Source organism: Nyctereutes procyonoides, unplaced genomic scaffold (genome assembly GCF_905146905.1).
Source record: "Nyctereutes procyonoides isolate TBG_1078 unplaced genomic scaffold, NYPRO_anot_genome, whole genome shotgun sequence".
NCBI classification, from domain to species: Eukaryota; Metazoa; Chordata; class Mammalia; order Carnivora; family Canidae; genus Nyctereutes; species Nyctereutes procyonoides.
The window spans coordinates 33,451,264-33,519,747 of NW_026575135.1; the positions used below are offsets into that span (position 1 = coordinate 33,451,264).

Here is a 68,484-nt window from a genome sequence, read left to right on the forward strand (position 1 = left end):
TCACTCTGACCTCTTAACATAGCAGCAATTGGTGTCCACTGGTCAAGGGTTGGTGAATAGTATTCACAGCTTAGAACATCATCATAATCACTTGTTCCTCTGAAGTGATTGCCACCAATGACATAGAGCTTGTCTCCAACTGTACACATGCAGTGCAGACCTCGGACTGTAGTCATTGGAGCCTTCTGTGTCCATTTGTCTGTATCTGGGTCAAAACACATGAGCTCGTTTTGGAAAGTGTCATGAGTAATTCCTCCTGAAATATACATCAAGCCTCCGTACACTGTTCCAGCATGGCCATAGTGGGGCTCGCTCATTTTTGCAACATAGCTCCACTCATTCATCCTTGGGTTGTAACATTCTACTGTGGCCAGTTCACCAGCCGCACTTCGCCCACCAACAGCATATAAATGTCCTTTAAGGGCACTCAAGTGGAAAAACGTGCGCTTTTCATTTAACGATGCAACCTGCATCCATTTGTTGTACCGAGGATCAAACCTGAAAACTGTATCAACAGCAGTTTTTCCTTTCGTATCATAATTACTTTGACCACCAACTACATAAAGAAAGTTTCCAATGACAGCAATACCATGCTGGTAACGAGGAGCATCCATGGGGGCAAGGGATCTCCATTCTTGTGCCCTTTCATCATACATCCGTAATTCTTTGCTGACAACCAGCTGCTGCCTCAAAACTCCTCCTAAGGTGACCAAGTGTGTCGAGTCAGATCGAATGGCAGTTCTATCTGACTGCATCACTGGCTGCATATATGGCATCATTTGGTAATTGCTAGCTTCCAAAAGCAAATTCACACAAGTATTGTCTGTTCTCATGAAATCTACTGTCTGCACGTAATTGATGAGATCCTGGGGTGTCATCAATGGAAATCGAATGTTCTTCATTAATTTTGCAGCATAATCCATCCGAGGGTCTTCCAATCTTAGCCAGCGACAGGCGGCCTTGAAGAGCTCAAGTTCAGTACAGTGCTTAAGACTGTTACTAGAAAGCACAAAGGCAAGCCGTTCAAAGGGGAGTTTTAGAAACTCCCCGGTACTCAGCAACGCAGGAAAATTCTTCAGGATGAAATTATTGACGTACTTATCCACTTCGATCAGATTGTAGGTGTTAGCAATCCGCCCAACTTCAACACAGTTGTCCAAAGAGACTCCCGAAATAAGGAACACCTTACAGAAGTCCAAGACGGGCAAAATCTGTAAGAAGCTGGCAGCTTCAAGGGTGTCCTGAAGATTGTCCATATTGAGAGAAAGCTTTGCAGTATAAATGAAGTCAATTATTTTCTTCAGCCCAACCTTGTTCACCCCATGCAGCTTAATGCACATCAGATCCTGTTCTTTCATTCCGCCTGTGAACATTGCCTTGAAGTAATCACTAGCGGACGCCATCATAGCTCTGTGAACGGGGAAGATTTCATCTCCGTCGCCCGGGACCAGGGTCACATCACAAAGCAAGCCTTCTATTCTGAGCTGGTCGAAGCCTTGCAGCACCACCGAACTGTGAGTGTTGCTGGTAAAGAAACGCGTGGTTCCTGCCTTGCAGGGCTGTAGGTGGGCGGAGACGCCCATTTCGCCGGTGCCGCCGAGGGACACTTTCATGGGAAAGCCTTCCTCCCGCGGAGACCTGGGCCCCCCGGGGAGCGAAGCTGTGGCCTGAAAGCTCTCAAGGAAACGAGCAGCGCGAGCAGCGCGAGCAGCGCGCGGCCCGCCCGAGCAGGGAGCAGGAGGGCTCGCCTTCCTTTATCCAGGGCAAGCGCTCACCGCGGCACCCCGCCAACACACCCGCCGGTCATCCGCTCCAAACTGTCGGAGGGCAGGACCACAGAGGGCTGCGGACCTCAAATCGGATCACGCTGCGGATGAGTCATCACCTGAAGGCAGTTGAGCGACCCGGTTCGCCCGGTCCGGCCTGCGCCACCGCTCCTCCAGCAGTTCCGCTCCCGGCCGAGGGGGAGGCGCCGCCACGTACTGCGGCCGGCGACGCGGCGAGGCCGGCCCACCTCAGCGCGCGGCCCGCTGCGCCCTCCGCGCTCGCTGGAGCGTCGCCGCGGCCGCCGGCGGCTGTGCAGGGACGACGGCCTGGACCGCGGGCCTGGCTCGGGCCTGGGCCTGGGCCTGGGCCTGGAACGCGGGCTCTGCCCCGGACGCCGAGCCGAGCCGGCCCTTCCGGAAAGGCTTGGTCCCAGGATCCCCCGGGCTGGGAGCGGCCGCGGCGGCTACTGCGCCTGCGCGCCGCCGGGCCCCGTCAGTGGGCGGGCGCGTGGGGGCGGGGAGCAGCGGTGCGGGAGGCGCCGAGGGCGGGGGTCAGGGCGGGGTCGGGCGAGGTCGGGCGGAGGAGCCGGCGCCGCCTGGGGCTCCAGGGACTCCCTCGGGCCGGCCGGCCGGGACGCCCGCGCGGTGCTGCGCGTGTGCTGCAAGCTTTTCACGGCGCCTGAGCTCTCCTCCTAAATTCATACTCTTTTTTTTTTTTTTTTGTAAGATTTACACTTCCTGGCTTCTGCTTTTGAATAACGATGACGTGCGGCTTTTGTATAGATTGGAAGGCAACGGGGAAGAGGCGGCGGCCCTGGGGGCAAGATGCTTAAAACCGTTCCTCGATAAAGCACCTGGGCTATGATTTTTATCCTACACCTCAGTTATCATTTTGGTTCACATATTCAAATTACTAGTCATTTAATACACGGATCATGTGTCTCTAAATACCAAATTGTGACCATGGCACATGAATAGTATAGCCTGGGTTTTGGCTGTGCAGTGCAATTCCGTTGTAATTGTTCTCCACTCACATTTTTATTTCATTTCATTTCATTTATCATTTATATTTATTTATTTATTTATTTATTTATTTATTTATTTATTTATTTATTGGTGTTCAATTTGCCAACATATAGAACACCCAGTGCTCATCCCATCAAGTGCCCCCCTCAGTGCCCATCACCCAGTCACCCCCACCTCCCACCCACCTCCCCTTCTATCCACTCACATTTTTTTTTAAAGATTTTATTTATTTATTCATGAGAGACACAGGGAGAGAGAGAGACAGACACAAACAGAGAAGCAGGCTCCATGCAGGGAGCCCGAAGTGGGACTCGATCCTGGCTCTCCAGGATCACGCCCTGGGCGGAAGGCAGATGCTCAACCACGGAGCCACCCAGGCAGGCATCCCTAACCACTCACATTTTTAAATGGCTACAGGACTTTCCTATGATTCCACATACTATAGTTTCTTTTGCCCATTATTAGTTCCGGAATAAAAACTTTGTATGTCATTGTTTTATAGACTCCAATAAACTAAAATCTCAGCACAGAAGTTTCCCGTTTTTAGATAAATCCTAAGGACAGGATTCAAGACGTATAAAAGTTTCTTTCCAAAATATGGTCACCAGCAAGGTTTGTGCATTTCTCCCATATTTATTTTTATTTATTTTCCCTTTATGGATATTTTTATTAACTTGTATTTCTCTATTTAGTAGTAAATTTAAATTTTGCCATATGAATAGATGTACATTTTGACATAATTTCTTCCAACATTTCCCATGTTTTGAAGTGTCTGATGCCTTTTAAATCTATCTAGTTTATTTTTTGTATACGCAAACCAGTAAGACTATAATTATATTCTTTTATTATACTTTTTCTACTTTTACATAAAAGATAGGAGCCCGTACTCACTATTCTGCCCCTAGCTTTTTTTCATTTGGAGATCTTCCCATGTTAGTAAATAGAGAACTTTGTTTTGTCTCCCAATAAATGGGTGTGTCATAAATTATTTAACCAATCCCGGACTGATGGACAGTTAACTGTATCCAATTGTTTTCTGTTGTTTCAGTGGATGGCAGCAAGTTCCAGAAGGCAGACTGCTGATGTCTTCCACTATATGCTCCAGCATATCTTAAACATGTTCAAGTGTAAAAGGTGGGCTGGATTGAGACTGGCTGCGAGAAATTCTTTACTGGACTTTGTCAGCATTGGGAAGTCCTAGAAATTGGCTTAGTGCAGGGGTTGGAGATGGAAGGACTCTCCTGAGCAATGAAGACTCCATACTGGATGTGAAGAGGTACTTGCAAGGGATCAGTCTCATTCTGGAAAATAAAGAATCGAGCGGCTATTTTGGAAGTTGTCAGAGCAAGAAGACATGAGATCTTTTTATTACTAAGCTTGCAAGAATGATTAAGAGCTGAGGAAGCAGACCTATGGTCTTAATAAAACAATTACTATGGACAGATATATTTCATCATATTCCCATGTTTAGTCATTTCAAAAGACTTCATCATGAAATAAATTGAATCAAATTTGTCACATTTATTGATAGTATTAAGCAACTATAAAGTTAAAAGTTCATAGGAGGCACCAGCCCATCATAGACGACCTTAATAATGTACTTACCTATTTAAAGATATTTATCGTGTTTCAATATTTTTGCTTGTATGTTGTCATGTTCACCTGTACATTGTGTTAGTTATATAGTGTTTACCTTTATATATATTTTTTTTTAAGACAGAGGGGGAAGTGGGAAGAGGGGCAGAGGGAGAAAGAATCTTAAGCAGCTTCCATTCCCAATGTGGGGCCCAACAGGAGCCTCGATGTCAGGACCCTGAAATCATGACCTGAGCTGAAAACAAGATTTAAGCCACCCAGGCACCCCCCACCTTTAAATTTTTAAGTTCTTCTCTTTATTTAAAGTTTTACTTTCAAATAGTTTTGCATTTGTTTATTTTTAATAAATAAATACCAAGATTGATTTTGTAGCTTAATTGAAAGTACAGTTCATTCATCCATTTCATTCAAGCTACATGTGATGTTTAAGTATCTAGATCACAGGCCCTATGCCTACCTTCAGGATAAAAAGCTGAATGAAGAAAACAAAATGCCAGCCCTCTTGGAACTTTTCCTTTTTTGTTGGAAAGAAATATAAAAGTATTAAGCCGTCAATTAATTAATTGCAACTACATCGTATACTAACATAGCAAGCAAAAGAAAATTATCATCTGTCACCAGAAACTGGAGGATTCAGAAACTCTGAGCCTTGACATGTGATGCACATTTCTAGAATTTATAGTGCTATAGCAAAAATGTAAACTTGGGAGCTGAAGTATACCTGGTCTCTAAAGGCCAAAGAATGAATGAGGTTCTGTAGAAATACAAAATAGGAAGACTACCAAAAATTGAGCCTTATGGACCTTCACAATTACATGTAGGGAAGACAATAAGGAGCCTGAAAATCACACTGGAGTGGATACAGCACAATAGGAGGATGATTCACAGGAGAAAATATGATGAGAGAATGTTTAAGGAAAGATATGTGTTTAAAAGGTGATGTCTTGGGACATCTGGGGGGACTCAGTCTTTTAGGTGACTGACTCTTGATTTTGGCTCAGATCATTATCTCAGGGTCATGAGATCAAGTCCCAAGTGGGGTTCTGTGCCCAGCATGGAGTCTCCTTGAGATTCTCTCTCTCTCCCTCCCGCTGCCCCTCCCCTGCAGGTGCACAGTGCAAGCATACACATGTGTGTGTGTGGGGGGGGCGTGCGCTCTCTCTCTTATAAATAAATAAATCTTTTTTTTTTAAGTGATATACTTAGGGAAAGTGAGGACTGGGTTTGGCAGAAGTCATGCTGCAGAATCCAGATTGGAGTGTATGGACTGAGGGTAAATCAGATGAAAGGTGTTGAAGACCGAGTGAATGGAAACTTTCTTAAGGTTTATCTGTGAAGGGAAGAAGGGAAATAATGTAGGCCTGAAGAAAAAAATAAATATTATTGGGTGTAATTTTTTTAACCTTTTTACAAACGTATTTTGGGATAGATTTCCAGGAATAGATGTAGTGGCACAAAGCATATAAAATCAATATTTTCTTTTATATATCTGCTTATTTAATAGGCTAAAATATCAGGCATTGTTGCTTAACTCTGTTTAAGTACTAGTGGGCTAGATTTTTTTCATTTGTCTGCTAGTCTTCGTCCTTCTTATCTGGGTCTTATGACATTAACTAGTTTTTTAATTTTCCTTATGAATTATGTTTTTAGATATCCTTAATTCTTAAAAGGAAGTATAAACCTGTCATGCTGATAGTGGCTACAGTCCAATGATGTACCTCTTTGTCAATTTTATGTTTACAAATAACAGCCATTTGCTTTACATTTTCTTTGAGTTCTGGTATGTTGAATATGTAGAACCAATACTCTCCCATTCCCATTCCTCTATAGATCTTATGAATTATCAGTTTCCATGTATATTGTAAATATTTCAATTTTTTTCCTATATCCCATTAGGATTTTATTTTTATCTATGGTTTGAGATGAGACTATAAATCGATTTGTGTCTGGATTGTCAGGCATTTATCTCGTTACCATTTACTGGAAGTTCTTTTCTTCTATATTAACATCTAAGATAACTTTAATTCCAAACTTAATTACTACTGGTAATACAACAATTTCTAGGATTATTTTCTTGATTATTCTGGCCACCTAGGTTTCCTTACTGGCATCATGCTCACACTGTATTACAATTCAGTTTATTTTCTGGTAAAGCTAGATAATGTAAAAAGTTTTCCTGTTCTATTCTTGGATATTTTTGCTTGGTGATCTTTCCTGATTAACTTTTTAATAGTCCTACAGAGGTCAGCATTGGCTTTATAAAAATCATGAAATTTTGTGGACTCAAATATACCCATACTGCAATGAATATAAAGTTCTGAGAAACTTCCTTCATCAGATGGAAAAATGAAACTGTAGCAGAGAATTTCTCTTTCATAAAAATCTAAGGTAAGGAACAAAAAATAGATTAGAAAGAACAAATGTAAGTGCCAAAAAGAGAGGCCTGGGGGAAAAAGAGGAAGAATAGCTTTTCAAGTAAAAAAAAAAAAAAAAAAGAAGAAGAAGAAGAAAAGATTAAAAAGCCAGAAATCCAGGGGCACGTAAGTCAGTTAAGCATCAGCCATTGGCTCAGGTCATGATCCCAGGGTCCTGGGATTGAGCACCCCACATTGGGCTCCCTGCTCAGCTGGGGAGTCTCTTTCTCCCTCTCACTCCCCCTGCTCATGCTCTCTTGCTTGATCACTTGTTCTCTCTCTCAAATAAATAAAATATTTAAAACAAACAAACAAACCCAGACATCCGACTTAAAAAATCACTCATAACTCACTAGGGGAGATTCAGATCCCCAGCTTGCAGATTCTGTGTGGCATTCTGCATGAAACTCCCAGTCTGCTCAAGGCTACTTGACTTTCCTGTGTCTCCGTTTTTCTCAAATGGAAAATGGAGTAAAAAATGTTTGTAGAACTGATGTAAGACCATTAAAGAGCCCTTAGGATGCACCCTTCCTCAGAGTCAGCACTTAAAGAGTGCCATTATCTTCATTTTCTCCATCACATGTCTCTTTCTATATACTGATTTGAAATTGTGCCAGCTTGCTCTTGATAGCTGACTGACAAAAGTCAGCTGAATTCTAGCCATAAGCTTGAAGAAAATGTTTCCTTTCTCCAACGTGTTTGTGCAAACTCAGGCTTCTGAACAGCTATCTCTACATACTGTCAGACACAAACAGGTGGGTACAGCCTGAAAATCCTAGGGTGTAAACTGCAAAGGTATTTTAAGTATAATCCCATATTTGATGGTGTATTGAATTTCTCTGTTAATAGTAAATTCCCAGTCTCACAAATTCTTTTTTTTATATACAAGATCTCTTGACTTTATAATTAGGAAAATATGTTCATCAAAACTTTGCATCAGGATTGCAACATCCCTTTCTAACTCTGACACAGTAGTAAAAGAGAACAGTCTTGCTCCATGTCTGTCTGGAAATTTCCCAATCACGTGTTGTGAAAAATCCAGCTAATTAATTATCACATCTTCATAGAATGCTAATTCCTTGGCAGAGTTCTTAACTGACAATACTGAATGCCTAGAGCTGTTCCGTGGCTGTTTTACAGCACTGATTATGGTATCTATGTTCCTGTTCTGTTCTGTTCTGTCCCTAGATGAAAGCCCTTTGAAGGAGAGGACTTTGCCTGATCCATCACCGAATAGGTATTAATGAATGGTTCTGATAGCTGTTACTATGTTCCCTATGACAGCACCTAATTAAAACACACTGAGACCTCTTGGTTGTCCTTGCATTGAATCTGTTCTTTTTTTGGGGGGGGGGTAGATTCCCCAAATTAAAAGTAGATTAGTATGAGTGAAACACAGAACCTTGTGATTAAGATAAAACATGTAGAACACATGCAGTTCAGTGGCTAAGGAATATACCAAGACCATGAAATAGTTAAGAAAAATGGTTTCAGGTCACACTGGCCATATCAGATGACTGGGTTATCTTTGTTGATGTGAATAAATAATACCTAAATGCTCCTTGGAGGGAGTGTGGATGTCTGGTCAGAGAGCTCATTTATCACTCTTCTTATATCAGAGATGTTAATTCTGCCCAAGTATAGAAACTGAGGTAAGTCTAGACAGGGATTGCCATCTCAGTAAAGGGCTATGTGGCACCCTGACCTATCCCCATTCTGTTCCCAGATGCACTCAAACTTCCTATCTCCTGCAGGGATGTGCACAAGTTCCTTTTTGAGGGTACGTTTCTGAAGCAGCTACAGCAACCATGGAAGCAGACAGACATTTTTTTTCTGCTGGAATGGGGGTGGGGGTGGGGGTGGAGGGACCAGGGAAGACTGCTCTTTTATCTTTGGGATTCACTGGGTTGTTACTTGCTCTGATCTCTTTACCTCTGACCTCTCCCTGCCCACTTTGGGCCATTTTGCCCTTTGCTTTCCATTTTATCACCGCCTCTAAATCTATTTTGATCACGGGATCCCATAATATTCAGGGATCATGTTTAGCCCACTACTTGCCTTTTATTTTCAACACACAGAGCATGAAAAAGATGCTGGGACCTACTCCCCACTTTGTCTTTTAACACTACCTCCTCACTTGATATATATTTCCTGAATCCACCTTTCCTTCTTCAGTTACCTATGTTTCGAGGACAAACTCCATGGCCAAGGTTGCAAAGCCCATTGAAAGAGTTCCCCAAAGAGATCAGAAGGAAGAGAGTATCACAAGAAATTCAGTCCCCAAACTGGGTTGCTCTTTCTCTGCACCACCACCTGTGGAAGGCCAGATGGCTAGGGGTAGGGGTTGGGGGTGGGGTTCGTTCTTCTCATAGGTTTGGAGAATTAGGTCCTCAGCCTTACTGGGACTCACAGCAAATAGAGTGTGTGGTATTCAGAAACGACTGTCTACATAGACCAGAACAGTCCATTAAAAGAGAAACTCCGCATAGTCTTCTGCCTTATACCTCAGGTCATTACGTTACTGTGCCCTTACCATGTAATGATATAAACTAAGTTTTCATCAGAGAAAGAGATACTTCATTTTTGACTCCAAGAAATAGCTAATCTAAATGGTCCATCTAGGAAGAGTGAAAAGGATAAAAAATAAAGATAATCCCTTAGCAGAGCCATACAAGCAGAGCACTCTGTTTTGAATACCTTGGTAACATAAACTGGAACCAGAGTTTACTTCATCACCAAACAAGAGATTCTTCTCACATGTCTAGTAGGCTGTGACAATATGGTATTGATATATCCTCTTTTCCTTTAAAACTGGATTGTTTTTATATTTTTCTATTCAGTCAAGACTCAGAATGTCTTGTTATGTGTTACAGACTGTGCTGTATACTGTAGGTAAAGAGATAAAGAGTCACATCCCCACCAAGAAGTAGCTCCTAGTCTAGTTGGAAGAAAGAAACATGATCTGGTACATGTTAGTGTGATGTTCTGTATGATAGGAGTTCTGCCCTGAGAGATTAGTAGAATCAGGCTATCAGGGCTTTCTGGTCAAAGTAATAATCTTAAATGAGTCATGAAGAACAAGACAGAGAAAGTACACCTATGAGAGTACATACCTTTCCAGAGGAATATTATATCAGTTTGGGTTTCCAGGGGTTTAAAATGGAAGATCTTATATATTATGCTGTTGGAGGTTAGATACCCAAGAAGCAGACTCTAACATGAGAGATTACTACATGCAAGGGGTTTATTGGGAAGAGCACAGGTCAATAACTGGGGCAAAGAGAACTGGAGTAGAGGGAGTTGAATTGCAGTACAGTCACATCAGGGCTTACCTGATCCCAGTGGAGCTCTGAAGCTGGAATGAACCTTTACAGCAAGAGTGCAGGGGCCAGGCCTATATACCCCACATGGAGCAGTAACTGGATAAAGGCCCCCAGGATGGGGAAAGAACTTAGAGTTAGATGACTCACTTTAACCAAGAGAAGTTTCCAGAGAAGTCCTATTATAGGAGGGCTGTCAGCTAGCAGCCCTATTAGTAGCCAGGGGGAGTAGGTTTTTAGGTCTTGAAGGGAGATTTGAATTGTGCATCAGATGTCTATTAAAAAAGCCTAAGTATTGGATTGTATTCATAAGATTATAGGAAACAACTGAATCATGGAAATAATATGACTAAAGTTGTATTTGTAAACTAAACATACTTGACTCCATCAGTTTCCTTATGAAGGTTCCACAGCAGTTGGACAGGATAATCTGTGGTATTTCTCTGTAGACATCTTTCTGTCTCCAAATTTCAAAGTCATTTACAAAAATAACACCACTTTCTAAGTCTTGTTACTCCAGTCAGAGACCTCTAGGTCCCTCTAGGAAGTTGAGAAAGAGCCTCAAGACATATGACTGTATAAACATGGCCAACTGAGGAGCCAAATGAGCAAAGAGAATGTGTCAGGAGAAGAATACCATACCATCCAATTACTGCCTCGTCTCTGTAGTATCTAGAGGATGTTTGTTCTTTGTTCTTGGATTATAAAAAAAAATATGGAAAAACTACCCTTTTATTTTATTATTCCCTTTCTTAAAGATTTTATTTATTTATTCATGAGAGACAGAGACATAGGCAGAGGAAGAAGCAGGCTCCCTGGAGGGAGCCTGATGCAGTACTTGATCCCAGGACCCTAGGATCATGACCTGAGCCAAAGGCAGATGCTCAACCACTGAGCCACTCAGGTGACCCTATTATTCCTTTTTTATATTACAAAAGGTTTTTTCTTCTCTTCCTTTACCTCTTTTGGATGGATTTGGTCATATTCAAAATTTCAACTTCTTCTATAAGTGGCAAAAATGTGCAACAGGATTGTGTTGGACAAAGTACTTGGAGACAAGTGGCCCTATGATGTTTATGGATGTGATATTTGTTGTCTCTGACTGGGGGCATGACAGTTGAAGATGGGATCACCGAATTGGGCACCCTTGAAATAATGTGAAGGATGTAGATACTGGGAAGCTGAGGGTGGAATGAAGTAGGCCACATTATTTGTTCTCACAGCCCTTCTAGAACTGCCCTTCAGCCCTGACATCAGGATCTGCAAGATATATCGCTGCTGTCAATGGCTGATTAAAACCAGGGCAAGCCAATCAGATAGCTCTTCTCAGGAATTTGACTCAAGAAAGCCAGAACCTGATACATGGGAACTAAGTCACATTAATGAGAATGCTCTGAGCTTGTCAGAGTTTATGTCATCCTTACCTCTTCTCAGAGTTTCCTATTTAACCTTTACTTGGACCTAGGAAATATGATATTCCTTATAGCACAGCACATATTGACGCAGATTGTCATGTCTTCCTAGAAGCATATATGTGTATTTTTTGAGGATAAATCATGATGTCCCTTTAATAATAATAATAATAATAATACAATTTAAAAATGTTTTATCATAGGCTTACTTATCCATTTTAAAACTTCTCTTCCCAACATATACTTTATAACATGCTGAGTATTTTATAACTGTAATATATATATAATAAATAAAAATAAACATTGGAGGTGGGGGCTCAGCATCTTTTCTGAGAGGGATAGAAGGTGAAATACTGAATATCTGTATGTTTATAACCCTGGCTTCTCCACCTTAAAGACACGGGCGTACATTCTCTGAGATTCCACACATGCACTAAAAGCTGACAGTTCTGGAACTTTCCTCGACATCTTAAAAGCCATCTACGAAAAGCCCACAGCAAATATCATTCTCAATGGGGAAGCACTGGGAGCCTTTCCCCTAAGATCAGGAACAAGACAGGGATGTCCACTCTCACCACTGCTATTCAACATAGTATTGGAAGTCCTAGCCTCAGCAATCAGACAACAAAAAGACATTAAAGGCATTCAAATTGGCAAAAAAGAAGTCAAACTCTCCCTCTTCGCCAATGACATGATACTCTACATAGAAAACCCAAAAGCCTCCACCCCAAGATTGCTAGAACTCATACAGCAATTTGGTAGCGTGGCAGGATACAAAATCAATGCCTAGAAATCAATGGCATTCCTATACACTAACAATGAGACTGAAGAAAGAGAAATTAAGGAGTCAATCCCATTTACAATTGCACCCAAAAGCATAAGATACCTAGGAATAAACCTAACCAAAGAGGTAAAGGATCTATACCCTAAAAACTATAGAACACTTCTGAAAGAAATTGAGGAAGACACAAAGAGATGGAAAAATATTCCATGCTCCTGGATTGGCAGAATTAATATTGTGAAAATGTCAATGTTACCCAGGACAATTTACACGTTTAATGCAATTCCTATCAAAATACCATGGACTTTCTTCAGAGACTTAGAACAAATTATTTTAAGATTTGTGTGGAATCAGAAAAGACCCCGAATAGCCAGGGGAATTTTAAAAAAGAAAAACATATCTAGGGGCATCACAATGCCAGATTTCAGGTTGTACTACAAAGCTGTGGTCATCAAGACAGTGTGGTACTGGCACAAAAACAGACACATAGATCAATGGAACAGAATAGAGAACCCAGAAGTGGACCCTGAACTTTATGGTCAACTAATATTCGATAAAGGAGGAAAGACGATCCACTGGAAGAAAGACAGTCTCTTCAATAAATGGTGCTGGGAAAATTGGACATCCACATGCAGAAGAATGAAACTAGACCACTCTCTTGCACCATACACAAAGATAAACTCAAAATAGATGAAAGATCTAAATGTGAGACAAGATTCCATCAAAATCCTAGAGGAGAACATAGGCAACACCCTTTTTGAACTTGGCCACAGTAACTTCTTGCAAGATACATCCACGAAAGCAAAAGAAACAAAAGCAAAAATGAACTATTGGGACTTCATCAAGATAAGAAGCTTTTGCACAGCAAAGGATACAGTCAACAAAACTCAAAGACAACCTACAGAATGAGAGAAGATATTTGCAAATAACATGTCAGATAAAGGGCTAGTTTCCAAAATCTATAAAGAACTTATTAAACTCAACAACAAAGAAACAAACAATCCAATCATGAAATGGGCAAAAGACATGAAGAGAAATCTCACAGAGGAAGACATAGACATGGCCAACATGCACATGAGAAAATGCTCTGCATCACTTGCCATCAGGGAAATACAAATCAAAACCACAATGAGATCCCACCTCACACCAGTCAGAATGGGGAAAATTAACAAGGCAGGAAACCACAAATGTTGGAGAGGATGCGGAGAAAAGGGAACCCTCTTACACTGTTGGTGGGAATGTGAACTGGTGCAGCCACTCTGGAAAACTGTGTGGAGGTTCCTCAAAGAGTTAAAAATAGACCTGCCCTACGACCCAGCAATTGCACTGTTAGGGATTTACCCCAAAGATTCAGATGCAATGAAACGCCGGGACACCTGCACCCCGATGTTTCTAGCAGCCATGTCCACAATAGCCAAACTGTGGAAGGAGCCTCGGTGTCCATCGAAAGACGAATGGATAAAGAAGATGTGGTTTCTGTATACAATGGAATATTACTCAGCCATTAGAAACGACAAATACCCACCATTTGCTTCAACGTGGATGGAACTGGAGGGTATTATGCTGAGTGAAGTAAGTCAATCGGAGAAGGACAAACAGGGTATGTTCTCATTCATTTGGGGAATATGAATAATAGTGAAAGGGAATATAAGGGAAGGGAGAAGAAATGTGTGGGAAATATCAGAAAGGGAGACAGAACGTAAAGGCTCCTAACTCTGGGAAATGAACTAGGGGTGGTGGAAGGGGAGGAGGGCGTGGGGTGGGGGTGAATGGGTGACGGGCACTGAAGGAGACACTTGACGGGATGAGCACTGGGTGTTATTCTGTATGTTGGTAAATCGAACACCAATAAAAATTAATTTATTAAAAAAAATAAAATAAAATAAAACTTAAAAAAAATGAAAAAAAAAGCTGACAGTTCTGCTTTAGTCACAAGAATAACACAAGATTTATATACATACACTTTTTAGCCATGTTTAAGTGTTCCTGAGAGAGCTAGATTGTGTGAGATTGTATACCCACAGCACTGAATAAATGTCACAATCCCCTCTCCGGAGGTGCTTGTGGGCTGTCAGGACAGATCAAGTCCCTACGAGCCCCTCCTTCTAGAGCGTGGGTTCACAGAGAGCCTCTGCTCTGCTTCCCCTCTGCCTTGCTTGTCTCTCTACCCTGCAATTCTCATTTTCCTACATTCTCTGCATAGGGAGCTAGCACATCTCCTATCATACAGTCAAGATCTGAGGCTCCTGGGCTATGTGGGGGGTGCAGTCAGTTAAGCAAGCAATTCTTGGTTTCTGCTCAGGTACTGATCACAAGGTCATGAGATTGAGCCCTGCGTAGGGCTCGGCTCTGTGCTGAGCACAGAGTTTGCTTGAGATTCTCCCTCTCCCTCTGCCCCTCTGGCTCATGCTCTAAATAAATTAATCTTCTTTAAAAAAAAAGATCTAGGGCTCCCTTTGGGGGACTGGGGATTCAAGTAGCACCCAAATATTTAGGACATAGATGAGGCTTGTCTAGGACTTCATACAGATTTAACACCAACCACTTGCAACAATGTTGAGCTGGCCCCGCTGGAGGGAAGGGACTCCAACTCACACAACTCACCTGGCCTCAGTTTTCTCTCCTGTCATCTGTGGAATGGAGAAGAAAATAGAGGTCCCTGATCTGTCTTGTGCTCAAGTATGACTCTACTCCTTATCAGTGATAGTCCTTGGGCACATCCCCTCCTTTCTTGAGCCTCACAACTCTCTACAGCTTTCTGAGTTACAAGAAAGAGGATGTAGCTCAGATAATAAAGTGAAACCATCTGGAAAGCACTCTGTCAGTGAGTCAACTATTCTTCAACATTTTGAGGTAGGGAAGCCCTGAGTTCAGAGTGTAAGGAAAAAAATTCTATGACCAAGAATCTCTGGTGAGGCATGGCTTCCATGTGCACCCAAGATCCCAGGCCCTTCCCAATGAAAGCTGGAGAGAGGGTGCCATGGCTTATTTCTCAGCCTTAACCAAAACATAGAGCAATCCTGTCTCCTCTCCTCCCCACACAGGACATGCTATGGGCCAGGAGGGGACACAGGACTCGGGAGTGTCTTTTGGTAAAATGCTGGTGGCAGTGGAACTCTGTCTGGAACTGTGGACCTGGGGTGGGTTAGGGTTGCCAAAGCACGGTGCATTCTTGCTGTTTCCTCCTGACAGGAAGTGGCTAAAAGGGCAGCTGATGAAAGGGTTTAGCAAGACTAGGAGGGAAAGGAGAAAATACTGCTCGCAAGCTTGGGGAAGAAAGGTCATGTGTCTTCCAGTAACACTCGTGTCACTTTCTAGCCACTGGAAGGGAACCGGATTCAAAATGAGGGGCATGAGGGACACCTGGGTGGCTGTGGTTGAGCATCTGCCTTTGGCTCGGGTCGTGACCTTGGGGTCCAGGAATTGAGTCCCACATTGGGCTCCCTGAAGGGAGCCTGCTTCTCCCTCTGCCTGTGTCTCTGCCTCTGTGTGTCTCTCATAAATAATTTTTTTTTAAAAGAGGGACTTGAAATGTGAGCCATGACCACCAGGCAGCACAGGTCTGAAGGGATTCAGAGCCAGGATCATCTTCCTTTAGAATTTGGCTTTTTCAGATGTTAGAGAGGCAGCCATGGTGGGGCACAGAACTGGGTGAGTGCTGAGTGGAGGCAGGCGGGCGTGGGGGCGAGGTCTGGCTAAGCTAGGTCCTGAGTAGACATGCTAAGGCCTGAGACTACGGTCAGTGCTATTTGCAGGTGGGCAATATCTGTCATATTCATCTGTTTTGAAACAAACTTTGAACTCAAAAATAAATTCTCCCTGCTGGTTAGTCACCCTGGGCAAGGAAGCCCCTCCTCACTGAGCCGCTGCCTGGCTCCACAGCATCAGTGCAGGGCAAATGGGCCACATGGTCGTCAGTGAGGGGAACATTCATGCTGTAGCACCTGTAGGAAAGGGAGGGGAGAGTGAGGAAGGGTAAGGGGTTATGTGAGTGTAAAGGAGAGAAACAAATGAAGAAGGGATGGAAGGACCCCTGGGTGAGAAAGAATGAGAATGTCCCCATCACCAATAATCAAGCCACTTCCTCTCCTGCTCTTCTCCCTGACTACCTGACTCAGGCTGGTGACAAGGTGATGTGGACCTTGGTCCCACCTTGTACAGAGTGCATGTATCTGTGTTTGTGTGTGCGGAACAGGTGGTGATGAGGGGGGAGGGTGTCTTTGAGCACAAAAACAATGCCTGCCAAACTCCTTTTTTGGGTAAGTCCTTTTTTTACAGCCATTCTTTAGGACATTGTGCAATATCTCATACTCCGTGTGAACAGTTGGCCTATTAGGCCTGAGGTGTCCTCTGTGATTATTATACTTGGTGGAGTCATGGGGCATCTTCTCCAGGACACACACAGTGCATGTTCTATAACCTGCCTGCATGCATGCACACAGGCAGGTTATAGAACTTGTGACAAGGGTGCAGTTTTCCTGGGCTCACCTGGGACCGCTATTCAGCCCACTGAAGCCACCATGGCCAAACATGCTAAAGGATTCTCCATAGTCCTCTACCTCTTTGTGGTCGGTCAGGATCAATGCCACTAAAGGGCTGAGTAGAGTGCTGAAAAAGAAGAGCCACAAAAAAAGTGGAGTCACCAAAAAGGAGGAGTCCCCATGAAATAGAGAGAAGAGCTCCTGAGCCACCTGTTGTACCATTTCCACCTAGAGAAGAGGGCTGGGTCAATGTTAACTCATCCTGCCTCTCCTCCAGTCTCCTTACCTGCCTTGACTCCCCATATCCAGGCCTAGAGAAGCAACCTTTATCTCCTATAGACAGGTGCACACTTACACAGCAATTCAAGCCTGGGAAGATTAATGTCTGCTTTTTATTACATAATTAATAGTGAACATTACATTTTAAAATTTGATTCTCCTAACTTGAATTTCAGACAGGATGAGTAACCACACAGGTAGAAAATCCAGGGTTAGAGAACTCAGAGGAGGTGACTTTCAGGACAGTGACCTTTCTTATGCTTCCACGGGTAAACACTACCCATCCGAGGAGAGGTGGTAGCTTTACATGCTGAAGGACTGGCCATGGGTCCCATGCAAGTCATGCCTGACTCACAGATCTTTGCTTTTCACTGGGAGCTGCTCTGTATTGTGTAGAGTAATACAGTCTAGCATTCCACCTTCTGACCTCTGCCTTTATTTTTTCCAAGTTGTCCTTCCGAGGCCAGTTAGTCAGGAACTACAGTCTGCCGGTCCTTACAGTTGTTCCTTGTCCATCAACCACCTCTGCTCTTTGGTCTCTCTTTCTCCATGGTAGATCTTAGGGGCTGAATTGTGCCCACCCCACCCACACCCCTGCCATTGCTCATGCAGAATTTATATATTTAGGTCCCAACCCCCCAGTATCTGAGAATGTGACTGTGCTTGGAGATAAAGTCTTTAATGAGGTGGCCGAGTTAAAATGAGGCCCTTCAGGTGAGTATTAATCCGGTATGGCTGGTGTCCTTATAAGAAGATGGAGACACAGAGAAAAGGCTATGTGAAGAAAGAGCAAGAAGTTGGCCATCTGCAACTCAAGGAGAGATCTCAGATGAAACCAAATCTGCCCATACCTTGATCTTGGATTTTAAGTCTCCAGAACTGTGAGAAAATAAATTTGTGGTGTCAGCCACCCAGTCCACAGGAGTACTTGCTATTACAGCCCTAGCAGACTAATAGATTTCATGGACCATCACTTATGTAACTCTCTAAACACCTTCACTTCATTCTTATTTCATCATCCCTACCTGGCAAAAGTCCAAACTCCTGCCTCTTCCATACCTGACCTGAATGAGACCTACTAGATAAAGCCACCCAATCAAGTATATTGTGCCACCACCATAGTTCTATGGTCATCAGTTAAGGGGCCTCTTCACTACCACACGGAGTTCAGACTTCCATTCACCCCATATATTTGGTGAGTTCCTTCTCTGTGTGTTTAGGACACACAAGTGAACAAAACTGACACAGCTCCTGCTTCTTGGGGCTTAAATCATTGTTCCATGGTCAACTTTTGTCCCTAACTGATCTATTTCAAACATTCTCCACTTTGACTAACTTCTGTTCCTCCAACCTCAGCAGATGTACCAGATGCCCCTTCACTAAACAAATAGCCATTAGAGGAGAATTGATCTTCACCAAACTCAAAAAATTTGTATGCCATGCCTCTCCTCCTCCTCCTTTCTTGTTAGAGTGAAGAAAGTTTCACAGGGTGAGTCCTTTGAATTTTGCAGCTGGGAAAGTTGCCTTCATTCTCCCAGGCATACTTTTTTAGTCTATGTGGTGACTTTTGGCTTACTTACTTCTTCCAGAACTAGGACTCACTGCTCTATCACCAGCATGAGGTACTTAGCATTTAGTTGGCACTCAAGATCCATTTGAGAAATGAAGGAGAAATGGAAGTGGGGTGGGGGGTGGAGCAGCTGGAGAGAGGGCTCACTCGGTATGGCCTGAGACAGAGCCACCAGGAAGGAGTCTGAAGGCTGCCCACTTTCACATCTGGAAGCTGTGCTCTGTTTCTGTGGCTTCTGGAAGACAAAAGCTGGGGATTTAGTCTCACAGATGAGGTTCTGGTGGAGCTTTCTGGACATGCCAGGAAACTTGCACCTTCCATGCCAGAGAGACTCTTCCCATGGTTCCTCTTTTACTGCTTGGCAGGCAGAGCTCCACTTTGGGGCTTCTGAGGCCACCAACCAAGGAGAAGCCTCAGAACCTCAGATCCCCCATGCACGGCCTCTACGGCAGAATGTCTTCAAAGGGCTCCATGTGATTTGGGCCTGCTGGAGTGGACCTACCTTCTCAGCATGCTGCAGCTCCATGAAGTAACAATGACAATAATAGTTATGATATTTAATAAAGAGAACTGAGAATTTAAGTCCCCAGAGTCATTTACTAATGAGGAATATTCAAATATACTAATAACAAGATTATAAAGAATAGAATTAAAAGGTAAGTGCTTGATACACATTTAAGGCCTGACTTTGCTTAAGTTGTCCCATGGCAAGTAACACTGTCCAGAGCTTCTGAGAGCCCCAGGGTCTTAGAAATATCTAAGAGGACAGACAGACTCAAGGTGGCCCCTATCCAATAAAGTTGAAAGATCAGCATCCCAAACTATCTCTGCAGAACCAATGTATTTATTTGGCTATGCTTTCATAAACGTAATATCAAAGGCATCGCTGTACAGTTTGATGTTTCTGTATAACATGTATCCTGGAAATCTTTCTATGGCAGTTCACACAGATTGACCTAATTTTGTATTTTGGGCACCACATAATTTAATCAACTACTTGGCAATTTCGCAGTTGTTTTTAAGATTAGTGAACAGGGGGCAGCCCGGGTGGCTCGCAGCCTGGGCCCCACACAGCGGCCGGAGACGGCCCCCCGCGCCCCCGCGGCCGCCGGGACAACCACCGCCGGCCTGCGGGGCCCCATCCCTGGGCGGCAGGAGGGGGCTGCTGCTGCCGCCCTGGGGCTCCCCCGCGGGACCCCTGCCTGGGAGCCGGAGCCCCGCCCGAGGCGCGCACACCCTCAGGCCCACCGCTCAGCCGAACGCGCCCGCACGCGCGCCCCGGGGCGCACCTACTTCAGAGCCTCTTGGGGCCTAGGGAATACCCCGAATCCAGAGGACCCGAAGCACCCGTTTGCACCTGCAGCTGCTGCAGCACATCCTCAGCCTCTTGGGTGCAGAGCGCAGCCAGGCTGGGGGGAGCAAGGCCGCCCTCCAGCACCTCCTCTCCAGCCTTGATCGCAGCCCGGAGCCCCTGGAGCCCAGGAAAGAAGCCGGTCGGGCCTGCCTGTGCTCGGGACTGGTTGTCGGGAAGGGTTTCCAGAGCATCCATCTCTATCAGGAGGGCAACTAACACAGCCGCTGGGCCTGAGCATTAGATAAGAAATATCTGAACCAAAATCACAGACTTTTAAAAGAATGTATTGTTCAGGGACGCCTGGGTGGCTCAGTGGTTGAGCGTCTGCCTTCGGCTCAGGGCATGATCCTGGGGTCCAGAGATTGGGTCCCGCATGGGGCTCCCTGCATGGAGCCTGCTTCTCCCTCTGCCTGTGTCTCTGCCTCTCTCTGTGTGTCTCTCATGAACAAATAAGATCTTTAAAAAAAAAAAAAAAAGAATGTATTGTTCAGAATGATTTTACAAAAACATGTTTAGAGAGAACATGATCTGCTTTCTGAAAAGGTTTTATGATATAATTTTTTAAGGTCTAAGTTTGAGGGCGTTTTTGTCATTTCCAGAATATACAGTCCAATTTTTTATGGAAAAGTACTTGAGGATAGTGATTTTGTTAAAGACGTGTCAGTTCTCCATCTGTCTATGTCTCTGACTCTCTCTGTGTGTTTCTCATGAATAAATTAAAAAATAAAATATTTTTTAAAAGGGGAGGGGGACCGCTGGGTGGCTCAGTGGTTAAGTATCTGCCTTTGGCTCAGGTTGTGATCCTGGGGTCCTGGGATTGAGTCCCGCATCGGGCTCCCCACAGGGAACCTGCTTCTCCCTCTGCCTATGTCTCTGCCTCTCTCTCTCTCTGCCTCTCATGAATAAAAAAACTCTTAAAAGTTTTTGGTTCTTTGTGGGTTTTTTTTTCTTTTTTTTCTTTTTTTTTTTACTAACAGTTTTGCTTCCAAGTACAAAGCTACTAACTGAAACCAAGACTTATGTGAAACTTCTTCATTTTTGGAAACTCTCCTAGAAGAGGCCGTTTTCTCTTCTTTTTTTTCTTACTGACTATTTTGGACATGAGGGAACGTCCCTGTTACAATGCTGGAATAGTGGTTGTAGCAAAAAGGAAATAGAAAGTTGGATCATATTATTCCGTGGCCTGTCCAATTATTTTCATTGGAAGATTGCCTCCGACAGCCAGAGATGGACTAAGACAGCGACCAAGTCTGGAGAACTTGCTTGTTTGTGTTCTCTGCATCAGCTTCTCCCTGCTGGATGATTTTTCTCTGGAGAAAAAACAAACAAACAAATCCCCAAAACAAATAAACTGCTCTTACCTAGAAAGAAACTGACTCTGTTACCTGAATCTGATAGTGTAATAAGTCACTATCCCTACCTTGTATATCATTTTTGGAAATTATACTTTTATATGTTGGCAAATCGAAGGTCAGTTAAAAAAGAGAAAATGTACTTTTTATGATAACATTTTTTATTTCACAGACATAGAGAAAGCACGTGGCCTTGAGGAGAGGGACAGTTGGGTGAGAATCTTCCACCAGACTTCCTGGTGAGTGTGGAGCTCCACAAAGATTTCCTGGCAGGGCTCCAGGAGGTGAAGACCTGCTCCTAAATGAAGCCTGTAAGATGGACCCATTCAGCCACCAGGTGTCCCTGGAAAACAAACTTTAAAAAAATTTTTTAAATAAAAAAATGTTTTCATTTAAGCTTTCCTAAAGGGGATCCCTGGGTGGCGCAGTGGTTTGGCACCTGCCTTTGGCCCAGGGTGCGATCCTGGAGACCTGGGATTGAATCCCACGTCGGGCTCCCGGTGGAGCCTGCTTCTCCATCTGCCTGTGTCTCTACCTCCCTCTCTGTCTCACTGTGTGCCTATCGTAAAAAAAAAAAAAAAAAAAAAAAAAAAAAAAAGCTTTCCAAAAGAGCAGTTAGCTTCACAGCTAACTGAGTACAAGATCGCAAGACTGTTCATATATACCCACATTGTCGACATGCATAGTATCCCTGAAAATCAGTATCTCCCCCGAGAGAAGTTATACAAGGCCTCCAAGGCTATAAAAAGAGATTCGAAGGGCTGTAACCTAGTCCTCAATATAATAATGGTTTGTGGATCTCCAAAACTCACCCATGGAGTACTTTGTGGATGTGGCTCCCGTGTGAGCCTGGAGGTGATGTGGGCTCTCAGCATTTCAGAACAAAGGGATTCTACATGATCGTTTGACGTTACGAAAGACAGTCAACGCATCAGTAACTGTACACAGTGCGAAACACACAACAAAGGGAGTTTTGAAAACACCTTGATGAGTACGGAGTCGCAGGGGAGGCAAGAGATCACTTTGTCAGCCGAGGCAACATGAAATGGCCTTACAGGAGAAACACATGTCAGGGAAGTAATTCAACTGTTCGATTCCTATCAGCAGTTTGGCATCGTCCTAACTTGTGAGAGACTCTGCGTTCATTCTCTTGTCTTTGTAGACATGATTCACCTGCATATGTGCTTTCCGTATCAGAAATCACGTACCTCTCAGTACTCGATAGGTCACTCTACAACGTTGGCCATCCCATTCCACGTCGGAAGCCTAACAATTGGCCTTCATGCTTACCAGCGTTAGACATCCTTAACCCTGCTTCGCCTTCACATGAGACGGGTCAACCGACACGGGGTTGTGTGTGTACACAGTTCAGATAGGAGCATGGGACATACACTGTACTCTAGAGACAGCGCATCCGGGTTCCGAACTTTTCTGGATGATGCGTGAAAAGCCAATCCAGAAGACTCTGGAGGCAAGGGCAGTCATGACAAGCACGCCGCCCATGTAGTTGGGAAACAGTGCTCTAGAGCCAGTCGAAAGTGCATCATAAAGGAAAGCAAAAAGAGAAGTAGAAAGTGAGGGAGACGTTCAGAAATGGAAAACGCGTCTGTGGCCTACTTAAGCCCCACACACGAGGGAAGATGCTCAGAGAGAGCTGGAGCCGCGGTTCCCACACTTGCCCAGCACAGCCAGGCCCACAGCCCCTGCAGGATCCCCGATGGCCGTGCCCTGCTCCTTCTCGGTGGCCCTGGTGCTGCTCAGCTGCCACTCCCTGTGCAGTCTGGCTTGCGACCTGCCCGACACCCACGGCCTGCGCAACTGGAGGGTCCTGACGCTCCTGGGACAGATGAGGAGACTCTCCGCCGGCTCTTGTGACCACTACACCAATGACTTTGCCTTCCCCAAGGAGCTGTTTGATGGCCAGCGGCTCCAGGAGGCGCAGGCCCTCTCTGTGTGGTCCACGTGATGACCCAGAAGGTCTTCCACCTCTTCTGCACGGACACGTCCTCTGCTCCTTGGAACATGACTCTCCTGGAGGAACTGTGCTCGGGGCTCTCGGAGCAGCTGGATGACCTGGAGGCCTGTCCCCTGCAGGAAGTGGGGCTGGCCGAGACCCCCCTCACGCATGACGACTCCACCCTGAGGACCTACTTCCAGAGGATCTCCCTCTACCTGCAAGACAAGAACCACAGCCCGTGTGCCTGGGAGATGGTCCGAGCAGAAATCGGGAGATCCTTCTTCTCCTCGACAATCTTGCAAGAAAGAATCAGGAGGAGGAAATGAGACGCGCCCAGGTCCGCACGGAAATGACATTCCCTACTGACTGATCAGAGCACACTTGCACGTGTCCTGCCACCTCAGAGAAGCTCACGTCTGCCATCACGGTGTGACACGAAGGCAATCGGGGTGTCGAAAGTGTTCAGGACGGGGCAGCGCCATGAAGTCAAGTCGACAAACACCGCTTACTTTCAGATAACCGTGCCCATCTCTCTACTGACTGCTGATTCGTTGATTTATTTATTTATTTATTTATTTATTTATTTATTTATTTATTTATTTATTTCATTTATTTATTTCTATTTCTACCTTAAGTGGGTTCTCTTTGTATACTAGTAGGTGTACCGTCCCTGTGTGATTCAGGGGGAGTGGGGATGCTTTCTATTTATTCAGTGTTTTATTCTTTTGGTCATTAAACCTTTTTCTGCAAACTTTCTTGGATTTGTTGTTTCTTTCGAGAGGGATGGAGTCGGAATAGAATCTGATGAAAAAAATGGATCGTACGACTCTTCTCCTCATGATTCTGTTCCTCTCATGAGAAGTCAACCCATAGTCCTCCTCGATGCCAGTGCATATGTGCCTGTCAGGATGAGGGCGCACACAACCGATCCCATCTCCTACCCTGTATCTCTGAGTTCTGTCGAGAAAAAAACAAACCTCCAAACAACCAGCAGAGTGAAGTAAACGGCAGTAATAGCAAAGGGTAAAAGAAGAAGAAGAAGGGACATAGCAACTCTGTAAGCAGGAAAGGCAGCAGGCATATCCGGAAATATAATCAACAGCACTGGATAATACCTTCCCTATTAGACTGGTGGATGTCCCAGTGCCAATGTCCTTAAGAAAATGCCTATTGGGGTCTGCCAGTTACAGCCGGCCCGTGCCCTGGAAGCCTAGCAATGGAAGCGGTCCCATGGGAGCAGAGTCCCGAAGGAGAAGTGGTCTCCAAATGGATTCCCTTGTGGATCCTGTGTGGCCATGAGACTTCTAAGGGCAAGCCACTCACTGAAGCCCAGAGTCTGTGGAGGTTCCCTACTTCTTGGAAACTCTCCTCCGAGAGGCCTTGTTGTCTTCTTTGGCTCCTGATGACGGACCATTATGGCCAGGAGGGCACGTCCCCGTTACAACCAGGGGACAGTGGCTGTAGGAACAAGCAAAGACAAAGCGGGAGGATTGGACTCGGTGGTCTGTCCGATGCTCTCCAGCAGAAGACTGCCCCCTACAGCCAGCAATGCACTGAGATAGTGGACCAGGCCTGGACACCTGGCTTGTGTTCTCTGCATCAGGCTGCCCCTGCTGGATGATTCATCTCCAGAGGTAAAAACAGCCTTTTCTCAGAAGGAACGGATTCAGAGAGTGTAAAAAGCCATTTCCTCAGCATATCTCTGTCTCTCTCTCTCTCTGTCTCTCTCTCTCTCTCTCTCCTCTCTCTCTCTCCCCCCCTCTGGAAAATACAGTGTTCCAAAGAGCAGCGAGGTAGGCAATGTGGTTGGCAAGGTCGGTAAGCAGGCAGATCTTGGTTTCAGCTGAGTGCCTCATCTCAGGGTGGTTGGATGGAACCCCACATCAGGCTCCCCACAAGTGCAGAGACTGCAGAGGATTCCTTGTCCCTGGGGCACCTGGGTGGCTCGTTCCATGAGGCATCTGTCTTTGGCTAGATCGCCAATCCCAGGGTCCTTGGATGAGCCTGTCTTCGGGCTCCTTCTCAGTTGCGTGACTGCTACTCCCTCTCCTCCCCTGCTCATGCTGCTCTATTTTTTTTTAATTTTTATTTATTTATGATAGTCACACAGGGAGAGAGAGAGAGAGAGGCAGAGACATAGGCAGAGGGAGAAGCAGGCTCCATGCACCGGGAGCCTGACGTGGGACTCGATCCCGGGTCTCCAGGATCGCGCCCTGAGCCAAAGGCAGGCGCCAAATCGCTGCGCCACCCAGGGATCCCTCATGCTGCTCTATATATTGCTTTCACTCTCTCTCTCACTCTCTTTCTCTAAAAATCAAGATGTCTTCTACGAGTAGTTAGCTGCACAGAAAAATAAATGCGAGATAGACTTTCCCAACATCCGTGGTCTGTATCTGCATAGAGTCCCTGAAAATGAACCTTCAGCCACCAGAGGGAATCCCTGTGACAAGGCTTCCAAGATTCTGAGCTCTGTGAACTAGTCTTAGGTAGTCCAGTGGTCTGTAGGCTCTCCAAAGCTCAGTCTGCGAGGGCCCCAGCCAAAGCTTCTTCCTTCCTGTTCGTTGTCTCTCCTTGGGCTTTCTTGAGTACCACACAAGAAGCATGGCCATTGAATTAATGGAAGAGCCCTGAAATGTGTGCAGAGGAGGGCGACACACCTAGGAATGACAGGCCCCTGTGAGCAGAGGACTTTCTCTCCATCCGTTCCTGGATCTCAACGTCACTGGGTGAGGTGGCCCTGGCTGACTTGGGAGCTACCTTTGGCGCTTTGTGGATGTGGCTCCCGTGTGAGCCTGGAGGTGATGTGGGCTCTCAGCATTTCAGAACAAAGGGATTCTACATGATCGTTTGACGTTACGAAAGACAGTCAACGCATCAGTAACTGTACACAGTGCGAAACACAACAAAAGGAGTTTTGAAAACACCTTGATGAGTACGGAGTCGCAGGGGAGGCAAGAGATCACTTTGTCAGCCGAGGCAACATGAAATGGCCTTACAGGAGAAACACATGTCAGGGAAGTAATTCAACTGTTCGATTCCTATCAGCAGTTTGGCATCGTCCTAACTTGTGAGAGACTCTGCGTTCATTCTCTTGTCCTTGTAGACATGATTCACCTGCATATGTGCTTTCCGTATCAGAAATCACGTACCTCTCAGTACTCGATAGGTCACTCTACAACGTTGGCCATCCCATTCCACGTCGGAAGCCTAACAATTGGCCTTCATGCTTACCAGCGTTAGACATCCTTAACCCTGCTTCGCCTTCACATGAGACGGGTCAACCGACACGGGGTTGTGTGTGTACACAGTTCAGATAGGAGCATGGGACATACACTGTACTCTAGAGACAGCGCATCCGGGTTCCGAACTTTTCTGGATGATGCGTGAAAAGCCAATCCAGAAGACTCTGGAGGCAAGGGCAGTCATGACAAGCACGCCGCCCATGTAGTTGGGAAACAGTGCTCTAGAGCCAGTCGAAAGTGCATCATAAAGGAAAGCAAAAAGAGAAGTAGAAAGTGAGGGAGACGTTCAGAAATGGAAAACGCGTCTGTGGCCTACTTAAGCCCCACACACGAGGGAAGATGCTCAGAGAAGCTGGAGCCGCGGTTCCCACACTTGCCCAGCACAGCCAGGCCCACAGCCCCTGCAGGATCCCCGATGGCCGTGCCCTGCTCCTTCTCGGTGGCCCTGGTGCTGCTCAGCTGCCACTCCCTGTGCAGTCTGGCTTGCGACCTGCCCGACACCCACGGCCTGCGCAACTGGAGGGTCCTGACGCTCCTGGGACAGATGAGGAGACTCTCCGCCGGCTCTTGTGACCACTACACCAATGACTTTGCCTTCCCCAAGGAGCTGTTTGATGGCCAGCGGCTCCAGGAGGCGCAGGCCCTCTCTGTGGTCCACGTGATGACCCAGAAGGTCTTCCACCTCTTCTGCACGGACACGTCCTCTGCTCCTTGGAACATGACTCTCCTGGAGGAACTGTGCTCGGGGCTCTCGGAGCAGCTGGATGACCTGGAGGCCTGTCCCCTGCAGGAAGTGGGGCTGGCCGAGACCCCCCTCACGCATGACGACTCCACCCTGAGGACCTACTTCCAGAGGATCTCCCTCTACCTGCAAGACAAGAACCACAGCCCGTGTGCCTGGGAGATGGTCCGAGCAGAAATCGGGAGATCCTTCTTCTCCTCGACAATCTTGCAAGAAAGAATCAGGAGGAGGAAATGAGACGCGCCCAGGTCCGCACGGAAATGACATTCCCTAACTGATCAGAGCACACTTGCACGTGTCCTGCCACCTCAGAGAAGCTCACGTCTGCCATCACGGTGACACGAAGGCAATCGGGGTGTCGAAAGTGTTCAGGACGGGGCAGCGCCATGAAGTCAAGTCGACAAACACCGCTTACTTTCAGATAACCGTGCCCATCTCTCTACTGACTGCTGATTCGTTGATTTATTTATTTATTTATTTATTTATTTATTTATTTATTTATTTATTTCTATTTCTACCTTAAGTGGGTTCTCTTTGTATACTAGTAGGTGTACCGTCCCTGTGTGATTCAGGGGGAGTTGGGGATGCTTTCTATTTATTCAGTGTTTTATTCTTTTGGTCAGTAAACCTTTTTCTGCAAACTTTCTTGGATTTGTTGTTTCTTTCGAGAGGGATGGAGTCGGAATAGAATCTGATGAAAAAAATGGATCGTACGACTCTTCTCCTCATGATTCTGTTCCTCTCATGAGAAGTCAACCCATAGTCCTCCTCGATGCCAGTGCATATGTGCCTGTCAGGATGAGGGCGCACACAACCGATCCCATCTCCTACCCTGTATCTCTGTGTTCTGTCGAGAAAAAAACAAACCTCCAAACAACCAGCAGAGTGAAGTAACGGCAGTAATAGCAAAGGGTACAAGAAGAAGAAGAAGGGACATAGCAACTCTGTAAGCAGGAAAGGCAGCAGGCATATCCGGAAATATAATCAACAGCACTGGATAATACCTTCCCTATTAGACTGGTGGATGTCCCAGTGCCAATGTCCTTAAGAAAATGCCTATTGGGGTCTGCCAGTTACAAGCCGGCCCGTGCCCTGGAAGCCTAGCAATGGAAGCGGTCCCATGGGAGCAGAGTCCCGAAGGAGAAGTGGTCTCCAAATGGATTCCCTTGTGGATCCTGTGTGGCCATGAGACTTCTAAGGGCAAGCCACTCACTGAAGCCCAGAGTCTGTGGAGGTTCCCTACTTCTTGGAAACTCTCCTCCGAGAGGCCTTGTTGTCTTCTTTGGCTCCTGATGACGGACCATTATGGCCAGGAGGGCACGTCCCCGTTACAACCAGGGGACAGTGGCTGTAGGAACAAGCAAAGACAAAGCGGGAGGATTGGACTCGGTGGTCTGTCCGATGCTCTCCAGCAGAAGACTGCCCCCTACAGCCAGCAATGCACTGAGATAGTGACCAGGCCTGGACACCTGGCTTGTGTTCTCTGCATCAGGCTGCCCCTGCTGGATGATTCATCTCCAGAGGTAAAAACAGCCTTTTCTCAGAAGGAACGGATTCAGAGACTGTAAAAAGCCATTTCCTCAGCATATCTCTGTCTCTCTCTCTCTCTGTCTCTCTCTCTCTCTCTCTCCTCTCTCTCTCTCCCCCCCTCTGGAAAATACAGTGTTCCAAAGAGCAGCGAGGTAGGCAATGTGGTTGGCAAGGTCGGTAAGCAGGCAGATCTTGGTTTCAGCTGAGTGCCTCATCTCAGGGTGGTTGGATGGAACCCCACATCAGGCTCCCCACAAGTGCAGAGACTGCAGAGGATTCCTTGTCCCTGGGGCACCTGGGTGGCTCGTTCCATGAGGCATCTGTCTTTGGCTAGATCGCCAATCCCAGGGTCCTTGGATGAGCCTGTCTTCGGGCTCCTTCTCAGTTGCGTGACTGCTACTCCCTCTCCTCCCCTGCTCATGCTGCTCTATTTTTTTTTAATTTTTATTTATTTATGATAGTCACACAGGGAGAGAGAGAGAGAGAGGCAGAGACATAGGCAGAGGGAGAAGCAGGCTCCATGCACCGGGAGCCTGACGTGGGACTCGATCCCGGGTCTCCAGGATCGCGCCCTGAGCCAAAGGCAGGCGCCAAATCGCTGCGCCACCCAGGGATCCCTCATGCTGCTCTATATATTGCTTTCACTCTCTCTCTCACTCTCTTTCTCTAAAAATCAAGATGTCTTCTACGAGTAGTTAGCTGCACAGAAAAATAAATGCGAGATAGACTTTCCCAACATCCGTGGTCTGTATCTGCATAGAGTCCCTGAAAATGAACCTTCAGCCACCAGAGGGAATCCCTGTGACAAGGCTTCCAAGATTCTGAGCTCTGTGAACTAGTCTTAGGTAGTCCAGTGGTCTGTAGGCTCTCCAAAGCTCAGTCTGCGAGGGCCCCAGCCAAAGCTTCTTCCTTCCTGTTCGTTGTCTCTCCTTGGGCTTTCTTGAGTACCACACAAGAAGCATGGCCATTGAATTAATGGAAGAGCCCTGAAATGTGTGCAGAGGAGGGCGACACACCTAGGAATGACAGGCCCCTGTGAGCAGAGGACTTTCTCTCCATCCGTTCCTGGATCTCAACGTCACTGGGTGAGGTGGCCCTGGCTGACTTGGGAGCTACCTTTGGCGCTTTGTGGATGTGGCTCCCGTGTGAGCCTGGAGGTGATGTGGGCTCTCAGCATTTCAGAACAAAGGGATTCTACATGATCGTTTGACGTTACGAAAGACAGTCAACGCATCAGTAACTGTACACAGTGCGAAACACAACAAAAGGAGTTTTGAAAACACCTTGATGAGTACGGAGTCGCAGGGGAGGCAAGAGATCACTTTGTCAGCCGAGGCAACATGAAATGGCCTTACAGGAGAAACACATGTCAGGGAAGTAATTCAACTGTTCGATTCCTATCAGCAGTTTGGCATCGTCCTAACTTGTGAGAGACTCTGCGTTCATTCTCTTGTCCTTGTAGACATGATTCACCTGCATATGTGCTTTCCGTATCAGAAATCACGTACCTCTCAGTACTCGATAGGTCACTCTACAACGTTGGCCATCCCATTCCACGTCGGAAGCCTAACAATTGGCCTTCATGCTTACCAGCGTTAGACATCCTTAACCCTGCTTCGCCTTCACATGAGACGGGTCAACCGACACGGGGTTGTGTGTGTACACAGTTCAGATAGGAGCATGGGACATACACTGTACTCTAGAGACAGCGCATCCGGGTTCCGAACTTTTCTGGATGATGCGTGAAAAGCCAATCCAGAAGACTCTGGAGGCAAGGGCAGTCATGACAAGCACGCCGCCCATGTAGTTGGGAAACAGTGCTCTAGAGCCAGTCGAAAGTGCATCATAAAGGAAAGCAAAAAGAGAAGTAGAAAGTGAGGGAGACGTTCAGAAATGGAAAACGCGTCTGTGGCCTACTTAAGCCCCACACACGAGGGAAGATGCTCAGAGAAGCTGGAGCCGCGGTTCCCACACTTGCCCAGCACAGCCAGGCCCACAGCCCCTGCAGGATCCCCGATGGCCGTGCCCTGCTCCTTCTCGGTGGCCCTGGTGCTGCTCAGCTGCCACTCCCTGTGCAGTCTGGCTTGCGACCTGCCCGACACCCACGGCCTGCGCAACTGGAGGGTCCTGACGCTCCTGGGACAGATGAGGAGACTCTCCGCCGGCTCTTGTGACCACTACACCAATGACTTTGCCTTCCCCAAGGAGCTGTTTGATGGCCAGCGGCTCCAGGAGGCGCAGGCCCTCTCTGTGGTCCACGTGATGACCCAGAAGGTCTTCCACCTCTTCTGCACGGACACGTCCTCTGCTCCTTGGAACATGACTCTCCTGGAGGAACTGTGCTCGGGGCTCTCGGAGCAGCTGGATGACCTGGAGGCCTGTCCCCTGCAGGAAGTGGGGCTGGCCGAGACCCCCCTCACGCATGACGACTCCACCCTGAGGACCTACTTCCAGAGGATCTCCCTCTACCTGCAAGACAAGAACCACAGCCCGTGTGCCTGGGAGATGGTCCGAGCAGAAATCGGGAGATCCTTCTTCTCCTCGACAATCTTGCAAGAAAGAATCAGGAGGAGGAAATGAGACGCGCCCAGGTCCGCACGGAAATGACATTCCCTAACTGATCAGAGCACACTTGCACGTGTCCTGCCACCTCAGAGAAGCTCACGTCTGCCATCACGGTGACACGAAGGCAATCGGGGTGTCGAAAGTGTTCAGGACGGGGCAGCGCCATGAAGTCAAGTCGACAAACACCGCTTACTTTCAGATAACCGTGCCCATCTCTCTACTGACTGCTGATTCGTTGATTTATTTATTTATTTATTTATTTATTTATTTATTTATTTATTCATTTATTTATTTCTATTTCTACCTTAAGTGGGTTCTCTTTGTATACTAGTAGGTGTACCGTCCCTGTGTGATTCAGGGGGAGTGGGGATGCTTTCTATTTATTCAGTGTTTTATTCTTTTGGTCATTAAACCTTTTTCTGCAAACTTTCTTGGATTTGTTGTTTCTTTCGAGAGGGATGGAGTCGGAATAGAATCTGATGAAAAAAATGGATCGTACGACTCTTCTCCTCATGATTCTGTTCCTCTCATGAGAAGTCAACCCATAGTCCTCCTCGATGCCAGTGCATATGTGCCTGTCAGGATGAGGGCGCACACAACCGATCCCATCTCCTACCCTGTATCTCTGTGTTCTGTCGAGAAAAAAACAAACCTCCAAACAACCAGCAGAGTGAAGTAACGGCAGTAATAGCAAAGGGTACAAGAAGAAGAAGAAGGGACATAGCAACTCTGTAAGCAGGAAAGGCAGCAGGCATATCCGGAAATATAATCAACAGCACTGGATAATACCTTCCCTATTAGACTGGTGGATGTCCCAGTGCCAATGTCCTTAAGAAAATGCCTATTGGGGTCTGCCAGTTACAAGCCGGCCCGTGCCCTGGAAGCCTAGCAATGGAAGCGGTCCCATGGGAGCAGAGTCCCGAAGGAGAAGTGGTCTCCAAATGGATTCCCTTGTGGATCCTGTGTGGCCATGAGACTTCTAAGGGCAAGCCACTCACTGAAGCCCAGAGTCTGTGGAGGTTCCCTACTTTTGGAAACTCTCCTCCGAGAGGCCTTGTTGTCTTCTTTGGCTCCTGATGACGGACCATTATGGCCAGGAGGGCACGTCCCCGTTACAACCAGGGGACAGTGGCTGTAGGAACAAGCAAAGACAAAGCGGGAGGATTGGACTCGGTGGTCTGTCCGATGCTCTCCAGCAGAAGACTGCCCCCTACAGCCAGCAATGCACTGAGATAGTGACCAGGCCTGGACACCTGGCTTGTGTTCTCTGCATCAGGCTGCCCCTGCTGGATGATTCATCTCCAGAGGTAAAAACAGCCTTTTCTCAGAAGGAACGGATTCAGAGACTGTAAAAAGCCATTTCCTCAGCATATCTCTGTCTCTCTCTCTCTCTGTCTCTCTCTCTCTCTCTCTCCTCTCTCTCTCTCCCCCCCTCTGGAAAATACAGTGTTCCAAAGAGCAGCGAGGTAGGCAATGTGGTTGGCAAGGTCGGTAAGCAGGCAGATCTTGGTTTCAGCTGAGTGCCTCATCTCAGGGTGGTTGGATGGAACCCCACATCAGGCTCCCCACAAGTGCAGAGACTGCAGAGGATTCCTTGTCCCTGGGGCACCTGGGTGGCTCGTTCCATGAGGCATCTGTCTTTGGCTAGATCGCCAATCCCAGGGTCCTTGGATGAGCCTGTCTTCGGGCTCCTTCTCAGTTGCGTGACTGCTACTCCCTCTCCTCCCCTGCTCATGCTGCTCTATTTTTTTTTAATTTTTATTTATTTATGATAGTCACACAGGGAGAGAGAGAGAGAGAGGCAGAGACATAGGCAGAGGGAGAAGCAGGCTCCATGCACCGGGAGCCTGACGTGGGACTCGATCCCGGGTCTCCAGGATCGCGCCCTGAGCCAAAGGCAGGCGCCAAATCGCTGCGCCACCCAGGGATCCCTCATGCTGCTCTATATATTGCTTTCACTCTCTCTCTCACTCTCTTTCTCTAAAAATCAAGATGTCTTCTACGAGTAGTTAGCTGCACAGAAAAATAAATGCGAGATAGACTTTCCCAACATCCGTGGTCTGTATCTGCATAGAGTCCCTGAAAATGAACCTTCAGCCACCAGAGGGAATCCCTGTGACAAGGCTTCCAAGATTCTGAGCTCTGTGAACTAGTCTTAGGTAGTCCAGTGGTCTGTAGGCTCTCCAAAGCTCAGTCTGCGAGGGCCCCAGCCAAAGCTTCTTCCTTCCTGTTCGTTGTCTCTCCTTGGGCTTTCTTGAGTACCACACAAGAAGCATGGCCATTGAATTAATGGAAGAGCCCTGAAATGTGTGCAGAGGAGGGCGACACACCTAGGAATGACAGGCCCCTGTGAGCAGAGGACTTTCTCTCCATCCGTTCCTGGATCTCAACGTCACTGGGTGAGGTGGCCCTGGCTGACTTGGGAGCTACCTTTGGCGCTTTGTGGATGTGGCTCCCGTGTGAGCCTGGAGGTGATGTGGGCTCTCAGCATTTCAGAACAAAGGGATTCTACATGATCGTTTGACGTTACGAAAGACAGTCAACGCATCAGTAACTGTACACAGTGCGAAACACAACAAAAGGAGTTTTGAAAACACCTTGATGAGTACGGAGTCGCAGGGGAGGCAAGAGATCACTTTGTCAGCCGAGGCAACATGAAATGGCCTTACAGGAGAAACACATGTCAGGGAAGTAATTCAACTGTTCGATTCCTATCAGCAGTTTGGCATCGTCCTAACTTGTGAGAGACTCTGCGTTCATTCTCTCGTCTTTGTAGACATGATTCACCTGCATATGTGCTTTCCGTATCAGAAATCACGTACCTCTCAGTACTCGATAGGTCACTCTACAACGTTGGCCATCCCATTCCACGTCGGAAGCCTAACAATTGGCCTTCATGCTTACCAGCGTTAGACATCCTTAACCCTGCTTCGCCTTCACATGAGACGGGTCAACCGACACGGGGTTGTGTGTGTACACAGTTCAGATAGGAGCATGGGACATACACTGTACTCTAGAGACAGCGCATCCGGGTTCCGAACTTTTCTGGATGATGCGTGAAAAGCCAATCCAGAAGACTCTGGAGGCAAGGGCAGTCATGACAAGCACGCCGCCCATGTAGTTGGGAAACAGTGCTCTAGAGCCAGTCGAAAGTGCATCATAAAGGAAAGCAAAAAGAGAAGTAGAAAGTGAGGGAGACGTTCAGAAATGGAAAACGCGTCTGTGGCCTACTTAAGCCCCACACACGAGGGAAGATGCTCAGAGAAGCTGGAGCCGCGGTTCCCACACTTGCCCAGCACAGCCAGGCCCACAGCCCCTGCAGGATCCCCGATGGCCGTGCCCTGCTCCTTCTCGGTGGCCCTGGTGCTGCTCAGCTGCCACTCCCTGTGCAGTCTGGCTTGCGACCTGCCCGACACCCACGGCCTGCGCAACTGGAGGGTCCTGACGCTCCTGGGACAGATGAGGAGACTCTCCGCCGGCTCTTGTGACCACTACACCAATGACTTTGCCTTCCCCAAGGAGCTGTTTGATGGCCAGCGGCTCCAGGAGGCGCAGGCCCTCTCTGTGGTCCACGTGATGACCCAGAAGGTCTTCCACCTCTTCTGCACGGACACGTCCTCTGCTCCTTGGAACATGACTCTCCTGGAGGAACTGTGCTCGGGGCTCTCGGAGCAGCTGGATGACCTGGAGGCCTGTCCCCTGCAGGAAGTGGGGCTGGCCGAGACCCCCCTCACGCATGACGACTCCACCCTGAGGACCTACTTCCAGAGGATCTCCCTCTACCTGCAAGACAAGAACCACAGCCCGTGTGCCTGGGAGATGGTCCGAGCAGAAATCGGGAGATCCTTCTTCTCCTCGACAATCTTGCAAGAAAGAATCAGGAGGAGGAAATGAGACGCGCCCAGGTCCGCACGGAAATGACATTCCCTAACTGATCAGAGCACACTTGCACGTGTCCTGCCACCTCAGAGAAGCTCACGTCTGCCATCACGGTGACACGAAGGCAATCGGGGTGTCGAAAGTGTTCAGGACGGGGCAGCGCCATGAAGTCAAGTCGACAAACACCGCTTACTTTCAGATAACCGTGCCCATCTCTCTACTGACTGCTGATTCGTTGATTTATTTATTTATTTATTTATTTATTTATTTATTTATTCATTTATTTATTTCTATTTCTACCTTAAGTGGGTTCTCTTTGTATACTAGTAGGTGTACCGTCCCTGTGTGATTCAGGGGGAGTGGGGATGCTTTCTATTTATTCAGTGTTTTATTCTTTTGGTCATTAAACCTTTTTCTGCAAACTTTCTTGGATTTGTTGTTTCTTTCGAGAGGGATGGAGTCGGAATAGAATCTGATGAAAAAAATGGATCGTACGACTCTTCTCCTCATGATTCTGTTCCTCTCATGAGAAGTCAACCCATAGTCCTCCTCGATGCCAGTGCATATGTGCCTGTCAGGATGAGGGCGCACACAACCGATCCCATCTCCTACCCTGTATCTCTGTGTTCTGTCGAGAAAAAAACAAACCTCCAAACAACCAGCAGAGTGAAGTAACGGCAGTAATAGCAAAGGGTACAAGAAGAAGAAGAAGGGACATAGCAACTCTGTAAGCAGGAAAGGCAGCAGGCATATCCGGAAATATAATCAACAGCACTGGATAATACCTTCCCTATTAGACTGGTGGATGTCCCAGTGCCAATGTCCTTAAGAAAATGCCTATTGGGGTCTGCCAGTTACAAGCCGGCCCGTGCCCTGGAAGCCTAGCAATGGAAGCGGTCCCATGGGAGCAGAGTCCCGAAGGAGAAGTGGTCTCCAAATGGATTCCCTTGTGGATCCTGTGTGGCCATGAGACTTCTAAGGGCAAGCCACTCACTGAAGCCCAGAGTCTGTGGAGGTTCCCTACTTCTTGGAAACTCTCCTCCGAGAGGCCTTGTTGTCTTCTTTGGCTCCTGATGACGGACCATTATGGCCAGGAGGGCACGTCCCCGTTACAACCAGGGGACAGTGGCTGTAGGAACAAGCAAAGACAAAGCGGGAGGATTGGACTCGGTGGTCTGTCCGATGCTCTCCAGCAGAAGACTGCCCCCTACAGCCAGCAATGCACTGAGATAGTGACCAGGCCTGGACACCTGGCTTGTGTTCTCTGCATCAGGCTGCCCCTGCTGGATGATTCATCTCCAGAGGTAAAAACAGCCTTTTCTCAGAAGGAACGGATTCAGAGACTGTAAAAAGCCATTTCCTCAGCATATCTCTGTCTCTCTCTCTCTCTGTCTCTCTCTCTCTCTCTCCTCTCTCTCTCTCCCCCCCCTCTGGAAAATACAGTGTTCCAAAGAGCAGCGAGGTAGGCAATGTGGTTGGCAAGGTCGGTAAGCAGGCAGATCTTGGTTTCAGCTGAGTGCCTCATCTCAGGGTGGTTGGATGGAACCCCACATCAGGCTCCCCACAAGTGCAGAGACTGCAGAGGATTCCTTGTCCCTGGGGCACCTGGGTGGCTCGTTCCATGAGGCATCTGTCTTTGGCTAGATCGCCAATCCCAGGGTCCTTGGATGAGCCTGTCTTCGGGCTCCTTCTCAGTTGCGTGACTGCTACTCCCTCTCCTCCCCTGCTCATGCTGCTCTATTTTTTTTTAATTTTTATTTATTTATGATAGTCACACAGGGAGAGAGAGAGAGAGAGGCAGAGACATAGGCAGAGGGAGAAGCAGGCTCCATGCACCGGGAGCCTGACGTGGGACTCGATCCCGGGTCTCCAGGATCGCGCCCTGAGCCAAAGGCAGGCGCCAAATCGCTGCGCCACCCAGGGATCCCTCATGCTGCTCTATATATTGCTTTCACTCTCTCTCTCACTCTCTTTCTCTAAAAATCAAGATGTCTTCTACGAGTAGTTAGCTGCACAGAAAAATAAATGCGAGATAGACTTTCCCAACATCCGTGGTCTGTATCTGCATAGAGTCCCTGAAAATGAACCTTCAGCCACCAGAGGGAATCCCTGTGACAAGGCTTCCAAGATTCTGAGCTCTGTGAACTAGTCTTAGGTAGTCCAGTGGTCTGTAGGCTCTCCAAAGCTCAGTCTGCGAGGGCCCCAGCCAAAGCTTCTTCCTTCCTGTTCGTTGTCTCTCCTTGGGCTTTCTTGAGTACCACACAAGAAGCATGGCCATTGAATTAATGGAAGAGCCCTGAAATGTGTGCAGAGGAGGGCGACACACCTAGGAATGACAGGCCCCTGTGAGCAGAGGACTTTCTCTCCATCCGTTCCTGGATCTCAACGTCACTGGGTGAGGTGGCCCTGGCTGACTTGGGAGCTACCTTTGGCGCTTTGTGGATGTGGCTCCCGTGTGAGCCTGGAGGTGATGTGGGCTCTCAGCATTTCAGAACAAAGGGATTCTACATGATCGTTTGACGTTACGAAAGACAGTCAACGCATCAGTAACTGTACACAGTGCGAAACACAACAAAAGGAGTTTTGAAAACACCTTGATGAGTACGGAGTCGCAGGGGAGGCAAGAGATCACTTTGTCAGCCGAGGCAACATGAAATGGCCTTACAGGAGAAACACATGTCAGGGAAGTAATTCAACTGTTCGATTCCTATCAGCAGTTTGGCATCGTCCTAACTTGTGAGAGACTCTGCGTTCATTCTCTTGTCCTTGTAGACATGATTCACCTGCATATGTGCTTTCCGTATCAGAAATCACGTACCTCTCAGTACTCGATAGGTCACTCTACAACGTTGGCCATCCCATTCCACGTCGGAAGCCTAACAATTGGCCTTCATGCTTACCAGCGTTAGACATCCTTAACCCTGCTTCGCCTTCACATGAGACGGGTCAACCGACACGGGGTTGTGTGTGTACACAGTTCAGATAGGAGCATGGGACATACACTGTACTCTAGAGACAGCGCATCCGGGTTCCGAACTTTTCTGGATGATGCGTGAAAAGCCAATCCAGAAGACTCTGGAGGCAAGGGCAGTCATGACAAGCACGCCGCCCATGTAGTTGGGAAACAGTGCTCTAGAGCCAGTCGAAAGTGCATCATAAAGGAAAGCAAAAAGAGAAGTAGAAAGTGAGGGAGACGTTCAGAAATGGAAAACGCGTCTGTGGCCTACTTAAGCCCCACACACGAGGGAAGATGCTCAGAGAAGCTGGAGCCGCGGTTCCCACACTTGCCCAGCACAGCCAGGCCCACAGCCCCTGCAGGATCCCCGATGGCCGTGCCCTGCTCCTTCTCGGTGGCCCTGGTGCTGCTCAGCTGCCACTCCCTGTGCAGTCTGGCTTGCGACCTGCCCGACACCCACGGCCTGCGCAACTGGAGGGTCCTGACGCTCCTGGGACAGATGAGGAGACTCTCCGCCGGCTCTTGTGACCACTACACCAATGACTTTGCCTTCCCCAAGGAGCTGTTTGATGGCCAGCGGCTCCAGGAGGCGCAGGCCCTCTCTGTGGTCCACGTGATGACCCAGAAGGTCTTCCACCTCTTCTGCACGGACACGTCCTCTGCTCCTTGGAACATGACTCTCCTGGAGGAACTGTGCTCGGGGCTCTCGGAGCAGCTGGATGACCTGGAGGCCTGTCCCCTGCAGGAAGTGGGGCTGGCCGAGACCCCCCTCACGCATGACGACTCCACCCTGAGGACCTACTTCCAGAGGATCTCCCTCTACCTGCAAGACAAGAACCACAGCCCGTGTGCCTGGGAGATGGTCCGAGCAGAAATCGGGAGATCCTTCTTCTCCTCGACAATCTTGCAAGAAAGAATCAGGAGGAGGAAATGAGACGCGCCCAGGTCCGCACGGAAATGACATTCCCTAACTGATCAGAGCACACTTGCACGTGTCCTGCCACCTCAGAGAAGCTCACGTCTGCCATCACGGTGACACGAAGGCAATCGGGGTGTCGAAAGTGTTCAGGACGGGGCAGCGCCATGAAGTCAAGTCGACAAACACCGCTTACTTTCAGATAACCGTGCCCATCTCTCTACTGACTGCTGATTCGTTGATTTATTTATTTATTTATTTATTTATTTATTTATTTATTCATTTATTTATTTCTATTTCTACCTTAAGTGGGTTCTCTTTGTATACTAGTAGGTGTACCGTCCCTGTGTGATTCAGGGGGAGTGGGGATGCTTTCTATTTATTCAGTGTTTTATTCTTTTGGTCATTAAACCTTTTTCTGCAAACTTTCTTGGATTTGTTGTTTCTTTCGAGAGGGATGGAGTCGGAATAGAATCTGATGAAAAAAATGGATCGTACGACTCTTCTCCTCATGATTCTGTTCCTCTCATGAGAAGTCAACCCATAGTCCTCCTCGATGCCAGTGCATATGTGCCTGTCAGGATGAGGGCGCACACAACCGATCCCATCTCCTACCCTGTATCTCTGTGTTCTGTCGAGAAAAAAACAAACCTCCAAACAACCAGCAGAGTGAAGTAACGGCAGTAATAGCAAAGGGTACAAGAAGAAGAAGAAGGGACATAGCAACTCTGTAAGCAGGAAAGGCAGCAGGCATATCCGGAAATATAATCAACAGCACTGGATAATACCTTCCCTATTAGACTGGTGGATGTCCCAGTGCCAATGTCCTTAAGAAAATGCCTATTGGGGTCTGCCAGTTACAAGCCGGCCCGTGCCCTGGAAGCCTAGCAATGGAAGCGGTCCCATGGGAGCAGAGTCCCGAAGGAGAAGTGGTCTCCAAATGGATTCCCTTGTGGATCCTGTGTGGCCATGAGACTTCTAAGGGCAAGCCACTCACTGAAGCCCAGAGTCTGTGGAGGTTCCCTACTTTTTGGAAACTCTCCTCCGAGAGGCCTTGTTGTCTTCTTTGGCTCCTGATGACGGACCATTATGGCCAGGAGGGCACGTCCCCGTTACAACCAGGGGACAGTGGCTGTAGGAACAAGCAAAGACAAAGCGGGAGGATTGGACTCGGTGGTCTGTCCGATGCTCTCCAGCAGAAGACTGCCCCCTACAGCCAGCAATGCACTGAGATAGTGACCAGGCCTGGACACCTGGCTTGTGTTCTCTGCATCAGGCTGCCCCTGCTGGATGATTCATCTCCAGAGGTAAAAACAGCCTTTTCTCAGAAGGAACGGATTCAGAGACTGTAAAAAGCCATTTCCTCAGCATATCTCTGTCTCTCTCTCTCTCTGTCTCTCTCTCTCTCTCTCCTCTCTCTCTCCCCCCCCCTCTGGAAAATACAGTGTTCCAAAGAGCAGCGAGGTAGGCAATGTGGTTGGCAAGGTCGGTAAGCAGGCAGATCTTGGTTTCAGCTGAGTGCCTCATCTCAGGGTGGTTGGATGGAACCCCACATCAGGCTCCCCACAAGTGCAGAGACTGCAGAGGATTCCTTGTCCCTGGGGCACCTGGGTGGCTCGTTCCATGAGGCATCTGTCTTTGGCTAGATCGCCAATCCCAGGGTCCTTGGATGAGCCTGTCTTCGGGCTCCTTCTCAGTTGCGTGACTGCTACTCCCTCTCCTCCCCTGCTCATGCTGCTCTATTTTTTTTTAATTTTTATTTATTTATGATAGTCACACAGGGAGAGAGAGAGAGAGAGGCAGAGACATAGGCAGAGGGAGAAGCAGGCTCCATGCACCGGGAGCCTGACGTGGGACTCGATCCCGGGTCTCCAGGATCGCGCCCTGAGCCAAAGGCAGGCGCCAAATCGCTGCGCCACCCAGGGATCCCTCATGCTGCTCTATATATTGCTTTCACTCTCTCTCTCACTCTCTTTCTCTAAAAATCAAGATGTCTTCTACGAGTAGTTAGCTGCACAGAAAAATAAATGCGAGATAGACTTTCCCAACATCCGTGGTCTGTATCTGCATAGAGTCCCTGAAAATGAACCTTCAGCCACCAGAGGGAATCCCTGTGACAAGGCTTCCAAGATTCTGAGCTCTGTGAACTAGTCTTAGGTAGTCCAGTGGTCTGTAGGCTCTCCAAAGCTCAGTCTGCGAGGGCCCCAGCCAAAGCTTCTTCCTTCCTGTTCGTTGTCTCTCCTTGGGCTTTCTTGAGTACCACACAAGAAGCATGGCCATTGAATTAATGGAAGAGCCCTGAAATGTGTGCAGAGGAGGGCGACACACCTAGGAATGACAGAACCCTGTGAGCAGAGGACTTTCTCTCCATCCGTTCCTGGATCTCAACGTCACTGGGTGAGGTGGCCCTGGCTGACTTGGGAGCTACCTTTGGCGCTTTGTGGATGTGGCTCCCGTGTGAGCCTGGAGGTGATGTGGGCTCTCAGCATTTCAGAACAAAGGGATTCTACATGATCGTTTGACGTTACGAAAGACAGTCAACGCATCAGTAACTGTACACAGTGCGAAACACAACAAAAGGAGTTTTGAAAACACCTTGATGAGTACGGAGTCGCAGGGGAGGCAAGAGATCACTTTGTCAGCCGAGGCAACATGAAATGGCCTTACAGGAGAAACACATGTCAGGGAAGTAATTCAACTGTTCGATTCCTATCAGCAGTTTGGCATCGTCCTAACTTGTGAGAGACTCTGCGTTCATTCTCTTGTCCTTGTAGACATGATTCACCTGCATATGTGCTTTCCGTATCAGAAATCACGTACCTCTCAGTACTCGATAGGTCACTCTACAACGTTGGCCATCCCATTCCACGTCGGAAGCCTAACAATTGGCCTTCATGCTTACCAGCGTTAGACATCCTTAACCCTGCTTCGCCTTCACATGAGACGGGTCAACCGACACGGGGTTGTGTGTGTACACAGTTCAGATAGGAGCATGGGACATACACTGTACTCTAGAGACAGCGCATCCGGGTTCCGAACTTTTCTGGATGATGCGTGAAAAGCCAATCCAGAAGACTCTGGAGGCAAGGGCAGTCATGACAAGCACGCCGCCCATGTAGTTGGGAAACAGTGCTCTAGAGCCAGTCGAAAGTGCATCATAAAGGAAAGCAAAAAGAGAAGTAGAAAGTGAGGGAGACGTTCAGAAATGGAAAACGCGTCTGTGGCCTACTTAAGCCCCACACACGAGGGAAGATGCTCAGAGAAGCTGGAGCCGCGGTTCCCACACTTGCCCAGCACAGCCAGGCCCACAGCCCCTGCAGGATCCCCGATGGCCGTGCCCTGCTCCTTCTCGGTGGCCCTGGTGCTGCTCAGCTGCCACTCCCTGTGCAGTCTGGCTTGCGACCTGCCCGACACCCACGGCCTGCGCAACTGGAGGGTCCTGACGCTCCTGGGACAGATGAGGAGACTCTCCGCCGGCTCTTGTGACCACTACACCAATGACTTTGCCTTCCCCAAGGAGCTGTTTGATGGCCAGCGGCTCCAGGAGGCGCAGGCCCTCTCTGTGGTCCACGTGATGACCCAGAAGGTCTTCCACCTCTTCTGCACGGACACGTCCTCTGCTCCTTGGAACATGACTCTCCTGGAGGAACTGTGCTCGGGGCTCTCGGAGCAGCTGGATGACCTGGAGGCCTGTCCCCTGCAGGAAGTGGGGCTGGCCGAGACCCCCCTCACGCATGACGACTCCACCCTGAGGACCTACTTCCAGAGGATCTCCCTCTACCTGCAAGACAAGAACCACAGCCCGTGTGCCTGGGAGATGGTCCGAGCAGAAATCGGGAGATCCTTCTTCTCCTCGACAATCTTGCAAGAAAGAATCAGGAGGAGGAAATGAGACGCGCCCAGGTCCGCACGGAAATGACATTCCCTAACTGATCAGAGCACACTTGCACGTGTCCTGCCACCTCAGAGAAGCTCACGTCTGCCATCACGGTGACACGAAGGCAATCGGGGTGTCGAAAGTGTTCAGGACGGGGCAGCGCCATGAAGTCAAGTCGACAAACACCGCTTACTTTCAGATAACCGTGCCCATCTCTCTACTGACTGCTGATTCGTTGATTTATTTATTTATTTATTTATTTATTTATTTATTTATTTATTTATTTCTATTTCTACCTTAAGTGGGTTCTCTTTGTATACTAGTAGGTGTACCGTCCCTGTGTGATTCAGGGGAGTTGGGGATGCTTTCTATTTATTCAGTGTTTTATTCTTTTGGTCAGTAAACCTTTTTCTGCAAACTTTCTTGGATTTGTTGTTTCTTTCGAGAGGGATGGAGTCGGAATAGAATCTGATGAAAAAAATGGATCGTACGACTCTTCTCCTCATGATTCTGTTCCTCTCATGACAAGTCAACCCATAGTCCTCCTCGATGCCAGTGCATATGTGCCTGTCAGGATGAGGGCGCACACAACCGATCCCATCTCCTACCCTGTATCTCTGAGTTCTGTCGAGAAAAAAACAAACCTCCAAACAACCAGCAGAGTGAAGTAACGGCAGTAATAGCAAAGGGTACAAGAAGAAGAAGAAGGGACATAGCAACTCTGTAAGCAGGAAAGGCAGCAGGCATATCCGGAAATATAATCAACAGCACTGGATAATACCTTCCCTATTAGACTGGTGGATGTCCCAGTGCCAATGTCCTTAAGAAAATGCCTATTGGGGTCTGCCAGTTACAAGCCGGCCCGTGCCCTGGAAGCCTAGCAATGGAAGCGGTCCCATGGGAGCAGAGTCCCGAAGGAGAAGTGGTCTCCAAATGGATTCCCTTGTGGATCCTGTGTGGCCATGAGACTTCTAAGGGCAAGCCACTCACTGAAGCCCAGAGTCTGTGGAGGTTCCCTACTTTTTGGAAACTCTCCTCCGAGAGGCCTTGTTGTCTTCTTTGGCTCCTGATGACGGACCATTATGGCCAGGAGGGCACGTCCCCGTTACAACCAGGGGACAGTGGCTGTAGGAACAAGCAAAGACAAAGCGGGAGGATTGGACTCGGTGGTCTGTCCGATGCTCTCCAGCAGAAGACTGCCCCCTACAGCCAGCAATGCACTGAGATAGTGACCAGGCCTGGACACCTGGCTTGTGTTCTCTGCATCAGGCTGCCCCTGCTGGATGATTCATCTCCAGAGGTAAAAACAGCCTTTTCTCAGAAGGAACGGATTCAGAGACTGTAAAAAGCCATTTCCTCAGCATATCTCTGTCTCTCTCTCTCTCTGTCTCTCTCTCTCTCTCTCCTCTCTCTCTCTCCCCCCCCTCTGGAAAATACAGTGTTCCAAAGAGCAGCGAGGTAGGCAATGTGGTTGGCAAGGTCGGTAAGCAGGCAGATCTTGGTTTCAGCTGAGTGCCTCATCTCAGGGTGGTTGGATGGAACCCCACATCAGGCTCCCCACAAGTGCAGAGACTGCAGAGGATTCCTTGTCCCTGGGGCACCTGGGTGGCTCGTTCCATGAGGCATCTGTCTTTGGCTAGATCGCCAATCCCAGGGTCCTTGGATGAGCCTGTCTTCGGGCTCCTTCTCAGTTGCGTGACTGCTACTCCCTCTCCTCCCCTGCTCATGCTGCTCTATTTTTTTTTAATTTTTATTTATTTATGATAGTCACACAGGGAGAGAGAGAGAGAGAGGCAGAGACATAGGCAGAGGGAGAAGCAGGCTCCATGCACCGGGAGCCTGACGTGGGACTCGATCCCGGGTCTCCAGGATCGCGCCCTGAGCCAAAGGCAGGCGCCAAATCGCTGCGCCACCCAGGGATCCCTCATGCTGCTCTATATATTGCTTTCACTCTCTCTCTCACTCTCTTTCTCTAAAAATCAAGATGTCTTCTACGAGTAGTTAGCTGCACAGAAAAATAAATGCGAGATAGACTTTCCCAACATCCGTGGTCTGTATCTGCATAGAGTCCCTGAAAATGAACCTTCAGCCACCAGAGGGAATCCCTGTGACAAGGCTTCCAAGATTCTGAGCTCTGTGAACTAGTCTTAGGTAGTCCAGTGGTCTGTAGGCTCTCCAAAGCTCAGTCTGCGAGGGCCCCAGCCAAAGCTTCTTCCTTCCTGTTCGTTGTCTCTCCTTGGGCTTTCTTGAGTACCACACAAGAAGCATGGCCATTGAATTAATGGAAGAGCCCTGAAATGTGTGCAGAGGAGGGCGACACACCTAGGAATGACAGAACCCTGTGAGCAGAGGACTTTCTCTCCATCCGTTCCTGGATCTCAACGTCACTGGGTGAGGTGGCCCTGGCTGACTTGGGAGCTACCTTTGGCGCTTTGTGGATGTGGCTCCCGTGTGAGCCTGGAGGTGATGTGGGCTCTCAGCATTTCAGAACAAAGGGATTCTACATGATCGTTTGACGTTACGAAAGACAGTCAACGCATCAGTAACTGTACACAGTGCGAAACACAACAAAAGGAGTTTTGAAAACACCTTGATGAGTACGGAGTCGCAGGGGAGGCAAGAGATCACTTTGTCAGCCGAGGCAACATGAAATGGCCTTACAGGAGAAACACATGTCAGGGAAGTAATTCAACTGTTCGATTCCTATCAGCAGTTTGGCATCGTCCTAACTTGTGAGAGACTCTGCGTTCATTCTCTTGTCCTTGTAGACATGATTCACCTGCATATGTGCTTTCCGTATCAGAAATCACGTACCTCTCAGTACTCGATAGGTCACTCTACAACGTTGGCCATCCCATTCCACGTCGGAAGCCTAACAATTGGCCTTCATGCTTACCAGCGTTAGACATCCTTAACCCTGCTTCGCCTTCACATGAGACGGGTCAACCGACACGGGGTTGTGTGTGTACACAGTTCAGATAGGAGCATGGGACATACACTGTACTCTAGAGACAGCGCATCCGGGTTCCGAACTTTTCTGGATGATGCGTGAAAAGCCAATCCAGAAGACTCTGGAGGCAAGGGCAGTCATGACAAGCACGCCGCCCATGTAGTTGGGAAACAGTGCTCTAGAGCCAGTCGAAAGTGCATCATAAAGGAAAGCAAAAAGAGAAGTAGAAAGTGAGGGAGACGTTCAGAAATGGAAAACGCGTCTGTGGCCTACTTAAGCCCCACACACGAGGGAAGATGCTCAGAGAAGCTGGAGCCGCGGTTCCCACACTTGCCCAGCACAGCCAGGCCCACAGCCCCTGCAGGATCCCCGATGGCCGTGCCCTGCTCCTTCTCGGTGGCCCTGGTGCTGCTCAGCTGCCACTCCCTGTGCAGTCTGGCTTGCGACCTGCCCGACACCCACGGCCTGCGCAACTGGAGGGTCCTGACGCTCCTGGGACAGATGAGGAGACTCTCCGCCGGCTCTTGTGACCACTACACCAATGACTTTGCCTTCCCCAAGGAGCTGTTTGATGGCCAGCGGCTCCAGGAGGCGCAGGCCCTCTCTGTGGTCCACGTGATGACCCAGAAGGTCTTCCACCTCTTCTGCACGGACACGTCCTCTGCTCCTTGGAACATGACTCTCCTGGAGGAACTGTGCTCGGGGCTCTCGGAGCAGCTGGATGACCTGGAGGCCTGTCCCCTGCAGGAAGTGGGGCTGGCCGAGACCCCCCTCACGCATGACGACTCCACCCTGAGGACCTACTTCCAGAGGATCTCCCTCTACCTGCAAGACAAGAACCACAGCCCGTGTGCCTGGGAGATGGTCCGAGCAGAAATCGGGAGATCCTTCTTCTCCTCGACAATCTTGCAAGAAAGAATCAGGAGGAGGAAATGAGACGCGCCCAGGTCCGCACGGAAATGACATTCCCTAACTGATCAGAGCACACTTGCACGTGTCCTGCCACCTCAGAGAAGCTCACGTCTGCCATCACGGTGACACGAAGGCAATCGGGGTGTCGAAAGTGTTCAGGACGGGGCAGCGCCATGAAGTCAAGTCGACAAACACCGCTTACTTTCAGATAACCGTGCCCATCTCTCTACTGACTGCTGATTCGTTGATTTATTTATTTATTTATTTATTTATTTATTTATTTATTCATTTATTTATTTCTATTTCTACCTTAAGTGGGTTCTCTTTGTATACTAGTAGGTGTACCGTCCCTGTGTGATTCAGGGGAGTTGGGGATGCTTTCTATTTATTCAGTGTTTTATTCTTTTGGTCAGTAAACCTTTTTCTGCAAACTTTCTTGGATTTGTTGTTTCTTTCGAGAGGGATGGAGTCGGAATAGAATCTGATGAAAAAAATGGATCGTACGACTCTTCTCCTCATGATTCTGTTCCTCTCATGAGAAGTCAACCCATAGTCCTCCTCGATGCCAGTGCATATGTGCCTGTCAGGATGAGGGCGCACACAACCGATCCCATCTCCTACCCTGTATCTCTGTGTTCTGTCGAGAAAAAAACAAACCTCCAAACAACCAGCAGAGTGAAGTAACGGCAGTAATAGCAAAGGGTACAAGAAGAAGAAGAAGGGACATAGCAACTCTGTAAGCAGGAAAGGCAGCAGGCATATCCGGAAATATAATCAACAGCACTGGATAATACCTTCCCTATTAGACTGGTGGATGTCCCAGTGCCAATGTCCTTAAGAAAATGCCTATTGGGGTCTGCCAGTTACAAGCCGGCCCGTGCCCTGGAAGCCTAGCAATGGAAGCGGTCCCATGGGAGCAGAGTCCCGAAGGAGAAGTGGTCTCCAAATGGATTCCCTTGTGGATCCTGTGTGGCCATGAGACTTCTAAGGGCAAGCCACTCACTGAAGCCCAGAGTCTGTGGAGGTTCCCTACTTTTGGAAACTCTCCTCCGAGAGGCCTTGTTGTCTTCTTTGGCTCCTGATGACGGACCATTATGGCCAGGAGGGCACGTCCCCGTTACAACCAGGGGACAGTGGCTGTAGGAACAAGCAAAGACAAAGCGGGAGGATTGGACTCGGTGGTCTGTCCGATGCTCTCCAGCAGAAGACTGCCCCCTACAGCCAGCAATGCACTGAGATAGTGACCAGGCCTGGACACCTGGCTTGTGTTCTCTGCATCAGGCTGCCCCTGCTGGATGATTCATCTCCAGAGGTAAAAACAGCCTTTTCTCAGAAGGAACGGATTCAGAGACTGTAAAAAGCCATTTCCTCAGCATATCTCTGTCTCTCTCTCTCTCTGTCTCTCTCTCTCTCTCTCCTCTCTCTCTCCCCCCCCCTCTGGAAAATACAGTGTTCCAAAGAGCAGCGAGGTAGGCAATGTGGTTGGCAAGGTCGGTAAGCAGGCAGATCTTGGTTTCAGCTGAGTGCCTCATCTCAGGGTGGTTGGATGGAACCCCACATCAGGCTCCCCACAAGTGCAGAGACTGCAGAGGATTCCTTGTCCCTGGGGCACCTGGGTGGCTCGTTCCATGAGGCATCTGTCTTTGGCTAGATCGCCAATCCCAGGGTCCTTGGATGAGCCTGTCTTCGGGCTCCTTCTCAGTTGCGTGACTGCTACTCCCTCTCCTCCCCTGCTCATGCTGCTCTATTTTTTTTTAATTTTTATTTATTTATGATAGTCACACAGGGAGAGAGAGAGAGAGAGGCAGAGACATAGGCAGAGGGAGAAGCAGGCTCCATGCACCGGGAGCCTGACGTGGGACTCGATCCCGGGTCTCCAGGATCGCGCCCTGAGCCAAAGGCAGGCGCCAAATCGCTGCGCCACCCAGGGATCCCTCATGCTGCTCTATATATTGCTTTCACTCTCTCTCTCACTCTCTTTCTCTAAAAATCAAGATGTCTTCTACGAGTAGTTAGCTGCACAGAAAAATAAATGCGAGATAGACTTTCCCAACATCCGTGGTCTGTATCTGCATAGAGTCCCTGAAAATGAACCTTCAGCCACCAGAGGGAATCCCTGTGACAAGGCTTCCAAGATTCTGAGCTCTGTGAACTAGTCTTAGGTAGTCCAGTGGTCTGTAGGCTCTCCAAAGCTCAGTCTGCGAGGGCCCCAGCCAAAGCTTCTTCCTTCCTGTTCGTTGTCTCTCCTTGGGCTTTCTTGAGTACCACACAAGAAGCATGGCCATTGAATTAATGGAAGAGCCCTGAAATGTGTGCAGAGGAGGGCGACACACCTAGGAATGACAGAACCCTGTGAGCAGAGGACTTTCTCTCCATCCGTTCCTGGATCTCAACGTCACTGGGTGAGGTGGCCCTGGCTGACTTGGGAGCTACCTTTGGCGCTTTGTGGATGTGGCTCCCGTGTGAGCCTGGAGGTGATGTGGGCTCTCAGCATTTCAGAACAAAGGGATTCTACATGATCGTTTGACGTTACGAAAGACAGTCAACGCATCAGTAACTGTACACAGTGCGAAACACAACAAAAGGAGTTTTGAAAACACCTTGATGAGTACGGAGTCGCAGGGGAGGCAAGAGATCACTTTGTCAGCCGAGGCAACATGAAATGGCCTTACAGGAGAAACACATGTCAGGGAAGTAATTCAACTGTTCGATTCCTATCAGCAGTTTGGCATCGTCCTAACTTGTGAGAGACTCTGCGTTCATTCTCTTGTCCTTGTAGACATGATTCACCTGCATATGTGCTTTCCGTATCAGAAATCACGTACCTCTCAGTACTCGATAGGTCACTCTACAACGTTGGCCATCCCATTCCACGTCGGAAGCCTAACAATTGGCCTTCATGCTTACCAGCGTTAGACATCCTTAACCCTGCTTCGCCTTCACATGAGACGGGTCAACCGACACGGGGTTGTGTGTGTACACAGTTCAGATAGGAGCATGGGACATACACTGTACTCTAGAGACAGCGCATCCGGGTTCCGAACTTTTCTGGATGATGCGTGAAAAGCCAATCCAGAAGACTCTGGAGGCAAGGGCAGTCATGACAAGCACGCCGCCCATGTAGTTGGGAAACAGTGCTCTAGAGCCAGTCGAAAGTGCATCATAAAGGAAAGCAAAAAGAGAAGTAGAAAGTGAGGGAGACGTTCAGAAATGGAAAACGCGTCTGTGGCCTACTTAAGCCCCACACACGAGGGAAGATGCTCAGAGAAGCTGGAGCCGCGGTTCCCACACTTGCCCAGCACAGCCAGGCCCACAGCCCCTGCAGGATCCCCGATGGCCGTGCCCTGCTCCTTCTCGGTGGCCCTGGTGCTGCTCAGCTGCCACTCCCTGTGCAGTCTGGCTTGCGACCTGCCCGACACCCACGGCCTGCGCAACTGGAGGGTCCTGACGCTCCTGGGACAGATGAGGAGACTCTCCGCCGGCTCTTGTGACCACTACACCAATGACTTTGCCTTCCCCAAGGAGCTGTTTGATGGCCAGCGGCTCCAGGAGGCGCAGGCCCTCTCTGTGGTCCACGTGATGACCCAGAAGGTCTTCCACCTCTTCTGCACGGACACGTCCTCTGCTCCTTGGAACATGACTCTCCTGGAGGAACTGTGCTCGGGGCTCTCGGAGCAGCTGGATGACCTGGAGGCCTGTCCCCTGCAGGAAGTGGGGCTGGCCGAGACCCCCCTCACGCATGACGACTCCACCCTGAGGACCTACTTCCAGAGGATCTCCCTCTACCTGCAAGACAAGAACCACAGCCCGTGTGCCTGGGAGATGGTCCGAGCAGAAATCGGGAGATCCTTCTTCTCCTCGACAATCTTGCAAGAAAGAATCAGGAGGAGGAAATGAGACGCGCCCAGGTCCGCACGGAAATGACATTCCCTAACTGATCAGAGCACACTTGCACGTGTCCTGCCACCTCAGAGAAGCTCACGTCTGCCATCACGGTGACACGAAGGCAATCGGGGTGTCGAAAGTGTTCAGGACGGGGCAGCGCCATGAAGTCAAGTCGACAAACACCGCTTACTTTCAGATAACCGTGCCCATCTCTCTACTGACTGCTGATTCGTTGATTTATTTATTTATTTATTTATTTATTTATTTATTTATTCATTTATTTATTTCTATTTCTACCTTAAGTGGGTTCTCTTTGTATACTAGTAGGTGTACCGTCCCTGTGTGATTCAGGGGAGTGGGGATGCTTTCTATTTATTCAGTGTTTTATTCTTTTGGTCATTAAACCTTTTTCTGCAAACTTTCTTGGATTTGTTGTTTCTTTCGAGAGGGATGGAGTCGGAATAGAATCTGATGAAAAAAATGGATCGTACGACTCTTCTCCTCATGATTCTGTTCCTCTCATGAGAAGTCAACCCATAGTCCTCCTCGATGCCAGTGCATATGTGCCTGTCAGGATGAGGGCGCACACAACCGATCCCATCTCCTACCCTGTATCTCTGAGTTCTGTCGAGAAAAAAACAAACCTCCAAACAACCAGCAGAGTGAAGTAACGGCAGTAATAGCAAAGGGTACAAGAAGAAGAAGAAGGGACATAGCAACTCTGTAAGCAGGAAAGGCAGCAGGCATATCCGGAAATATAATCAACAGCACTGGATAATACCTTCCCTATTAGACTGGTGGATGTCCCAGTGCCAATGTCCTTAAGAAAATGCCTATTGGGGTCTGCCAGTTACAAGCCGGCCCGTGCCCTGGAAGCCTAGCAATGGAAGCGGTCCCATGGGAGCAGAGTCCCGAAGGAGAAGTGGTCTCCAAATGGATTCCCTTGTGGATCCTGTGTGGCCATGAGACTTCTAAGGGCAAGCCACTCACTGAAGCCCAGAGTCTGTGGAGGTTCCCTACTTTTTGGAAACTCTCCTCCGAGAGGCCTTGTTGTCTTCTTTGGCTCCTGATGACGGACCATTATGGCCAGGAGGGCACGTCCCCGTTACAACCAGGGGACAGTGGCTGTAGGAACAAGCAAAGACAAAGCGGGAGGATTGGACTCGGTGGTCTGTCCGATGCTCTCCAGCAGAAGACTGCCCCCTACAGCCAGCAATGCACTGAGATAGTGACCAGGCCTGGACACCTGGCTTGTGTTCTCTGCATCAGGCTGCCCCTGCTGGATGATTCATCTCCAGAGGTAAAAACAGCCTTTTCTCAGAAGGAACGGATTCAGAGACTGTAAAAAGCCATTTCCTCAGCATATCTCTGTCTCTCTCTCTCTCTGTCTCTCTCTCTCTCTCTCCTCTCTCTCTCCCCCCCCCTCTGGAAAATACAGTGTTCCAAAGAGCAGCGAGGTAGGCAATGTGGTTGGCAAGGTCGGTAAGCAGGCAGATCTTGGTTTCAGCTGAGTGCCTCATCTCAGGGTGGTTGGATGGAACCCCACATCAGGCTCCCCACAAGTGCAGAGACTGCAGAGGATTCCTTGTCCCTGGGGCACCTGGGTGGCTCGTTCCATGAGGCATCTGTCTTTGGCTAGATCGCCAATCCCAGGGTCCTTGGATGAGCCTGTCTTCGGGCTCCTTCTCAGTTGCGTGACTGCTACTCCCTCTCCTCCCCTGCTCATGCTGCTCTATTTTTTTTTAATTTTTATTTATTTATGATAGTCACACAGGGAGAGAGAGAGAGAGAGGCAGAGACATAGGCAGAGGGAGAAGCAGGCTCCATGCACCGGGAGCCTGACGTGGGACTCGATCCCGGGTCTCCAGGATCGCGCCCTGAGCCAAAGGCAGGCGCCAAATCGCTGCGCCACCCAGGGATCCCTCATGCTGCTCTATATATTGCTTTCACTCTCTCTCTCACTCTCTTTCTCTAAAAATCAAGATGTCTTCTACGAGTAGTTAGCTGCACAGAAAAATAAATGCGAGATAGACTTTCCCAACATCCGTGGTCTGTATCTGCATAGAGTCCCTGAAAATGAACCTTCAGCCACCAGAGGGAATCCCTGTGACAAGGCTTCCAAGATTCTGAGCTCTGTGAACTAGTCTTAGGTAGTCCAGTGGTCTGTAGGCTCTCCAAAGCTCAGTCTGCGAGGGCCCCAGCCAAAGCTTCTTCCTTCCTGTTCGTTGTCTCTCCTTGGGCTTTCTTGAGTACCACACAAGAAGCATGGCCATTGAATTAATGGAAGAGCCCTGAAATGTGTGCAGAGGAGGGCGACACACCTAGGAATGACAGAACCCTGTGAGCAGAGGACTTTCTCTCCATCCGTTCCTGGATCTCAACGTCACTGGGTGAGGTGGCCCTGGCTGACTTGGGAGCTACCTTTGGCGCTTTGTGGATGTGGCTCCCGTGTGAGCCTGGAGGTGATGTGGGCTCTCAGCATTTCAGAACAAAGGGATTCTACATGATCGTTTGACGTTACGAAAGACAGTCAACGCATCAGTAACTGTACACAGTGCGAAACACAACAAAAGGAGTTTTGAAAACACCTTGATGAGTACGGAGTCGCAGGGGAGGCAAGAGATCACTTTGTCAGCCGAGGCAACATGAAATGGCCTTACAGGAGAAACACATGTCAGGGAAGTAATTCAACTGTTCGATTCCTATCAGCAGTTTGGCATCGTCCTAACTTGTGAGAGACTCTGCGTTCATTCTCTTGTCCTTGTAGACATGATTCACCTGCATATGTGCTTTCCGTATCAGAAATCACGTACCTCTCAGTACTCGATAGGTCACTCTACAACGTTGGCCATCCCATTCCACGTCGGAAGCCTAACAATTGGCCTTCATGCTTACCAGCGTTAGACATCCTTAACCCTGCTTCGCCTTCACATGAGACGGGTCAACCGACACGGGGTTGTGTGTGTACACAGTTCAGATAGGAGCATGGGACATACACTGTACTCTAGAGACAGCGCATCCGGGTTCCGAACTTTTCTGGATGATGCGTGAAAAGCCAATCCAGAAGACTCTGGAGGCAAGGGCAGTCATGACAAGCACGCCGCCCATGTAGTTGGGAAACAGTGCTCTAGAGCCAGTCGAAAGTGCATCATAAAGGAAAGCAAAAAGAGAAGTAGAAAGTGAGGGAGACGTTCAGAAATGGAAAACGCGTCTGTGGCCTACTTAAGCCCCACACACGAGGGAAGATGCTCAGAGAAGCTGGAGCCGCGGTTCCCACACTTGCCCAGCACAGCCAGGCCCACAGCCCCTGCAGGATCCCCGATGGCCGTGCCCTGCTCCTTCTCGGTGGCCCTGGTGCTGCTCAGCTGCCACTCCCTGTGCAGTCTGGCTTGCGACCTGCCCGACACCCACGGCCTGCGCAACTGGAGGGTCCTGACGCTCCTGGGACAGATGAGGAGACTCTCCGCCGGCTCTTGTGACCACTACACCAATGACTTTGCCTTCCCCAAGGAGCTGTTTGATGGCCAGCGGCTCCAGGAGGCGCAGGCCCTCTCTGTGGTCCACGTGATGACCCAGAAGGTCTTCCACCTCTTCTGCACGGACACGTCCTCTGCTCCTTGGAACATGACCCTCCTGGAGGATCTGTGCTCGGGGCTCTCGGAGCAGCTGGATGACCTGGAGGCCTGTCCCCTGCAGGAAGTGGGGCTGGCCGAGACCCCCCTCACGCATGACGACTCCACCCTGAGGACCTACTTCCAGAGGATCTCCCTCTACCTGCAAGACAAGAACCACAGCCCGTGTGCCTGGGAGATGGTCCGAGCAGAAATCGGGAGATCCTTCTTCTCCTCGACAATCTTGCAAGAAAGAATCAGGAGGAGGAAATGAGACGCGCCCAGGTCCGCACGGAAATGACATTCCCTAACTGATCAGAGCACACTTGCACGTGTCCTGCCACCTCAGAGAAGCTCACGTCTGCCATCACGGTGACACGAAGGCAATCGGGGTGTCGAAAGTGTTCAGGACGGGGCAGCGCCATGAAGTCAAGTCGACAAACACCGCTTACTTTCAGATAACCGTGCCCATCTCTCTACTGACTGCTGATTCGTTGATTTATTTATTTATTTATTTATTTATTTATTTATTTATTTATTTATTTCTATTTCTACCTTAAGTGGGTTCTCTTTGTATACTAGTAGGTGTACCGTCCCTGTGTGATTCAGGGGAGTTGGGGATGCTTTCTATTTATTCAGTGTTTTATTCTTTTGGTCAGTAAACCTTTTTCTGCAAACTTTCTTGGATTTGTTGTTTCCTTCGAGAGGGATGGAGTCGGAATAGAATCTGATGAAAAAAATGGATCGTACGACTCTTCTCCTCATGATTCTGTTCCTCTCATGACAAGTCAACCCATAGTCCTCCTCGATGCCAGTGCATATGTGCCTGTCAGGATGAGGGCGCACACAACCGATCCCATCTCCTACCCTGTATCTCTGAGTTCTGTCGAGAAAAAAACAAACCTCCAAACAACCAGCAGAGTGAAGTAACGGCAGTAATAGCAAAGGGTACAAGAAGAAGAAGAAGGGACATAGCAACTCTGTAAGCAGGAAAGGCAGCAGGCATATCCGGAAATATAATCAACAGCACTGGATAATACCTTCCCTATTAGACTGGTGGATGTCCCAGTGCCAATGTCCTTAAGAAAATGCCTATTGGGGTCTGCCAGTTACAAGCCGGCCCGTGCCCTGGAAGCCTAGCAATGGAAGCGGTCCCATGGGAACAGAGTCCCGAAGGAGAAGTGGTCTCCAAATGGATTCCCTTGTGGATCCTGTGTGGCCATGAGACTTCTAAGGGCAAGCCACTCACTGAAGCCCAGAGTCTGTGGAGGTTCCCTACTTTTTGGAAACTCTCCTCCGAGAGGCCTTGTTGTCTTCTTTGGCTCCTGATGACGGACCATTATGGCCAGGAGGGCACGTCCCCGTTACAACCAGGGGACAGTGGCTGTAGGAACAAGCAAAGACAAAGCGGGAGGATTGGACTCGGTGGTCTGTCCGATGCTCTCCAGCAGAAGACTGCCCCCTACAGCCAGCAATGCACTGAGATAGTGACCAGGCCTGGACACCTGGCTTGTGTTCTCTGCATCAGGCTGCCCCTGCTGGATGATTCATCTCCAGAGGTAAAAACAGCCTTTTCTCAGAAGGAACGGATTCAGAGACTGTAAAAAGCCATTTCCTCAGCATATCTCTGTCTCTCTCTCTCTCTGTCTCTCTCTCTCTCTCTCCTCTCTCTCTCCCCCCCCCTCTGGAAAATACAGTGTTCCAAAGAGCAGCGAGGTAGGCAATGTGGTTGGCAAGGTCGGTAAGCAGGCAGATCTTGGTTTCAGCTGAGTGCCTCATCTCAGGGTGGTTGGATGGAACCCCACATCAGGCTCCCCACAAGTGCAGAGACTGCAGAGGATTCCTTGTCCCTGGGGCACCTGGGTGGCTCGTTCCATGAGGCATCTGTCTTTGGCTAGATCGCCAATCCCAGGGTCCTTGGATGAGCCTGTCTTCGGGCTCCTTCTCAGTTGCGTGACTGCTACTCCCTCTCCTCCCCTGCTCATGCTGCTCTATTTTTTTTTAATTTTTATTTATTTATGATAGTCACACAGGGAGAGAGAGAGAGAGAGGCAGAGACATAGGCAGAGGGAGAAGCAGGCTCCATGCACCGGGAGCCTGACGTGGGACTCGATCCCGGGTCTCCAGGATCGCGCCCTGAGCCAAAGGCAGGCGCCAAATCGCTGCGCCACCCAGGGATCCCTCATGCTGCTCTATATATTGCTTTCACTCTCTCTCTCACTCTCTTTCTCTAAAAATCAAGATGTCTTCTACGAGTAGTTAGCTGCACAGAAAAATAAATGCGAGATAGACTTTCCCAACATCCGTGGTCTGTATCTGCATAGAGTCCCTGAAAATGAACCTTCAGCCACCAGAGGGAATCCCTGTGACAAGGCTTCCAAGATTCTGAGCTCTGTGAACTAGTCTTAGGTAGTCCAGTGGTCTGTAGGCTCTCCAAAGCTCAGTCTGCGAGGGCCCCAGCCAAAGCTTCTTCCTTCCTGTTCGTTGTCTCTCCTTGGGCTTTCTTGAGTACCACACAAGAAGCATGGCCATTGAATTAATGGAAGAGCCCTGAAATGTGTGCAGAGGAGGGCGACACACCTAGGAATGACAGAACCCTGTGAGCAGAGGACTTTCTCTCCATCCGTTCCTGGATCTCAACGTCACTGGGTGAGGTGGCCCTGGCTGACTTGGGAGCTACCTTTGGCGCTTTGTGGATGTGGCTCCCGTGTGAGCCTGGAGGTGATGTGGGCTCTCAGCATTTCAGAACAAAGGGATTCTACATGATCGTTTGACGTTACGAAAGACAGTCAACGCATCAGTAACTGTACACAGTGCGAAACACAACAAAAGGAGTTTTGAAAACACCTTGATGAGTACGGAGTCGCAGGGGAGGCAAGAGATCACTTTGTCAGCCGAGGCAACATGAAATGGCCTTACAGGAGAAACACATGTCAGGGAAGTAATTCAACTGTTCGATTCCTATCAGCAGTTTGGCATCGTCCTAACTTGTGAGAGACTCTGCGTTCATTCTCTTGTCCTTGTAGACATGATTCACCTGCATATGTGCTTTCCGTATCAGAAATCACGTACCTCTCAGTACTCGATAGGTCACTCTACAACGTTGGCCATCCCATTCCACGTCGGAAGCCTAACAATTGGCCTTCATGCTTACCAGCGTTAGACATCCTTAACCCTGCTTCGCCTTCACATGAGACGGGTCAACCGACACGGGGTTGTGTGTGTACACAGTTCAGATAGGAGCATGGGACATACACTGTACTCTAGAGACAGCGCATCCGGGTTCCGAACTTTTCTGGATGATGCGTGAAAAGCCAATCCAGAAGACTCTGGAGGCAAGGGCAGTCATGACAAGCACGCCGCCCATGTAGTTGGGAAACAGTGCTCTAGAGCCAGTCGAAAGTGCATCATAAAGGAAAGCAAAAAGAGAAGTAGAAAGTGAGGGAGACGTTCAGAAATGGAAAACGCGTCTGTGGCCTACTTAAGCCCCACACACGAGGGAAGATGCTCAGAGAAGCTGGAGCCGCGGTTCCCACACTTGCCCAGCACAGCCAGGCCCACAGCCCCTGCAGGATCCCCGATGGCCGTGCCCTGCTCCTTCTCGGTGGCCCTGGTGCTGCTCAGCTGCCACTCCCTGTGCAGTCTGGCTTGCGACCTGCCCGACACCCACGGCCTGCGCAACTGGAGGGTCCTGACGCTCCTGGGACAGATGAGGAGACTCTCCGCCGGCTCTTGTGACCACTACACCAATGACTTTGCCTTCCCCAAGGAGCTGTTTGATGGCCAGCGGCTCCAGGAGGCGCAGGCCCTCTCTGTGGTCCACGTGATGACCCAGAAGGTCTTCCACCTCTTCTGCACGGACACGTCCTCTGCTCCTTGGAACATGACTCTCCTGGAGGAACTGTGCTCGGGGCTCTCGGAGCAGCTGGATGACCTGGAGGCCTGTCCCCTGCAGGAAGTGGGGCTGGCCGAGACCCCCCTCACGCATGACGACTCCACCCTGAGGACCTACTTCCAGAGGATCTCCCTCTACCTGCAAGACAAGAACCACAGCCCGTGTGCCTGGGAGATGGTCCGAGCAGAAATCGGGAGATCCTTCTTCTCCTCGACAATCTTGCAAGAAAGAATCAGGAGGAGGAAATGAGACGCGCCCAGGTCCGCACGGAAATGACATTCCCTAACTGATCAGAGCACACTTGCACGTGTCCTGCCACCTCAGAGAAGCTCACGTCTGCCATCACGGTGACACGAAGGCAATCGGGGTGTCGAAAGTGTTCAGGACGGGGCAGCGCCATGAAGTCAAGTCGACAAACACCGCTTACTTTCAGATAACCGTGCCCATCTCTCTACTGACTGCTGATTCGTTGATTTATTTATTTATTTATTTATTTATTTATTTATTTATTCATTTATTTATTTCTATTTCTACCTTAAGTGGGTTCTCTTTGTATACTAGTAGGTGTACCGTCCCTGTGTGATTCAGGGGGAGTTGGGGATGCTTTCTATTTATTCAGTGTTTTATTCTTTTGGTCAGTAAACCTTTTTCTGCAAACTTTCTTGGATTTGTTGTTTCTTTCGAGAGGGATGGAGTCGGAATAGAATCTGATGAAAAAAATGGATCGTACGACTCTTCTCCTCATGATTCTGTTCCTCTCATGAGAAGTCAACCCATAGTCCTCCTCGATGCCAGTGCATATGTGCCTGTCAGGATGAGGGCGCACACAACCGATCCCATCTCCTACCCTGTATCTCTGAGTTCTGTCGAGAAAAAAACAAACCTCCAAACAACCAGCAGAGTGAAGTAACGGCAGTAATAGCAAAGGGTACAAGAAGAAGAAGAAGGGACATAGCAACTCTGTAAGCAGGAAAGGCAGCAGGCATATCCGGAAATATAATCAACAGCACTGGATAATACCTTCCCTATTAGACTGGTGGATGTCCCAGTGCCAATGTCCTTAAGAAAATGCCTATTGGGGTCTGCCAGTTACAAGCCGGCCCGTGCCCTGGAAGCCTAGCAATGGAAGCGGTCCCATGGGAGCAGAGTCCCGAAGGAGAAGTGGTCTCCAAATGGATTCCCTTGTGGATCCTGTGTGGCCATGAGACTTCTAAGGGCAAGCCACTCACTGAAGCCCAGAGTCTGTGGAGGTTCCCTACTTTTTGGAAACTCTCCTCCGAGAGGCCTTGTTGTCTTCTTTGGCTCCTGATGACGGACCATTATGGCCAGGAGGGCACGTCCCCGTTACAACCAGGGGACAGTGGCTGTAGGAACAAGCAAAGACAAAGCGGGAGGATTGGACTCGGTGGTCTGTCCGATGCTCTCCAGCAGAAGACTGCCCCCTACAGCCAGCAATGCACTGAGATAGTGACCAGGCCTGGACACCTGGCTTGTGTTCTCTGCATCAGGCTGCCCCTGCTGGATGATTCATCTCCAGAGGTAAAAACAGCCTTTTCTCAGAAGGAACGGATTCAGAGACTGTAAAAAGCCATTTCCTCAGCATATCTCTGTCTCTCTCTCTCTCTGTCTCTCTCTCTCTCTCTCCTCTCTCTCTCTCCCCCCCTCTGGAAAATACAGTGTTCCAAAGAGCAGCGAGGTAGGCAATGTGGTTGGCAAGGTCGGTAAGCAGGCAGATCTTGGTTTCAGCTGAGTGCCTCATCTCAGGGTGGTTGGATGGAACCCCACATCAGGCTCCCCACAAGTGCAGAGACTGCAGAGGATTCCTTGTCCCTGGGGCACCTGGGTGGCTCGTTCCATGAGGCATCTGTCTTTGGCTAGATCGCCAATCCCAGGGTCCTTGGATGAGCCTGTCTTCGGGCTCCTTCTCAGTTGCGTGACTGCTACTCCCTCTCCTCCCCTGCTCATGCTGCTCTATTTTTTTTTAATTTTTATTTATTTATGATAGTCACACAGGGAGAGAGAGAGAGAGAGGCAGAGACATAGGCAGAGGGAGAAGCAGGCTCCATGCACCGGGAGCCTGACGTGGGACTCGATCCCGGGTCTCCAGGATCGCGCCCTGAGCCAAAGGCAGGCGCCAAATCGCTGCGCCACCCAGGGATCCCTCATGCTGCTCTATATATTGCTTTCACTCTCTCTCTCACTCTCTTTCTCTAAAAATCAAGATGTCTTCTACGAGTAGTTAGCTGCACAGAAAAATAAATGCGAGATAGACTTTCCCAACATCCGTGGTCTGTATCTGCATAGAGTCCCTGAAAATGAACCTTCAGCCACCAGAGGGAATCCCTGTGACAAGGCTTCCAAGATTCTGAGCTCTGTGAACTAGTCTTAGGTAGTCCAGTGGTCTGTAGGCTCTCCAAAGCTCAGTCTGCGAGGGCCCCAGCCAAAGCTTCTTCCTTCCTGTTCGTTGTCTCTCCTTGGGCTTTCTTGAGTACCACACAAGAAGCATGGCCATTGAATTAATGGAAGAGCCCTGAAATGTGTGCAGAGGAGGGCGACACACCTAGGAATGACAGAACCCTGTGAGCAGAGGACTTTCTCTCCATCCGTTCCTGGATCTCAACGTCACTGGGTGAGGTGGCCCTGGCTGACTTGGGAGCTACCTTTGGCGCTTTGTGGATGTGGCTCCCGTGTGAGCCTGGAGGTGATGTGGGCTCTCAGCATTTCAGAACAAAGGGATTCTACATGATCGTTTGACGTTACGAAAGACAGTCAACGCATCAGTAACTGTACACAGTGCGAAACACAACAAAAGGAGTTTTGAAAACACCTTGATGAGTACGGAGTCGCAGGGGAGGCAAGAGATCACTTTGTCAGCCGAGGCAACATGAAATGGCCTTACAGGAGAAACACATGTCAGGGAAGTAATTCAACTGTTCGATTCCTATCAGCAGTTTGGCATCGTCCTAACTTGTGAGAGACTCTGCGTTCATTCTCTTGTCCTTGTAGACATGATTCACCTGCATATGTGCTTTCCGTATCAGAAATCACGTACCTCTCAGTACTCGATAGGTCACTCTACAACGTTGGCCATCCCATTCCACGTCGGAAGCCTAACAATTGGCCTTCATGCTTACCAGCGTTAGACATCCTTAACCCTGCTTCGCCTTCACATGAGACGGGTCAACCGACACGGGGTTGTGTGTGTACACAGTTCAGATAGGAGCATGGGACATACACTGTACTCTAGAGACAGCGCATCCGGGTTCCGAACTTTTCTGGATGATGCGTGAAAAGCCAATCCAGAAGACTCTGGAGGCAAGGGCAGTCATGACAAGCACGCCGCCCATGTAGTTGGGAAACAGTGCTCTAGAGCCAGTCGAAAGTGCATCATAAAGGAAAGCAAAAAGAGAAGTAGAAAGTGAGGGAGACGTTCAGAAATGGAAAACGCGTCTGTGGCCTACTTAAGCCCCACACACGAGGGAAGATGCTCAGAGAAGCTGGAGCCGCGGTTCCCACACTTGCCCAGCACAGCCAGGCCCACAGCCCCTGCAGGATCCCCGATGGCCGTGCCCTGCTCCTTCTCGGTGGCCCTGGTGCTGCTCAGCTGCCACTCCCTGTGCAGTCTGGCTTGCGACCTGCCCGACACCCACGGCCTGCGCAACTGGAGGGTCCTGACGCTCCTGGGACAGATGAGGAGACTCTCCGCCGGCTCTTGTGACCACTACACCAATGACTTTGCCTTCCCCAAGGAGCTGTTTGATGGCCAGCGGCTCCAGGAGGCGCAGGCCCTCTCTGTGGTCCACGTGATGACCCAGAAGGTCTTCCACCTCTTCTGCACGGACACGTCCTCTGCTCCTTGGAACATGACTCTCCTGGAGGAACTGTGCTCGGGGCTCTCGGAGCAGCTGGATGACCTGGAGGCCTGTCCCCTGCAGGAAGTGGGGCTGGCCGAGACCCCCCTCACGCATGACGACTCCACCCTGAGGACCTACTTCCAGAGGATCTCCCTCTACCTGCAAGACAAGAACCACAGCCCGTGTGCCTGGGAGATGGTCCGAGCAGAAATCGGGAGATCCTTCTTCTCCTCGACAATCTTGCAAGAAAGAATCAGGAGGAGGAAATGAGACGCGCCCAGGTCCGCACGGAAATGACATTCCCTAACTGATCAGAGCACACTTGCACGTGTCCTGCCACCTCAGAGAAGCTCACGTCTGCCATCACGGTGACACGAAGGCAATCGGGGTGTCGAAAGTGTTCAGGACGGGGCAGCGCCATGAAGTCAAGTCGACAAACACCGCTTACTTTCAGATAACCGTGCCCATCTCTCTACTGACTGCTGATTCGTTGATTTATTTATTTATTTATTTATTTATTTATTTATTTATTCATTTATTTATTTCTATTTCTACCTTAAGTGGGTTCTCTTTGTATACTAGTAGGTGTACCGTCCCTGTGTGATTCAGGGGAGTTGGGGATGCTTTCTATTTATTCAGTGTTTTATTCTTTTGGTCAGTAAACCTTTTTCTGCAAACTTTCTTGGATTTGTTGTTTCTTTCGAGAGGGATGGAGTCGGAATAGAATCTGATGAAAAAAATGGATCGTACGACTCTTCTCCTCATGATTCTGTTCCTCTCATGAGAAGTCAACCCATAGTCCTCCTCGATGCCAGTGCATATGTGCCTGTCAGGATGAGGGCGCACACAACCGATCCCATCTCCTACCCTGTATCTCTGAGTTCTGTCGAGAAAAAAACAAACCTCCAAACAACCAGCAGAGTGAAGTAACGGCAGTAATAGCAAAGGGTACAAGAAGAAGAAGAAGGGACATAGCAACTCTGTAAGCAGGAAAGGCAGCAGGCATATCCGGAAATATAATCAACAGCACTGGATAATACCTTCCCTATTAGACTGGTGGATGTCCCAGTGCCAATGTCCTTAAGAAAATGCCTATTGGGGTCTGCCAGTTACAAGCCGGCCCGTGCCCTGGAAGCCTAGCAATGGAAGCGGTCCCATGGGAGCAGAGTCCCGAAGGAGAAGTGGTCTCCAAATGGATTCCCTTGTGGATCCTGTGTGGCCATGAGACTTCTAAGGGCAAGCCACTCACTGAAGCCCAGAGTCTGTGGAGGTTCCCTACTTTTGGAAACTCTCCTCCGAGAGGCCTTGTTGTCTTCTTTGGCTCCTGATGACGGACCATTATGGCCAGGAGGGCACGTCCCCGTTACAACCAGGGGACAGTGGCTGTAGGAACAAGCAAAGACAAAGCGGGAGGATTGGACTCGGTGGTCTGTCCGATGCTCTCCAGCAGAAGACTGCCCCCTACAGCCAGCAATGCACTGAGATAGTGACCAGGCCTGGACACCTGGCTTGTGTTCTCTGCATCAGGCTGCCCCTGCTGGATGATTCATCTCCAGAGGTAAAAACAGCCTTTTCTCAGAAGGAACGGATTCAGAGACTGTAAAAAGCCATTTCCTCAGCATATCTCTGTCTCTCTCTCTCTCTGTCTCTCTCTCTCTCTCTCCTCTCTCTCTCCCCCCCCCTCTGGAAAATACAGTGTTCCAAAGAGCAGCGAGGTAGGCAATGTGGTTGGCAAGGTCGGTAAGCAGGCAGATCTTGGTTTCAGCTGAGTGCCTCATCTCAGGGTGGTTGGATGGAACCCCACATCAGGCTCCCCACAAGTGCAGAGACTGCAGAGGATTCCTTGTCCCTGGGGCACCTGGGTGGCTCGTTCCATGAGGCATCTGTCTTTGGCTAGATCGCCAATCCCAGGGTCCTTGGATGAGCCTGTCTTCGGGCTCCTTCTCAGTTGCGTGACTGCTACTCCCTCTCCTCCCCTGCTCATGCTGCTCTATTTTTTTTTAATTTTTATTTATTTATGATAGTCACACAGGGAGAGAGAGAGAGAGAGGCAGAGACATAGGCAGAGGGAGAAGCAGGCTCCATGCACCGGGAGCCTGACGTGGGACTCGATCCCGGGTCTCCAGGATCGCGCCCTGAGCCAAAGGCAGGCGCCAAATCGCTGCGCCACCCAGGGATCCCTCATGCTGCTCTATATATTGCTTTCACTCTCTCTCTCACTCTCTTTCTCTAAAAATCAAGATGTCTTCTACGAGTAGTTAGCTGCACAGAAAAATAAATGCGAGATAGACTTTCCCAACATCCGTGGTCTGTATCTGCATAGAGTCCCTGAAAATGAACCTTCAGCCACCAGAGGGAATCCCTGTGACAAGGCTTCCAAGATTCTGAGCTCTGTGAACTAGTCTTAGGTAGTCCAGTGGTCTGTAGGCTCTCCAAAGCTCAGTCTGCGAGGGCCCCAGCCAAAGCTTCTTCCTTCCTGTTCGTTGTCTCTCCTTGGGCTTTCTTGAGTACCACACAAGAAGCATGGCCATTGAATTAATGGAAGAGCCCTGAAATGTGTGCAGAGGAGGGCGACACACCTAGGAATGACAGAACCCTGTGAGCAGAGGACTTTCTCTCCATCCGTTCCTGGATCTCAACGTCACTGGGTGAGGTGGCCCTGGCTGACTTGGGAGCTACCTTTGGCGCTTTGTGGATGTGGCTCCCGTGTGAGCCTGGAGGTGATGTGGGCTCTCAGCATTTCAGAACAAAGGGATTCTACATGATCGTTTGACGTTACGAAAGACAGTCAACGCATCAGTAACTGTACACAGTGCGAAACACAACAAAAGGAGTTTTGAAAACACCTTGATGAGTACGGAGTCGCAGGGGAGGCAAGAGATCACTTTGTCAGCCGAGGCAACATGAAATGGCCTTACAGGAGAAACACATGTCAGGGAAGTAATTCAACTGTTCGATTCCTATCAGCAGTTTGGCATCGTCCTAACTTGTGAGAGACTCTGCGTTCATTCTCTTGTCCTTGTAGACATGATTCACCTGCATATGTGCTTTCCGTATCAGAAATCACGTACCTCTCAGTACTCGATAGGTCACTCTACAACGTTGGCCATCCCATTCCACGTCGGAAGCCTAACAATTGGCCTTCATGCTTACCAGCGTTAGACATCCTTAACCCTGCTTCGCCTTCACATGAGACGGGTCAACCGACACGGGGTTGTGTGTGTACACAGTTCAGATAGGAGCATGGGACATACACTGTACTCTAGAGACAGCGCATCCGGGTTCCGAACTTTTCTGGATGATGCGTGAAAAGCCAATCCAGAAGACTCTGGAGGCAAGGGCAGTCATGACAAGCACGCCGCCCATGTAGTTGGGAAACAGTGCTCTAGAGCCAGTCGAAAGTGCATCATAAAGGAAAGCAAAAAGAGAAGTAGAAAGTGAGGGAGACGTTCAGAAATGGAAAACGCGTCTGTGGCCTACTTAAGCCCCACACACGAGGGAAGATGCTCAGAGAAGCTGGAGCCGCGGTTCCCACACTTGCCCAGCACAGCCAGGCCCACAGCCCCTGCAGGATCCCCGATGGCCGTGCCCTGCTCCTTCTCGGTGGCCCTGGTGCTGCTCAGCTGCCACTCCCTGTGCAGTCTGGCTTGCGACCTGCCCGACACCCACGGCCTGCGCAACTGGAGGGTCCTGACGCTCCTGGGACAGATGAGGAGACTCTCCGCCGGCTCTTGTGACCACTACACCAATGACTTTGCCTTCCCCAAGGAGCTGTTTGATGGCCAGCGGCTCCAGGAGGCGCAGGCCCTCTCTGTGGTCCACGTGATGACCCAGAAGGTCTTCCACCTCTTCTGCACGGACACGTCCTCTGCTCCTTGGAACATGACTCTCCTGGAGGAACTGTGCTCGGGGCTCTCGGAGCAGCTGGATGACCTGGAGGCCTGTCCCCTGCAGGAAGTGGGGCTGGCCGAGACCCCCCTCACGCATGACGACTCCACCCTGAGGACCTACTTCCAGAGGATCTCCCTCTACCTGCAAGACAAGAACCACAGCCCGTGTGCCTGGGAGATGGTCCGAGCAGAAATCGGGAGATCCTTCTTCTCCTCGACAATCTTGCAAGAAAGAATCAGGAGGAGGAAATGAGACGCGCCCAGGTCCGCACGGAAATGACATTCCCTAACTGATCAGAGCACACTTGCACGTGTCCTGCCACCTCAGAGAAGCTCACGTCTGCCATCACGGTGACACGAAGGCAATCGGGGTGTCGAAAGTGTTCAGGACGGGGCAGCGCCATGAAGTCAAGTCGACAAACACCGCTTACTTTCAGATAACCGTGCCCATCTCTCTACTGACTGCTGATTCGTTGATTTATTTATTTATTTATTTATTTATTTATTTATTTATTCATTTATTTATTTCTATTTCTACCTTAAGTGGGTTCTCTTTGTATACTAGTAGGTGTACCGTCCCTGTGTGATTCAGGGGAGTTGGGGATGCTTTCTATTTATTCAGTGTTTTATTCTTTTGGTCAGTAAACCTTTTTCTGCAAACTTTCTTGGATTTGTTGTTTCTTTCGAGAGGGATGGAGTCGGAATAGAATCTGATGAAAAAAATGGATCGTACGACTCTTCTCCTCATGATTCTGTTCCTCTCATGACAAGTCAACCCATAGTCCTCCTCGATGCCAGTGCATATGTGCCTGTCAGGATGAGGGCGCACACAACCGATCCCATCTCCTACCCTGTATCTCTGAGTTCTGTCGAGAAAAAAACAAACCTCCAAACAACCAGCAGAGTGAAGTAACGGCAGTAATAGCAAAGGGTACAAGAAGAAGAAGAAGGGACATAGCAACTCTGTAAGCAGGAAAGGCAGCAGGCATATCCGGAAATATAATCAACAGCACTGGATAATACCTTCCCTATTAGACTGGTGGATGTCCCAGTGCCAATGTCCTTAAGAAAATGCCTATTGGGGTCTGCCAGTTACAAGCCGGCCCGTGCCCTGGAAGCCTAGCAATGGAAGCGGTCCCATGGGAGCAGAGTCCCGAAGGAGAAGTGGTCTCCAAATGGATTCCCTTGTGGATCCTGTGTGGCCATGAGACTTCTAAGGGCAAGCCACTCACTGAAGCCCAGAGTCTGTGGAGGTTCCCTACTTTTTGGAAACTCTCCTCCGAGAGGCCTTGTTGTCTTCTTTGGCTCCTGATGACGGACCATTATGGCCAGGAGGGCACGTCCCCGTTACAACCAGGGGACAGTGGCTGTAGGAACAAGCAAAGACAAAGCGGGAGGATTGGACTCGGTGGTCTGTCCGATGCTCTCCAGCAGAAGACTGCCCCCTACAGCCAGCAATGCACTGAGATAGTGACCAGGCCTGGACACCTGGCTTGTGTTCTCTGCATCAGGCTGCCCCTGCTGGATGATTCATCTCCAGAGGTAAAAACAGCCTTTTCTCAGAAGGAACGGATTCAGAGACTGTAAAAAGCCATTTCCTCAGCATATCTCTGTCTCTCTCTCTCTCTGTCTCTCTCTCTCTCTCTCCTCTCTCTCTCCCCCCCCCTCTGGAAAATACAGTGTTCCAAAGAGCAGCGAGGTAGGCAATGTGGTTGGCAAGGTCGGTAAGCAGGCAGATCTTGGTTTCAGCTGAGTGCCTCATCTCAGGGTGGTTGGATGGAACCCCACATCAGGCTCCCCACAAGTGCAGAGACTGCAGAGGATTCCTTGTCCCTGGGGCACCTGGGTGGCTCGTTCCATGAGGCATCTGTCTTTGGCTAGATCGCCAATCCCAGGGTCCTTGGATGAGCCTGTCTTCGGGCTCCTTCTCAGTTGCGTGACTGCTACTCCCTCTCCTCCCCTGCTCATGCTGCTCTATTTTTTTTTAATTTTTATTTATTTATGATAGTCACACAGGGAGAGAGAGAGAGAGAGGCAGAGACATAGGCAGAGGGAGAAGCAGGCTCCATGCACCGGGAGCCTGACGTGGGACTCGATCCCGGGTCTCCAGGATCGCGCCCTGAGCCAAAGGCAGGCGCCAAATCGCTGCGCCACCCAGGGATCCCTCATGCTGCTCTATATATTGCTTTCACTCTCTCTCTCACTCTCTTTCTCTAAAAATCAAGATGTCTTCTACGAGTAGTTAGCTGCACAGAAAAATAAATGCGAGATAGACTTTCCCAACATCCGTGGTCTGTATCTGCATAGAGTCCCTGAAAATGAACCTTCAGCCACCAGAGGGAATCCCTGTGACAAGGCTTCCAAGATTCTGAGCTCTGTGAACTAGTCTTAGGTAGTCCAGTGGTCTGTAGGCTCTCCAAAGCTCAGTCTGCGAGGGCCCCAGCCAAAGCTTCTTCCTTCCTGTTCGTTGTC

At 49.0% G+C, this 68,484-nt stretch overlaps 13 protein-coding genes across 13 annotated transcripts in view; 12 read left to right on the forward strand and 1 right to left on the reverse strand.

Annotated features, from left to right (window-relative positions):
• The window catches only part of KLHL9 (kelch like family member 9), a 3,844-nt gene extending 2,218 nt beyond the window's left edge, over nucleotides 1-1,626 (reverse strand). Inside the window, exon 1 of the mRNA XM_055302759.1 lies at nucleotides 1-1,626. This exon is cut by the window's left edge and continues 2,218 nt beyond it. Within this exon, the coding sequence (XP_055158734.1) occupies nucleotides 1-1,613 (1,613 nt within the window). The 5' untranslated portion in view covers nucleotides 1,614-1,626.
• A 21,442-nt stretch (nucleotides 1,627-23,068) lies between these two features.
• Nucleotides 23,069-23,634, forward strand: LOC129495280 (interferon alpha-1/2-like). The gene is given in 2 exon segments (XM_055302783.1): nucleotides 23,069-23,302; nucleotides 23,305-23,634. Coding segments are annotated over 2 exon segments (564 nt in total).
• Nucleotides 23,635-26,880: 3,246 nt separating this feature from the next.
• On the forward strand, nucleotides 26,881-27,531 carry LOC129495282 (interferon alpha-1/2). The gene has a single exon (XM_055302785.1). The coding sequence runs from the start codon at nucleotides 26,966-26,968 to the stop codon at nucleotides 27,527-27,529; it is 564 nt and encodes a 187-aa protein (XP_055158760.1). The 5' UTR covers nucleotides 26,881-26,965; the 3' UTR covers nucleotides 27,530-27,531.
• Nucleotides 27,532-30,838: 3,307 nt separating this feature from the next.
• LOC129494499 (interferon alpha-1/2) lies at nucleotides 30,839-31,402 on the forward strand. Its single transcript, XM_055301385.1, has one exon. It carries the CDS (start codon nucleotides 30,839-30,841, stop codon nucleotides 31,400-31,402), a length of 564 nt encoding a protein of 187 aa, XP_055157360.1.
• A 3,315-nt stretch (nucleotides 31,403-34,717) lies between these two features.
• Nucleotides 34,718-35,281, forward strand: LOC129494498 (interferon alpha-1/2). Its single transcript, XM_055301384.1, has one exon. It carries the CDS (start codon nucleotides 34,718-34,720, stop codon nucleotides 35,279-35,281), a length of 564 nt encoding a protein of 187 aa, XP_055157359.1.
• Nucleotides 35,282-38,592: 3,311 nt separating this feature from the next.
• On the forward strand, nucleotides 38,593-39,156 carry LOC129494497 (interferon alpha-1/2). Its single transcript, XM_055301383.1, has one exon. It carries the CDS (start codon nucleotides 38,593-38,595, stop codon nucleotides 39,154-39,156), a length of 564 nt encoding a protein of 187 aa, XP_055157358.1.
• Nucleotides 39,157-42,466: 3,310 nt separating this feature from the next.
• On the forward strand, nucleotides 42,467-43,030 carry LOC129494493 (interferon alpha-1/2). Its single transcript, XM_055301378.1, has one exon. The coding sequence runs from the start codon at nucleotides 42,467-42,469 to the stop codon at nucleotides 43,028-43,030; it is 564 nt and encodes a 187-aa protein (XP_055157353.1).
• A 3,307-nt stretch (nucleotides 43,031-46,337) lies between these two features.
• LOC129494496 (interferon alpha-1/2) lies at nucleotides 46,338-46,901 on the forward strand. The gene has a single exon (XM_055301382.1). It carries the CDS (start codon nucleotides 46,338-46,340, stop codon nucleotides 46,899-46,901), a length of 564 nt encoding a protein of 187 aa, XP_055157357.1.
• Nucleotides 46,902-50,210: 3,309 nt separating this feature from the next.
• On the forward strand, nucleotides 50,211-50,774 carry LOC129494495 (interferon alpha-1/2). The gene has a single exon (XM_055301381.1). It carries the CDS (start codon nucleotides 50,211-50,213, stop codon nucleotides 50,772-50,774), a length of 564 nt encoding a protein of 187 aa, XP_055157356.1.
• Nucleotides 50,775-54,083: 3,309 nt separating this feature from the next.
• LOC129494486 (interferon alpha-1/2-like) lies at nucleotides 54,084-54,647 on the forward strand. Its single transcript, XM_055301370.1, has one exon. It carries the CDS (start codon nucleotides 54,084-54,086, stop codon nucleotides 54,645-54,647), a length of 564 nt encoding a protein of 187 aa, XP_055157345.1.
• Nucleotides 54,648-57,953: 3,306 nt separating this feature from the next.
• On the forward strand, nucleotides 57,954-58,517 carry LOC129494492 (interferon alpha-1/2). The gene has a single exon (XM_055301377.1). The coding sequence runs from the start codon at nucleotides 57,954-57,956 to the stop codon at nucleotides 58,515-58,517; it is 564 nt and encodes a 187-aa protein (XP_055157352.1).
• A 3,311-nt stretch (nucleotides 58,518-61,828) lies between these two features.
• LOC129494491 (interferon alpha-1/2) lies at nucleotides 61,829-62,392 on the forward strand. Its single transcript, XM_055301376.1, has one exon. It carries the CDS (start codon nucleotides 61,829-61,831, stop codon nucleotides 62,390-62,392), a length of 564 nt encoding a protein of 187 aa, XP_055157351.1.
• Nucleotides 62,393-65,701: 3,309 nt separating this feature from the next.
• LOC129494489 (interferon alpha-1/2) lies at nucleotides 65,702-66,265 on the forward strand. Its single transcript, XM_055301374.1, has one exon. It carries the CDS (start codon nucleotides 65,702-65,704, stop codon nucleotides 66,263-66,265), a length of 564 nt encoding a protein of 187 aa, XP_055157349.1.
• Nucleotides 66,266-68,484: the final 2,219 nt, after the last annotated feature.

Bases quoted from the DNA above. Each gene is read 5' to 3' on its own strand.
- LOC129494497 (XM_055301383.1), top strand. From the start codon at position 38,593: ATGGCCGTGCCCTGCTCCTTCTCGGTGGCCCTGGTGCTGCTCAGCTGC.
- LOC129494493 (XM_055301378.1), top strand. From the start codon at position 42,467: ATGGCCGTGCCCTGCTCCTTCTCGGTGGCCCTGGTGCTGCTCAGCTGC.
- LOC129494492 (XM_055301377.1), top strand. From the start codon at position 57,954: ATGGCCGTGCCCTGCTCCTTCTCGGTGGCCCTGGTGCTGCTCAGCTGC.
- LOC129494499 (XM_055301385.1), top strand. From the start codon at position 30,839: ATGGCCGTGCCCTGCTCCTTCTCGGTGGCCCTGGTGCTGCTCAGCTGC.
- LOC129494496 (XM_055301382.1), top strand. From the start codon at position 46,338: ATGGCCGTGCCCTGCTCCTTCTCGGTGGCCCTGGTGCTGCTCAGCTGC.
- LOC129495282 (XM_055302785.1), top strand. From the start codon at position 26,966: ATGGCCGTGCCCTGCTCCTTCTCGGTGGCCCTGGTGCTGCTCAGCTGC.
- LOC129494489 (XM_055301374.1), top strand. From the start codon at position 65,702: ATGGCCGTGCCCTGCTCCTTCTCGGTGGCCCTGGTGCTGCTCAGCTGC.
- LOC129494486 (XM_055301370.1), top strand. From the start codon at position 54,084: ATGGCCGTGCCCTGCTCCTTCTCGGTGGCCCTGGTGCTGCTCAGCTGC.
- LOC129494491 (XM_055301376.1), top strand. From the start codon at position 61,829: ATGGCCGTGCCCTGCTCCTTCTCGGTGGCCCTGGTGCTGCTCAGCTGC.
- LOC129494498 (XM_055301384.1), top strand. From the start codon at position 34,718: ATGGCCGTGCCCTGCTCCTTCTCGGTGGCCCTGGTGCTGCTCAGCTGC.
- LOC129494495 (XM_055301381.1), top strand. From the start codon at position 50,211: ATGGCCGTGCCCTGCTCCTTCTCGGTGGCCCTGGTGCTGCTCAGCTGC.